Source organism: Stenella coeruleoalba (genome assembly GCF_951394435.1).
Source record: "Stenella coeruleoalba genome assembly, chromosome: 4".
In the NCBI taxonomy this organism is placed as follows: Eukaryota; Metazoa; Chordata; class Mammalia; order Artiodactyla; family Delphinidae; genus Stenella; species Stenella coeruleoalba.
In genome coordinates this window covers 42894259-42966347 of record NC_137149.1, presented here as the reverse complement: position 1 = coordinate 42966347, position 72089 = coordinate 42894259, and the positions used below count along the sequence as shown (strand labels likewise).

Here is a 72089-nt window from a genome sequence, read left to right as displayed (position 1 = left end):
GTCTACTGATTTAATGTTAATCATATGTTTAAAATATCTTCACAGCGGCACCGAAAATAATATTTGACCAGCTCTCTGGATACCATGGCCTAACCAAGTTGACACAAAAAAATTAACCATAACACAATACCAGAATTTCTGTTTTAAACAACAGCCATAACAATAAATTCAGCTTGGTCTTATGGCATTTTCCCAAACCCCAATTATTACTATTTTCTACTTTTCTAAAGTTATAAACTATCAATTACCATTATCTTTAAATTGACTCAAATTTAAATTTATTTTAAAAGGAAGGCTTATTTCACTACATTAAAATAAAATCTAGTATAACTTTATATATATACAGAAAGTAATTATGAAAATAAATATAATGTGAAAAAATTCAAGTTATTAAAGTCTAGCTAGAGACCGCTGCCTCATCTAGGCTCTGGGACTGGGTCTTGTTTTCTCTTTGTTAAAAGGGAAGAAAAAAGATGGGCATTGAAGAAAAAAGGAGAAATAATAGCAGCAAACTGAAAGCATTCTCTTTGGTGTCATTGGATTGAGAAAAAAATGTAAAGGGAATAGTTTTTTTTACCACAAGATTAGATATTATGTTTTTTCTAGGAATGATCTAAAATCATTACACATACAACAAAAAAGTGTCTCTCGTGGATTTGTATCTTACTCCTTGTGAGACATGTACTCCTATGGGAGAAACTCTACTTTTGAAGAGATGGAATCTAGTGTCTATAACTAAAAAGAAGAGAGAGAGAGACTGGAAGTACATGTCTAATGGGGATCTGGGGGAAGAAATGTTACATGCTGTGTAAGTAAATATTTCTCTCTATTTTTCCTAAAAACCCTTCAGTAAAGTCTACTTTGGATGCTAAGGCAATGAATTCTTTATGACACAAAAAAGTGCTGAGTTGTGCTTCAAAGTTGCCGCATGGCAAAAACAAAATCTGCAGTCAGAGACAGTCAATATGCGGGTTATAAATGACATTTAAATCAAATGATTATTGGGAATGCAGAGATGAAGAAGACACAGTCCCTGCCTTCGTGGAGCTCATACTAGTGGGAGGGACATGGTGGGGGTGAGTTGTCGCCCATAGGACAAAAGCATTTTCATAGGGTTATACATTGATTTCTCCATCTTGTTACTTTTGAGGGTAAGACAGTAATTTTAAAACAACTTTAAAATAATATTATGTTCTTAAAACAATGAATGAGTTTCATAAGCGGGTGATTTTCTCTCACCCAAACCTGGTTATTTGAAGTTGCAGAAATCATGTTGGCAGCCCCATCCGGGTTATGGATTCAAGGTTTCCTCTTACTATTTTAGTCTGATCTCACCGGCACACACTGGTCACTGCTTCAGAGCAGCGTGTCTTAATTCCGGTTCATCCATCAATACTTTTGTCCATCAATACTCTTAAGTCTGCAGACAATCAATGTGTTATTGTTCAATAAGAATCACAGTGGTATGACATTGAAAGATGCATCAGATGACTCACTGGTGGCCCGTTGTTCCCTAGGTGATTCTTGGATTATAAATCTTCCCTATTTAGGAAATCTGGAGAAATATACTAAGTGATCAAACTTGTATTGACCATGTTTGAGCCTGAAGACTGCTGAAAGGACAGCAAACCTCTCCGCCCACCAGACCTTCAGGGCAGGTTTGAAACAACTTCTCACTAAACCCAGTAGTGAATCATCTGCTTTAATCACTTTCCCTGTGGCTTCCTGTGTAAACTGTGATTAAAGGAACTCATTTTTACGTAATCCTAAAGCATCTCTCAATATCCTTCCAATACTGGAACTGAATTAAATGTGTTGTTGTGCTTTCCAGAACCAACCCTTTGCTTAATCCAGTTGGATGTTATTAATATTATTGTTATCATTATTATCATCATTAGAAATCCCTCTTGGGTAAATACCACAATCAAATCTCTAAGTTCCTCCCTTTTCCAAATCTCCCTTATTCGTGCACTCATTTGTCCATTCATTCATTCATTCATTCAACAAACATTTGCTGCTTATACACTATGACAACCACATAAATTGCCTTTACCCTTGAAGAACTGATGGATGTTAATAAGCAAACTGAGCATTTTGGCACAGTATGAGCAGCTAAATTGTGAAAGTCAGGAGAGGCTTCCTGGAAGAGGCAATGTTTGGGCTGAGTCCTGAGGGCTGAACACATGTCCCTCAGGCGGTGATGTCAGAGAGTGGGGTTCCAGGCAGAGAGAACAACACACAGAGAGTTGGGAAAGAGCATGAAAGAGGAAAAACATGGGAAAACAGCATGAACAGAAGCTCAATGTGACTTGAGTGAAGGCACTTAGGAGTTATGGTGGGAGAAAAGTTTATAAAGTTTTAGCCCTACCCTGAAAGCAGGGGAGAGCCCCTTGAGGAATTTATATTAAAGGGGTTCCTTAAGTAGCATATAGATTAAGTAGTAGTACCACTGACAGGAAGAGCCGTCTCACACAAATTTAAAGAAAAAGCAGACTGATCTAAAACTACAGTGCAACAACTCCTCACACCCACCAGACTGGCTAAAATGGAAACAATAAACAATGCCAAGTGTTGGCAAGGACGTGGAACAACCAGAGCTCTCACACACTGGAGAAGTGTGTGTTGTGACAATCACTTGGGAAAACTTTGTTGGTAGCAACTATTAATGCTGAGCACATGCATAACCTGTGACTCAGACATCCACTCCTTAAATATGTACCCAACAGAAGTATGTACACAGGTCTACCAGGAGGCACGGGGGAGAAGGTAGCAGCATTATTCCTAATAACCCCACACTGGAAATTACCCAAATGCTCATCAAGAGTAGAATACATAAGTAAATTATGTTCTATTCACACAGTAAAATGCCATACATTAATTAAAGGGAAAAAATTTACAACATGCCACAACAGAGATGACTTTCACAAACACAATGCTGAGCTGACGAAGCCAAACACAAAAGCGTGTCTGTTCTATGATTCCATTTTATAAAGTTCAAAAAGAGGCAAAAAGATTCTGTGGTGTAGGAAGACAGTGTGTGGTTACCCTTAGGGGGTATTTACTGGAAACTGTGTGAAGGAAGCTTCTAGGGTGGTGAGAAGAGTTGTTTCTTAACCTGAAGTCTTATTACATGAATGTGTTCATCTTGTGAAAAACTCATCAAAGTGTATATTTATGATTTATGTACTTTTCTGTATGTATGTTATACTGTAATAAAAAGTTGCTCCCCTCCCAGAAAGAACCAAACACACACACACACACACACACACACACACACACACACACACACATACACACAAAACAGGAGAAAGAAAAGAATAGTAAAGCTACCAACATATTGCACTGGGACTTGAGTCTAGGGAGAGACGAGAAGAGCCTTTTCTGCAGGGAGTTGAGCTTAGCGCAAAGGTAGGAAAAGGAGATGAGATGACATGTGGTTTTGGAGTTCTGTACACAATTCTTAACATTCTAAAAGAGTCAGCAACATTCTAAAAAGGTCCCATAAAAATCTAAATGCCCAGGCTTCCCTGGTAGCTCAGTGGTGAAGAATTCACCTGCCAATGCAGGGGACACGGGTTCAAGCCCTGGTCCCGGAAGATTCCACATGGTGCAGAGCAACTAAGCCCGTGCACCACAACTACTGAGCCCACGTGCCACATCTACTGAAGCCCACGTGCCTAGAGCCCATGCTCCGCAACAAGAGAAACCACTGCAATGAGAAGCCTGCGCACCGCAACAAAGAGTAGCCCCTGCTCGCCGCAACTAGAGAAAGCCCACGCGCAGCAATGAAGACCCAATGCAGCCAAAAATAAATAAATAAATAAATTTTTAAAAAATCTAAATGCCCTTCCCTCCTTGCTTCTTGAAGAAGTCTTGGAGATCTAGCAACACCACAGGACACATGGCAACAACCGACTGCAGCAGAGTATGGCCGCTCCCCTTTGCCACAGTCCCCACTGCTGCTTCACCTGCTCACATCACCCACCCCTGTAGGCATCTGACTATGAGACAGTGGGGACTCACAGAAACCTGGGTTTTATCTCCTTTACACAGCCCCCAGCACTATGAGGCTAGGTCATTGAGTGCAACTGGACCACAGATGCCTCATCTGCAAAAAGGAGGTAATAAATATCCTGCTTACCTAAAGGCAAGGGACTAGACCAGATAATCCCCTGAAGTCTTCTTCCAACTTGCAGATCTCTTATTCTTGCTTTTTTTTTTTTTTTTTTTTTTTTTTTTTTTGGCCTTATTTCCACTTTCCTTCATGCAATACTAGACTGGAGGCTTTGGAGGAATAGGTCTAGGAGTCTAACACTTCCTCCTTACCTCTGGCTGTATTGCTCACACAAAGTAGTCTGAGAGATCACTCTTGAATTCCTGGGATTTGACATAAGCCCGATCCATCTCAGTTGGTCTGTATTTCCTTTTACTCCACCAGGTACATTTAGAAAGTCTGGAGCCAGAGGAGAAAGCCTGTTAGAATATAGAGCAACCCCAATGGTGGAAGCCATATTGAAATGGTTTAAATTGCTATTGTTTATGGAACACATATACTGTAACAGCACCAAGCTAGGTATTTTACATATATTTTCTCATTCAATCCATGCAACAAATATCTGAGATAAGAATTTTTATTCCCACTCTGCAAATGAGGAAATAGGTTCTGCATAGCTAAACTTACCAAGGTTACATAGCTAGGGAACAGAGGAGTCATGATTTAAACCTGAGTCTAACACCTACAAAATCTATACTCTAAACCACATGCTGCCTGTTCTGTCCTGAGACCAAGGTTTCGTGTTCTGTTCTAGCAGAAGGCAAATGTTTTTCAGTAATAATGGGTTACCTTCCCTTGGACTCCTGATACTCTTATATTGAACCTATGGGGGACAAAACCAAGGACTGAGGAGTGCAAACGTCTCATTGAGCATGCTGACCAAATATACAAGCATACTACAAACAAATCTTGCATGGAACCCACTCCAGGTGACGTGAGTTAAAGATTGGGCACTCCCTCCTCACACTTGGAACTTTCTTATAAATCATTTTCTGCATTAAAAAAGATCTACATCCTTGGGCTTCCCTGGTGGTGCAGTGGTTAAAAATCTGCCTGCCAATGCAGGGGACACGGGTTTGAGCCCTGGTCCGGGAAGATCCCTCATGCCGCGGAGCAACTAAGACCGTGTGCCACAAGTACTGAGCCTGTGCTCTAGAGCCCGCGAGCCACAACTACTGAGCCCGCATACCACAACTACTGAACCCCATGCGCCTAGAGCCCATGCTCTGCAACAAGAGAAGCCACTGCAACGAGAAGCCCGCAGAAGAGTAGCCCCCACTCACTGCAACTAGGGAAAGCCTGCACGCAGCAACAAAGACCCAATGCAGCCAAAAATAAATAACTCAATTAATTAATTTTAAAAAATCTACATCCTAGAAAAGGGAAATGTAATTTTTTTCATAATTGAAATGTTGTTAATTATAATGAGTGGATAATATGGTAATTTTATACCACATTAAAAGAGTCTGACATGTACAACAGTACGAATAGGAGGACATGATGTAAGGTTACAAGAAAGATTTTAATACCAACTCTTCCAGCTATTAAGCTGTGGGTTGCTGGACAAGTCTTTTGACCTCTTTGAGACTTCATTTACTCATCTGTAAAATGGGGACAATTATGATACCTGCTGTTATCCAGGATTGCAGGGGTTCAGAGGATGGACTGCATTCAAATTCCAAGTTTATTATTTACTACTCCTGAGACCAGGAGCAAATTATTTAAACCCACATTGCCTCAGTTTTCTCAAATGAAATGAGACATAATAACTGTATATTCTTCACTGAGTTCTTTTGAGGCTCAAATGAGTTTATACCAATAAAGCTGTGATAACAGTGCTTGGCACAAAGTATGCCCTAGAGAAGCATTTGCTATTATTATAAGTAGTGGTCTGTATCAGCGTGTGCTTGAAAACACTGTGCAAAGGGCTGTTTTGCTGTTATTAGTGAGAGTTCCCCACATTAGAGTGTCTTTTAAATTCCACATACAATGATATCATTACTCTCTACTTAACAGGTGACTTGGCAGACAGGGTCAAGGACAATGTCAGGCTGCTAACAAGACCCAACACAGACAAAGACTTGAGAACTGAGGGATTAATTTAGAAGAAACCAAACCTGTTTTCTGAACCTCTAAGCATGGGTTACTTATGCACTTTATAGACAACTGTGCATATCATCGTTAACTTCCCACACATGGTCAAATCAGACCTGGTATCAAGAAAGGGAGAGAAAAGAAAAGGGGCTATACTGCCATTTTGACTGTGGTCCTTCTCTAAATAAGACATGGTTCGGAGGTAACTCGGAAGCATTGTGCACCACTAATTTGCATTTTGATGATCTCCCAACTCTTTGTCCTTGTCATTATTGGTGGGAACAGTATCTTATAATACTAGAGGCAAATATTCATGAGTCACATTGCCTGAGTACACACCATGATTCTACCACTTACTAGCTATGTACCTTGTGCAAATTATGAACTTTCTACTGCCTTACGTGAAAGGAGGAGAGCATTTGTATCTACCTCATAGAATTATTTTTAGGATCGAGTGAGATAGTATATAGAAAGCACTTTAATACTGCCTGGGCCTTAGCAAGCTGAACTATGAGTACTATGGTGAAGTGAAAAGTACAAGTACACTGGACATGAGTAGACTAGGTTTCAGATCTGGACACCAGTATTTACTACTGGGCATACAATAACGGTTGACTTCATTTATCCACTCAACCAAGGCTTACTGAGTACCTACCATGTGCCCTGCCCTATTCTAGAAGTTGGTGTACATTAGTAAACAGACAAAAGTCACCACCCTTGAACAGCTTGCATTACAGTGTGGAGAGGGGCTGACAATAAATGAGTCATTAAAAACAAGCAAATTATGTTGTTCTGATTGTTCACATTGGGAAGGTGTCATTTGATGAAAAACTTGAAGAAGGAGAGGGAATTAGCTGGGGAAGAGGATTTCAGGCAGAGGGAAGAGCTGATGCCAAGGTCCCTGAAGAAAAGCAGGGCTGAGCCTGGTACGCTAATGAATAAAGGAGGCCAGTGTGGCTGGAGGAGGGACAAAGGTTTAGAAGAAGTAGGAGACGAGGTCTGAGAGATCATCTGGGCCTTGAGATCCACATTAAGGATGTCAACTTTTACTTGAGAGACATGAGGACTTATTGGAGAATTTTGAGCAGAAGAGTGTCCTGCTCTGATTCGTGTTTTAAGAGGACAACTTTGGCTGCTTTGTGGAAAATATACTACAAGTAGCAAAAGCAGGGACTGGGTAGGAGACTGTTGTCAGAATCCAGATAAGGAGTGAGAATATCTTGGATCACGGGGACAAGACAAAAAATGCCAATTTATGTGCAAATTCTAGCTTTTTTTTTTTTTTTTTTTGCGGTACGTGGGCCTCTCACTGTTGTGGCCTCTCCCTTGTGGAGCACAGGCTCCGGACGCGCAGGCTCAGTGGTCATGGCTCACGGGCCCAGCCGCTCCGCGGCATGTGGGATCTTCCTGGACCAGGGCACGAACCCGTGTCCCCTGCATCGGCAGGTGGACTCCCAACCACTGCGCCACCAGGGGAGCCCCCCAGCAAGATTTTTAAAAAATAAAAAAGGAATATGAATGAGATGGACATCAGGTTTGTAATGTAATGGAAATAAAAACAAAAGTAAACAAATGGGACCTAATGAAACATAAAATCTTTTGCACAGCAAAAGAAACTATAAACAAGACGAAAAGACAACCCTCAGAATGGGAGAAAATATTTGCAGATGAATCAATAGACAAAGGATTAATCTCCAAAATATATAAACAGCTCATGCAGCTCAATATTAAGAAAGCAAACAACCCAATCCAAAAATGGGCAGAAGACCTAAATAGACATTTCTCCAAAGAAGACATACAGATGGCCAAGAAGCACATGAAAAGCTGCTCATCATCACTAATTATTAGAGAAATGTAAACCAAAACTACAATGAGGTATCACCTCACACCTGTTAGAATGGGTATCATCAGAAAATCTACAAACAACAAATGCTGGAGAGTGTGGAGAAAAGGGAACCCTCTTGCACTGTTGGTGAGAATGCAAATTGATACAGCCACTATGGAGAACAGTATGGAAGGTCCTTAAAAAACTAAAAATAGAATTACTCTATGACCCAGCAATCCCATCACTGGGCATACACCCAGAGAAAAACATAATTCAAAAAGACACATGCACCCCAATGTTCATTGCAGCACTATTTACAACCGCCAGGTCATGGAAGCAACCTAAATGCCCATCTACAGACAAATGCAAAAAAGAAGATATGGTACATATATGCGACAGAATATTCCTCAGCCATAAAAAGGAACGAAATTGGGTCATTTGTAGTGATGTGGATGGACCGAGAGACTGTCATACAGAGTGAAGTACGTCAGAAAGAGAAAAACAAATATCATATATTAATGCATATATGTGGAATCTAGAAAAATGGCACAGATGAACCGGTTTTCAGGCAGAAATAGAGACACAGATGTAGAGAACAGAAGTATGGACACCAAAGAGGGTATGCGGGGGGCGGGGCTGGTGGTGGTGGGATGAATTGGGAGATTGGGATTGACATGTATACACTAATATGTATAAAATAGATAGCTAATATGAACGTGCTGTATAACAAAAAAAAAACAAAATAAAATTTTAAAATGAGCAGAATAAAATTAGTAAAAAAAAAACCTCCCAGCTCTGTTAATAAAAGTTGTACCCAAAGAGAAGAAAAATAAAGAAGAAAATAATTTCATTTTCTTCTTGCAACCAAAAGCATTCTAAATGGAACACCAACCCTGAAATGCATTGAGGAACTCGTTAAAATGAATTGTACACTGAAAAAAAAAAAAGAAAGAAAGAAAACAGATTTCTGTTGTTTTAAGCCACCCACTTAATGGTAAATTTTTACAGTGGCTATAAGAAACAAATACCATGTACATCATTTTCTTTGATTTAGAAAGAGAAATTAGAAGAAGGAAGATAAATGAGGAAACAGAACAAAGGACAGTTTTTTGGCCAAATCAATAGATATTCCCAATCCCTTTCTTCCATGTCACTTTTACTCTAAAGGATAGGAAAAAAATACTTGCTTTTTCAAGCTCCATTGCAACTACTCGTATGACACCGTTACTAGCCAATGAAACAGAAGGAGCATTCTGCTAGGTGATTCTGAGAAGACTTTTTGTTTTTTATTGTTTTGTTTGTTTGACAAAAGGCAAAAGCATGGTGAGGCCAGCCTTCTTTGTTTTCTCCTCCTCCAATTCAAATGTGCTATCTTGGGCTAGAACAGTCATCTTGCAACAAATAGTAAGCACGAGAGAAAGACCAAGAGAATCATAGTGCAAGGTCACTGACACTGTGGAGCCCAGAACCAATTCTAACCAACACCTATTTCTAGACTTGAGTTACATGAGAAAAATAAACCCATATTTGTTTAAGCCATTACAGGATGGATATTCTGTTACTTGCAACTGGAAACATTCCTAACTGCTGGAAGAGGCTATTGCTATAGTTCAGGCCAGAGTTAATACGTAAGGATAAGAAAAGCAGAGATGGATGGAAAATCAGGAGAGAAGAGAAAAATGCTGTAGATATAGATATTGAATTAGAACTTGGTGATCAATTGAGTTTGAGGAAGAAGTCTGGTATAACTATGAGGTTTTAAGATTGGGTTCTGGATGGATTTCTTCTTCTGTAAGCCAGGTATATACAGTTCCCTATTCATGATGCAGTAAATGGCTTCAAATAGCCCATCCTAGTCTTATTAGTGACACAAATAACTGAATACAGATGATGGCAGAAAGCAACACAATTTTCTCTCCCAACATACAAAGAACTGTCTTCAATCATTAAAGCCCCCTGGCTTTTTCTACCCAGTGATGATTTTTCTGCTCAGGTCAGCCTAATGCATCAGTCCTTAAGCCTAGGCTTTAAAGTTTGAAGGGGGATTATTTGCAGATTTCTGCATTCTGAGTTTGCAGTTTTTCAGGTGAACATGCTTGTGATGCTGCGTCTTACAGAGAAGAATTTGCCTTCTCCATGTGATTTCTAATTATTAACCATACACATTTTAAAAGAGTGCTTCTAAAAGCATGGTCCAGATAAGCTGCATGAGCATCAACTGGGAACTTGTTAGCAATGCACGTTCCTAGGCCCCATCCAGACCTCCTGAAACAGAAATTCTGGGAGTGGGGCCCAGCAATCGCATTTTAACAAGGGCTTCAACTGACTTAATAGGTATCCACTGTCCTAGGGGAGTTTTAACAGAACATCTCTGGCTTGACAAAATTGACTTTCCCAATTCTCATTTGATATACAGAATTGATTACTGGGATAGAGGTGGAAATTTTCTTAGCGGCCAAGGAGCTTCCTGGAAGAACAGGGATATAGACTTGAAAACCTTCCCTTTTGAGACTCAACATCAGTAGAATGCATTTGGTGGTTGGAATGATCTTGGCTGAGCTTAAACTTCCAGTGGAGAACTCAGTATGAGAAAGTGGGAAGTCGGGCTCCAAGCTGAGGTTCCATGATAGAAAGGCTGATTCTGTCAGGTCTGTGCCTAAGACTGGAACCCCACCTGACCCCACCATGCTGGCACCAAGATCATGCTTCTGGGGACTTGTTAATCATTTGAATTTAAACAAAAGTGTTCCCACCGTGGGGGCCTAAGCATGGGCCCTGTTGTCCAAGTATAACAGTAAAGAGTAGGACCCCCTTGATGAGTTACTGTAACACAGACAAAACCTTTGGGATTCTTGGATGATTGATGGAAAGAAGATTGGCTCCATAAAAGTTCCCCTTCCTGCACTCACTAGATTACACTGGGCCTTATCACCCCCAGATTTATTCTTCACTCTGCCCTGTTCTACTCTATATCCAGGGCAGCTGACCCTTGAGGACTCCCATGTCTTCTGGCTTCTTGCTGAATTCAGTTAGTTGAGGAGTTAGTGGAGACTGGAAGGTAAGGAAAAGGGAGAAGTGGGTGCTACCATCCCACCCTCTCTACTTAGGTCACCCTTTCCTTCAGCAGGTTTGTCATCTATGTGACTCCTGCACTTCTGCCCAAGAGGTCCATCATGGTCCCATCTCCAGCCAAGTGACATGGCCCCTAGGTTCTGGTGACACATTCTCCTCCCTTTGGTTTTCCAGCCTCAGGGTAGTGATGGCTTCCAGCTGTTACTCCTCTCTAGTCCCAATTTGGCTACTTGGCCTCCTTCATTACTGGTGTAATAAATCCCTCATTAAATTCCTTCTGTTGTAAGCAACTAGAACATTTTCTGTTTTCTGATTAGATCTTGATGATGTGACTAACATGGCAATTGTCACAAGAGGGTAAACTGGACTTTTCAACTGAAATATCCAAATAAAGTAGACCTAGATACCAACAGGAGTTGTGAGTCTGATGCCTCAGTCCTGAGAATTTGCAAAAGAGCAGGAGACTAAATGTTCTAAACCCCTCACAGATGTTGAGGGCTGGTCTCTATAGCACACATGGCCTGGGTTCCCATGCCCTCTGGCTTTTGGTTGGGTTCAGCCAATAGGAGTTACTGGCAAGATATGGAATGCAACAGGAAGGGAGAGAGAGGGTGCTTAAGCAAGTTCCCTGAAACATAATCTTGGTGACAGTATGGTGAGGTCATGCAGGGGTTCTAGTCTTAGCCACATACCATCCAGAATCAACTGGTTTATCATTTCTGCTCCTTTCTTTCAGGCTGATATTTTGGAAGTGGCTGCTTTGCTCACCTATGACCAGTGTTCTTGGCATGTGGCTTCTCTCTAATGACCATAGCTCTTCCCAGGTCCCAGTTACACTCATACCTTAGGGGTGATAACAGATAGGTGCTTCACCATCCCTTATTGTTCCATGAACCCTGCCCACACCTTTGGAAATGACCCTTTTAAACTCTATTAACTGCTCTTTGAGTGTGCCATCTGTTCTCTGCTAATAAACTGGTTTATACAGGGTATACAGGGACTAGGATTTGGAGATCAGAGGCTCTGTGAAGAGGATTTCCTTTGAGAGCTGAACTGGGAATTCAGGAGGAGGGATGTCATGTGTGCCCAGGGAAGATAATGAATTAGGTTTGAAACACCCACTGGAAGTTCTGAGCACAAGGGACGGGAGCAGGGGTGTTTATTGAAAGTGGGCTTCACTATAGGGTGGTCTGCTCAACTGTTTCATTGAGCAAACCCATGATATCTTTGGCTGGTCAAATTTATTAGAGGAGATACTTCAGACCTCTTGAATGGCAAAGCCACACTTCAATTTTATGGTGATTGAGTGGGAAAAAAAGGGTAGGAGCAATGTCTCAGCATTTAGAATGTAAATATTACTTAACCCTTCATTTTGTTTTTTGTATTGTACCACCTCTTTTTTTACCTGACCATTGCCACCAGTCTAGAAATCCTCTCTATTTTATCCTCTTCAGAATGTAAATCTCCATTCCTCAAAAAACTAAAAATAGAACTACCATATGATCCAGGAATTCCACTCCTGGGAATATATCCAGAAGAAACAAAGAGGCTAATTTGAAAAGATTAATGCACCCCAATATTCCTAGTAGCACTACTTACAATAGCCAAGATAAGGAAGCAACCCAAGAGCCCATCAACAGATGAATGGATAAAGATGTGATATATATATATATATATATATATATATACACACACACACATACACACAATGGAATATTATTCAGCCATAAAAATAATGAAATTCTGCCACTTGTAGCAATGTGGATGGACCTAGAGAATATTATGCTTAATGAAATAAATCAGACAGAGAAAGACAAATACTGTATGACATCACATATGTGGAATCTAAAAAAAACCCACAAATGAATGTAAGTGCAAAACAGAGACAGACTCACAGATATAGAAAACAAACAAGTGGCTACCAAAGGGGAGAAGGAAAGGAGGAGAAGCAAATTAGGGGTATGGGATTAGGTGATACAGACTACTATATATAAAATAGGTAAGCAACAGGATATATTATGCAGCACAGGGAATTATAGCTATTATCTTGTAATAACTTTTAATGGAATATAATCTGCAAAAATACTGAATCACTATACTGTACATCTGAAACTAATATAATATTGTAAGTCAGATACACTTCAATTTTTTGAAAAAGAAGAAAAAAGAAACCTCCAATTATTTCCCAGGGTGGAGAGGGGTCAATACAAGGATTGAATACAGGGATTTCAACTACTTCTTCTACAGATATTTAAGGAATCCTCTGGTCTTACACACCACTCTCGCTTTACTTCCAGAGGTATTAGTTTTCTTCAGTTCCTTTTGAGGGATTGGCAGTGTCATAACAAAGTGCCACAGCCCAGGTGGCTTTAACAGCAGAAATTAGTTTTCTCACAATTCTTGAGGCTAGAAGTCCAAGATCAAGGTGTCAGTAGGCTTGGTTTCTCCTGAGGTCTGTTCCCTAGCTTGTAGATGGCCGTCTCCCCTCTGTGTCCTCACATGGTCTTCCTTCTGTGTGCATCTGTGTCCTACTCTCTTCTCCTTATAAAGATACCAGTCCCTATCGGATTAAGGCCCATTTTGGAGGGGCCATAATGGATTCATCATATCAATCCATTACAACCATAATGGATTAAAGCTTACCCTAATGACCTCATCTTAACTTAATTATCTTTTTTTTATATATAAATTTATTTATTTATTTATCTTTGGCTGCATTGGGTCTTCGCCCGCTGCCCGTGGGCCTCCTCTAGTTGCGGCGAGCAGGGGCCATTCCTCGCCGCGGTGCACAGGCCTCTCATTGCAGTGGCCTCTCCCGCTGCAGAGCATGGGCTCTAGGCACGCGGGCCTCAGAAGCCCTGGTGCACGGGCCCAGTTGCTCCGCGGCATGCGGGATCCTCCCAGACCAGGGCTCGAACCTGTGTCCCCTGCATTGGCAGGAGGATTCCCAACCACTGCACCACCAGGGAAGCCCTAATTACCTTTTCAAAGGCCCTATCTCCAAATACAGTCCCGTTCTGAGGTATCGGGGGTTAGAACTTCAACATATGAATTTGGAGGCGAGGGAAGATACAATTCAACCCATAACAAGCAGTGTAAAATTGGATTATTTTGGCCTCCCCCTGTGCTAGCTTAGATTTAGCTTATTTGGTTTGCCACATCCACTCAGCCAACTGCTTCACACTTTCCAAAATTCAGTTGCCATTACCTCTTCTCCCAAAGTCTTTATCCTGAAAGGTTTATGTCTTTCTCTATACGTCTCACTTATTCTCATTTGGTGTGGTTTTGGTAGTCAGCAAAAGTGAATGCTTGTGTTCCAACCATCATCTTTCAACAGATGTCTCTAGCCCACTTTATAGCTCTTAGTATGACAACACAAGTATTTTCCAAATTATTGAGAAATCTTCCTAAAGATAATTTTTATGGCTACATCACTGAATCTTTCAGTAGGAGGGTATCATACTCTATTTATCTATTTGATCTGTGGTTATACTTTCAAGTTTTTAATAGAAATAACATGACAGTAAACATCTGGGTCAAGAATATTAATTAACCCTTTAATGAAGTCTTTTGATATATACCTCAGTTTATCAAATCTAAGACACCATCCATTGTAAGATACAGCAAAAGAGTTGAACAAGTTTTCTTCTGGAGTAGAGAAAGGGGGGTTAGTGAAGTCAAGAGACTGGTTGTTTACAAGTCTTTTAAAACATTTTGACCCTATATGCATCTATGAAATCTGATAAAAATAAAAACTGAAGGGAAAAATCAAGCCAGGACATACCTATAGCGTGGTTTTAATTATTTGAAAACAATAAAAAGTTTTCATAGAAAAATACTAAAGATCAATAGGGATAAGTTTATAAATTAGTTTTATATTTATTGTTATCTATTTCTGGGTTTTTCAAAATTGTTAGAGGTGAGTAGCTATTTTCTAAAGAACAGAAATGTTTACTTTTTTTTTCTTTATTCTAAAACATTTATAGAAATGTTTACTTTTTTTTTCTTTATTCTAAAAATGATCAGAAGGAAATATACTAAGCTATAGTCCTTGAATAGTGAAACAATGGTTGTTATCTCTCCTTAGTGTTTCCATATTTTCTCTAATAAGCATGTTTGGGGTCTTTAAGGACCCAAGAAATAATACCCTGCGTTAGAAATAGACAAACAATTAAGGCAGATGAGGAATAAATTATCACCCTTATACTTGGTAAACACTAGGTCAGATGACTTGCTTAAAAATCAGATTTTTGTGTTGGCTAGCTAATCAACCAAATTAACTGTAAATCTACTGAAAGGGACACTCCACTTTGTGCTATGAGGACCACTCAAACGTTCACTTAGAATCAGTTGCCGAGGTATGACACAACCTTTGGATTCTTTCATACTCCTAAATATCCAGGGAAACCCCAAGGAAATGTAGAGTATTCCCAGAGGTGTTATCAAAGGGTGGTTATATTTCTGTTGCTAAGTGACAATTCACAATAGTTAGCACTGGGACAATCTGAAATGGGAAATGGAAACTCTTGCTAACATGACTGATTAGTAAGTTTCATAAATCATCGTTAATGCCCTAGACTGAAAATAAAATTATGGAATAAAAGTGTAAATGTGTGAAAAAGAAGCCTGAGTAGTTTCCAGAGTACACTCCAAGGGGTAACTAGAATTTCCTCCAGGTTTCTGGAAATCACGTCTTGCTATAAATCTAGGATTGCCTGACAGGTGGGTGTGTGCATCTTACTGGTGGAAGATGAGGGCTTTGATCTTATAACTCAGCTAGGTTGGAGCCACAGGAGAGGCCTCTCAACCTAGAGCAGCTCTTTGTCTTCTCGTCCTGTGTGATCATTGCTGTAGTTTTGCCAGAACATAAAGCCTTCTCTGTCACTTCTCACTCAACTGAGTTCCCTTTCAACTTAATAGTTTTCACTGAACATACTCCTATTTAATATTCACCAAGGCAATATTCATATCTGAAGAGAACAGTGGAAAACGAATACTGGGTTATTTTTAGAACCAAGCAGCCTTTGGATGGGTGGGCCCCAAAGTGTTCTCATGTCAACCACAGTCAGTGAAATGCACACAGGTTCTCACCTTTATCTGCTTAAATTATGACCATCCATTTAAAGCAGACAGACTGACTTCAGGACACTGAGACAATGCACACTTTTGCCAATGGTGCTTTATAATTCTAGAATTATTGCTAGAAACAGTCTCTCAGAATTTCACGGGGATCCAGATTTTTGGCCATTAGAGTCAGCCATTTATATTCCTTTAAAGTCATGCCTCATTTTTCTGTTTGTTTGAGCCCAACGTGATCACTTTTCTTCAGCAAACAGGGAGTGAAAAGACTTACAAAAATCACGTTCAGGGCTTCCCTGGTGGCGCAGTGGTTGAGAGTCCGCCTGCTGATGCAGGGGACACGGGTTCGTGCCCCGGTCCGGGAAGATCCCACATGCCGCGGAGCGGCTGGGTCTGTGAGCCATGGCCGCTGAGCCTGCGCGTCCGGAGCCTGTGCTCTGCAACAGAAGAGGCCACAGCAGTGAGAGGACCGTGTACCGCAAAAAAAAAAAAAAAAAAAAAAAAAAAAAAAAAAAAAAAATCATGTTCACAAAGGGTCTTCAAAAGAATGAGCCAGTAGCATTTGGGCTATAGCCACAAACAGAAGACAACAATTTGAAGGGGAAAAAAAGTACTAACGTATTCACACCCCACTTGCTAGCATATATTGACAGAATGCAAGAGGTATTAATAAATAGAACATCCAAAGAAATAATAGCTAAGATGGACCCACAATATCCTTGGCATATGTGGCACAGCCCAGTGGGCACTCAGATCCCCTGCAGGCCCCAGACACTCATCACTCACCTCCCCAGCTGCTAACCATGCTGGCAGCTCTTGGTGCTCAGCTGAGCCCCCTTCAGAATTGCTCACAACAACCTACCGCTGATGGCTGCTCAATGTTCCAGCCCTTGCCACCCGGACAGACCACCTGAAGGACCATCCCTGCTCCCTTTGGGATCAGCTGAGGCCTTTGCTGGGGCTGCATTGCAGCTTCGTTTCTCCTTTTCCCCAAGCCTGCTTCTTTTGCTTCCTTTCCTGGAGGGTTGATCCCGAGAGCACCCTGATAAACTTTCTACTCTCAAATCTCCTTCTCCTTCTGAGTCTATTTCCCAGGGATAACCTGACCTACAACACGGATATGCCTTAGACTGGTTCAAAGTTCATCCACCAACTTGTTTTAAGTCATGAAAGTACTTCCAAGGGCACTGTTTTGAAACAGAAAACTTATTCCGGCTTGTAATTTTGAGGTATATGTTAACAGATTACAAAACAGTTCACATGCTTTGATTGCAATTTTAAATATATGTAAATATGTGCATTCATAATAATAAAGACTTGAGGATATAGGCAATGAACTAGTACTTTCTGAGGACCTACTTTTTACCAGGGATTAAGCTTGGCATTACACCAAAAATATGAAAATAGTGATTATCTCTGAGTGATGGAATTAGAAGTGATTTTTATTTTCTTCTTCCTCTTTTTAGCATATTTCCCAAATTTTCTTTTGTAATTAGATAGTTATAAAAATTATGTATCAACCTTATGTAAATAAATATTCATTTTATCAAATATTTCAATAAACATTTGCTATAATTTTTATATTACATGTAACCCCCAAATCTTCTCTCTATTCTCTGTAAGACCTACAAAAATAAAATGTGTCAATCCAACAGAAGTTGAAGAGCAAGTTCTAAATTTCAAAATTTGGGATATGCTGAGTTGTCATTAATTCTCTAGTACTGAAACAGCCCAAGTGTTTTCTGAATTATTTGCATTTTGAAGCTAAAAAAGGGGACTTTTAGGTACTTCCTGATGACCTCATTACATGACGTGACATTCCTGCTTACATGACAAAAAGATCATAAAGTTTTGCCAGCATTGAGTCTTTGGTAAAGACACCTCAGACATCAAGAAGGACAAAGCCCAGACTTGAGAGTTTGGGACCACACCCTAAATGCCCTGATATTCTTTATCAGTCCAATCTGTAATTTGTCATCCAAAAATTATATCCATTAGTTTTTCTTTGCCACATGTTTATTTAGAATACATTTTTAGCTGACTATATTTGGTCTTCGATTCAGAGAGAAAATTCAATATATTGTCACTCTAAGACTAAAAGGACAAAACGTAGGCAAAATATTTTAGATATATGTGTACGGCCCCGGGCGTCCCCGGGAGTCCCGACCAGCAGGACAAATCCTTGTGAGTCCGAGGAGGAACCTGTGGGGGTTGAAAAAAGGGGGAAGGGCAGGAGACGCGAAAGAATGGAGGCAAGACAAAATCCTGATCAAGCCTCAAACTTTTATTGCTGCGGTAGCTGTATTTATACACTGCAGAGAAAGGGGGGCGGGATTCAGAATGAGGGAAGTACTTAGCTAATCATCATTGGTGCTGCGTGCGCGGGCTTTCATTTTAGGCGCGAACTTCTATCTCATAAATCAGGAAGAGAAGCAGGGTGTCGGCCATCTTCTAATGGCGAAAACTTCTTGGCTCCCAACATCTCCTCCCTTTTTATTTCTTTTAAGGAGGTGGGCATTAACCGAGTGAGGGAGTAGTGACCTGAATCCTCCCGTGGACAAGGTATGTGTGTCCACACTCATCGGCTCTTGGTATCTTTTGGGGAGGAGAGGCAGAGCCAAAGATAATCTTAGCTACTAAAAGCCAAAAACAATGTTTAGATACCAACCTCTATCATAATTCAGGTATACTCACAGGGAATAACAGAGATTACCTTGTATGTACATATATACACGTTTTCCCTTGTGCATGCTTTGCTGCCACACTCAACTCGGTACCCATACCCTCCATCAAAGAGGGGGGTAGGCATGTCTCTGTTTCATGCCGCTCCAGTGGAGGGGCAGCCAGAATCATCCTTTGGTTCTGCTTCTATAATGGCGAGGCGATGGTAATGTATCAGGTTAAATTTTGAGGCAAGTGGGGAGTGCTTTCAGCCTGTCCAACAACCAGCAAAGATGACAGGATCAGGGTCACAACGGATAGCTCATGTCGTCTCTGCCGCTCTTTCAATATTAGGAGGGTCTCCATCTTTTTCTGAAAAAGAAAAAGAAATACAATCTCAGGGAAAAGGGCCCTGGATAAAATTTATTACTTTATAGAACTTATAGGTTTAATAAGGCGCTCAGGCAACCAGCGTGCTCCACCTTCTTTGGTATTATATACACATGCGGATCCCCTCCCCCAGATGAGGAGTGGATCGGGTCCATGCCATTTAAAGGTCAAAGGGTCTTTCCACATAACTCGTGCATATTGATTTTTAGTTTCTTGATGCCAAAGGCGATCGGCGGCAGATCTACCATTATTATCTAATTGTAAAAAATTAATTACAAACAGGGCATGACTAAGAATATTTTTTGGGGAATTTTTTGTAGCAGTTAAATCATTATTTTTAAGCTTGGAAATGGTATTTTTAAGGGTTTGATGGGCTCTTTCTACTATGCCTTGACCCTGGGGGTTATATGGAATTCCCGTAAGATGTTTTATTTGAAGCCGGGTGCAAAAATCTTGGAAAGCCTGGGAGGTATACCCAGGCCCATTATCTGTTTTAATTATTTGAGGCTTGCCTAAAACTGTAAAACATTGGAGCACATGTGAAATAATGTTTTTTGTGGCTTCTCCTCCCTGAAGGGAGGCATATATAAAGCCGCTAAAGGTATCAATGGACACATGAATAAATTTTAATTTTCCAAATTTAGCAAGATGGGTAACATCCATCTGCCAGATTTCATTAGGTAATAGACCTCTTGGGTTTACCCCAAGATGTGGAAGAGGTAAAAATGTAACGCACCCTGGACAATTTTTTACAATTTGTCTTGATTGTTCTCGAGTAAGCTTAAACATTAAGCGAAGAGTATGTGCATTAACATGATGTAGCTGATGAAATTGAGTAGCTTGAGAAACAGAATCAGAGGTTACGGTGCACATCAGGCGGGCATTTTTATCAGCTAAATCATTGCCCTGAGAGAGGGGTCGTGAAAAGTTTCCCTGTTTTTTGGGGAGCAATTGGCCATTTATATCCGTTTTTGAAAAACATTCTGAAGACCAATGTTTGCCTCTTTTACAACGAGGGCAAACGGTGATGGGAGGAGCCCGGGATTGATATTGGGGTTGTTGTGGGTTAGCCTTTAATGACTGTCCTTGTCTATGTAATGAACAATTCCGGGCAAAATGTCCAGGTTGTTTGCAATTATAGCAAGTTTTTTGTTGTTTATCTAGGACGAATGTATCTTTAATAAAATCTTTTAGAGCAGCTCCAATCGCAAGACCAACAGAATGGGAGGGACCAATTCCGGAGCACAACTTAATGTAATCAGCCAGGCTACCACCACGATGAGCCCGAAGGGCAGCTTGGCAGGCCGGATTGGCATTTTCATAAGCTAAATGTTTAACAAAGGCATTATCAGTTTCACTATCACCCACTACACGCTCGGCGGCGTCCGTGAGGCGGCTAATAAACTCACAATAAGGCTCTTCTGGTCCCTGGCGAATTTTTGCCAAGGAAGTTGTGGGCGAACCCTTAGGCGGAAGACGGCGCCAGGCCTTAAGGCCAGCATGTTGTATTTGAGCCAACAAACCAGGGGGAAAAGCAGCCTGAGACTCATTGGATTCATAGGGGGGACGGCAAAGTAATTTATCTCGGGTCCATGATCGGGAAGTTCTGTTTTCAGCATTTCTTTGGGCAGTTTCTCTACAATTTTCTGCAAATTCAGTGCGCCATAAAACAAAATCTCCCCCAGAAAGGGTGGCCCGAGCCAGGGTAAGCCAATCATTTGGGGTCAGCCAGCGATCGCTTAATCCCTCCAAGATTGCCAATGTATAAGGGGCTGTGGGCCCATAATTATTGACAGCAGATTTTAAATCTTTTATATGTTTTAAATTGAGGCGGCGATATTTATGTTCAAAAGGGCCGCCCCCAGAAGAATTATGAATATCTGGTCCCTCATCAGGTTCAGGAGATTCTTCTCCCTCTTCCTCTTCCCCTTCCTCACTATCTTCAGCTTGAATTTCACCTTGAGTGGGTAAATTTTGACTGCGAGTAACAGGGAAGGCTAACTTAATGGATCCTGGTTTTTGTCGAAGCGGGGGTTTATTGGGACCGTTCGAGACATTAAAAGAAGTAAGCTCCACCTCAAGGGCCTTAAGCTCCTTTAGGAGATCCAAGCGTTCCCGTTTTTGTTGTAAAACATCTCTCAAAGAGGAAATTTCCTGGGTTAAGGCCATCTTAGCCTGTCGAAGGGGATCAATCAGGGGGGCAATGGGAGCAGGGGCGCTAAAGGCAGGCATCTGATGAGGAGTATTATAAGATGGTGGAGGCTTCAAAAGGGGGAATCCCCAGGGATCATCATTGCGATGATAACGAGCAGCCTGCTCATCGAGAGTTTCCTGATCTTGGGGGGAAAGCTGGTCATCATTGGGATCACCCTTAATAGCAGTAAGGGAAGGATAAATCTTTGGGATAACTTTATCATCTGTGGGATAATGATGACCTGTTTCTGGAATTTTTGGGAACTCTTCATTTGAACCCATATCAATGGTAACGGATGGACAAGCTGAATGGAGACGAGAGGCTGCTTTAAGAATTGTTTCCCCGGTCTCTACAACCTTTTGGACATCGGGGTCAAAAAAATGACCCATGAGAATCTCCCTAATTAAATTCCAATACGAAAATGCAGTCACAGGCACTTTAGAAGGCCCAAAGGTTTGATAATAATCATTTAAACAATTTCCTACACGATTCCAGCATTTTTTATCTATTGTCCCTTCCTGTGGGAACCATGGGCAAACATCAGACAAGAACATAAAAAATTCACGCAAATCTTTTTTTCTAGCCTTAATCTTCCGCATCTTGAGGGAATCCTCGATCCCCTGAAGAAAGAGTTCATGGGAACTCAATTCCTGTCCCATATTTATAGCTCCGCTTACCTTATCCTCAGGTCACGACTGCCGAAGGGCGGCCAGTCCTCCGGGGACCTAATCAAGCTGCACTTTCGAGTAAGTCTCGCGGCGGCTCAGTGGGTGCCTGGCCAGGCGTTCGTAAGCGTGCTACCTCCGTCAGGATCCGTTCCTCGAGCCCCACGTTGGGCGCCAATTGTGTACGGCCCCGGGCGTCCCCGGGAGTCCCGACCAGCAGGACAAATCCTTGTGAGTCCGAGGAGGAACCTGTGGGGGTTGAAAAAAGGGGGAAGGGCAGGAGACGCGAAAGAATGGAGGCAAGACAAAATCCTGATCAAGCCTCAAACTTTTATTGCTGCGGTAGCTGTATTTATACACTGCAGAGAAAGGGGGGCGGGATTCAGAATGAGGGAAGTACTTGGCTAATCATCATTGGTGCTGCGTGCGCGGGCTTTCATTTTAGGCGCGAACTTCTATCTCATAAATCAGGAAGAGAAGCAGGGTGTCGGCCATCTTCTAATGGCGAAAACTTCTTGGCTCCCAACAGATATATATTATTAATAATTATATTAATAGTGTGTTGCTATATTATATAGCCTCACCAATATAGCATATATTATATTAATAATATTCTATATTATTATTAATATAAAATATAGTCTATTATTGATAATATAGAATATATTATTAATTCTCTCCAAATCCATTTATTTTGGGGCTTTTTGGCTCAAATAAGTATATTTTATTACACCTCTCAGGCAAAAAATTTTGACTGAATTCAAACAAGTTTACCTAAAGATTAATCGAAATGGGGACATATTTTTACGTAAGCTTTTCCAGTTGTTTATGAGTTTCTGCCAAGCTAAAATAAAGGGTGAGATGTAAAGATAAACTGACACTTTTCAAATTATGAGTCTGGCCAGTACGGTGACTGCACGCCAAGTCACGTCCAGCGTGGCACTGTCTGATCTACTTGGATATGCGTAACGAAGGAGACGACGGAAGTGGGAAGCCTGGAGAGTTGATCCCTTTAAACAGTGTTTCCGATTTTCTCTGGTCTTGGAACAAACAAGAGTATAGCAAGGACTTTGGGGAATTAGTGATATTCATGGATTTCAAGGAAGTCATAAGAGTGTTCATTAGAGAACTGCTTAAGCTAGGCTGCCATTACTAGGGAGGGTGAGAATTATAGCTTTGAAGAATGCTAATTCCTCATCCACTCTCAACTCATTGGAGATGCCAATAATTTAGGGATTAGGTGAAAAGTAATGAGGAAAAGGATCACTGAAAGTTTACTGGGCCCGTATCCTCACAAACCACCATATTCTACTGCCCTGGTCTCCAAAGTTTCAAGGACTGGCAAGGCACTTAAAGGGGACATAACTGTGAGCTGAGATGAAACAACCCAGGGGGGAGAAGAAAGGGAGGATCTGCCTGCCTCCCTGCTCCCATTGGTCCAAGATAAGATAATTCATTCACACATTTATCACCAACAATTACTTACTGAGTCCCGCTGTGTGCCAGGAAGACAGAAGTTAATACTGACTATGGCAATAAAATAGTCACTGTTTACAAATCATTTACTCTGTGCTGGGGGTTCCACTGAGCACTGTCATTTCATTACTTCCTTTGATCCTCACAGGGACACCATGGTAAGTGCTATTTTTAGCACTATTTCACAGTCAAAGACACTGAGCCTGGGTCAGTAAGAGGGGTGGCTGGACTTTAAAATCAGATGGTCTAAGTCGTGAGCCCACATTTTTAGCTACTGCTCCTTCAGGAGATAACTGTGTACAGACATGAGAGGTACAGAGGTACAGACATGTAAATATATCACTTCTGCTTACTCCTTCATCCATGCAGCCATTCAGTAGGCATTTATTGAACCCCTACTATATGTAGGCATTATGCTAGGCTCCAAGGATATGAAATCCAGGGAAAGGTCAGGACCCCAGAGTTGGAGGGACTGACAAACAGGTCCCTCTTCTCTGGCTCCCCACCGTGCTCCATTCACAGCACTGCATTCGCTTTATTTCCTAACACACCCACAGCAGCTTGATGCCAAAGATATGTCTCACGCATCTCTGTACTCACAGCCCCCAAGAATTATGCCTGGTATGCAGAAAATGCCCAGGAAATATTTGTAGGATAGAATGTAGGAAAAGCTTGAAAAAGACCCAAGTCACAAAAATGATTCCCTGGTTCATTAGGCCCTGACTTGCCTGACCCAAGGAAGGAGGATTGATGATGTAGTCCATGTAAAGGTAACTTGAATGATAATATTCCCTTGTGGAGTCCTCCCTGGGTGTCCAAATAGGAACTCTGGGTTCCATAGTCAGCTCCCTTGATCCTGAAATCTATCAACCTTGGATCTTACCTTTATCAAATAGTAGCATTAATATCTAGAATCATGATAGAACTGTGGGAAGAGATGAATTTTGAAGTCAGACAGCCAGGTTTGAATGCCAGCTCTGCCCCTAATTGTTTTCTGTATAAGTCATTTAACTTCTCAGAGTTTCCCCATCTGTAAAATGGTTTTAGTAATTGACTTCATTGGATCATGGTGAAAACTAAATGGTATGATAGCTAACTTTGTGTGTCAACCTAGCTGGGTCACCTTATCCAGATTTTTGGTCAAATATTATTCTTGATGTTTCTGAGAGGCTGTTTTTTTTTTTTAATGAGATTAACATTTAAATCAGTGGAGTTTAACTAAAGCAGATTACCCTTTAGAATGTGGGTGAGCCTCATCCAAGAAGTTGAAGGCCTGAGTAGACCAAAGCCTGACCTTCCCTGAACAAGAGGGAATTCTGCCAGAAGGTGACCTTCAAACTTGAACTGTACCATTAGCTCTCCTGGGTCTCCAGTCTGCTGGCCCACCCTGCAGATTTTGGACTTGCTAACCTTCACAATTACATAAGCCAATTCCTTAAAATAAATCTCAATCTCTCTCTCTCTCTCTCTCTCTCTCTCTCTCTCTCTCTCTCTCCATGTATATTTTGATAGTCTGTTTCTCTGGAGAATCCCAACTAATACTAATGGTATGATTCTTGGACATCCCTGACATAGAACAGGTGCTCAGTGGATATTAGCTTTATTCTCCCTTCCCTGGAGACTTTCAGCCTCTTCATTCTACAGTGAGAAGATGGCGGTGCAAAAAGGTACCAGGACTTTTCCACTATCCCAATGTAACCTTGAAAAGTTCTGAGATCAACCAGGCAATCAACCAGCTTTGAGCATCACAACTTAAAGCATGGAACATCTGCTCCATGCCTGAAGGGACCATTTCATTTTCTATAAAGAATACCCTTGAAGGGACTTCAGAGTTTATCTGATCCAAAAATTTCTAAGGTGTTGGCCTGAGGGCCACATACGGGTTGCTTGGTTGGTTTGTTTTTCTGATACAAGATTTTTTTTAATTAGTAATTTAAGATTTGGAAAATGTCATATAAGTCTGGATTCCTGGCTTCTCTTGAGGAATTGGAAGATCAGGTGACCTCAGGCCTGAACTCCTGCCCGGCAACATTGGGCTGGAGGTGAGAGGTCACCACCACCACCATAGAGGTCACCACAAGTCATGGGGGCATTTTACTCATTTGTGTTACCTGTTGACCCCTGCACACATTTGAGTCTGTGACTCCTTGCGTCCTCCAGCTCCTTCAATTTAGAAAAGAGGAAAGTGTGACCCAGAGAGGTCTGGTGTACTTGCACAGGGTCACGGAGCTGGGATTGGCAGAGCTGGGTCTAAAACCCTGGGTTTTTCTTCCTGGGCCCCTTAGAATATGCTCTATGCCAAATGAGCACAAATACTTTTATTGATGAATTAGGTGATTCCAAAGGCATTCTCCTGTGAAACTTCTTTATTTCAGTAGTCAGATCAAGTTTATTGTTACAAATGAATGCAGTGCTTTAAGACAGAGCTAAATTATGACCTGTCTTACTCATCTCTGTGATTATAAGCACAATTTGGGGTCAGACCACACCTAACTCTGCCATTATCATGGGCAAATTTCTCACCTTATTTTTTTTTTTTTTTTTTTTTTTTTGCGGTACGCGGGCCTCTCACTGTTGTGGCCTTTCCCGTTGCGGAGCACAGGCTCCGGACGCGCAGGCTCAGCAGCCATGGCTCAGCGGCCCAGCCGCTCAGCGGCATGTGGGATCTTCCCGGACCGGGGCACGAACCCATGCCCCTTGCATTGGCAGGCAGACTCTCGACCACTGCGCCACCAGGGAAGCCCTCTCACCTTTTTAATAATAGTTGTACAAACCACAAAGTGCAGTGGTGAAAATTAAATGAAATATTTCATGTAAACTTCTCAGTATAGGGTCTGGAATATAGTAAGTGTTCAACATATGTTGTTGAATTAGGATCTCAGAGAAATTAAAATAAATATGGCAAAATAGCAAAGTAGCTAAACAATTTTGCATCTGAAAATATGTATGAGTTCACAGTGATCCCATCAATTCAAATCCAACACCAGAGTGTTTTCTTTATCTTTACCACTTTATATATTCATTCTTTGTGATATTTCATCTAACCTACAAAACATGATATATGTCAGTACAAACTTATTGATTAAAGTTCACAATTTAGGGACTTCCCTGGTGGTCCAGTGGTTAAGACTCCTTGCTTCCAATACAGGGAGCACGAGTTCCATCCCTGGTCGGGGAACTAAGATCCCACATGCTGCACAGCGTGGCCAAAAAATTAATCAATATTTTAAAATATATTTTTTTAAAGTTCAAGATTTATTTGTGGTTATTTACATCCTTAGAATATACCCCAATAATAGTGCACAGTCAGGATGTTATGTTCAAACAAAACTTGAATTAATCCCTTACGCTTGGGTGGTTGAGTTCTCAATAAGATGTACAGTTTGGTCAATTTGCTGCTGTTTGTATTGATTTTAGAATCTCTTTTATTTCATCTTTTATGATTTAATTTTGGGTTTTAATATGTTATCCTTGTTTCAACCAATAAGTACTATGTTACTGGGATTAAAGTAATGAAAAAGACAGAGTGTCTGTCTTCTAAAAGCTTATAGGTGGTAGAGGAAACACACATATAAACAGACCATTACTATAAACTGTGTCTTGGAGGTATGGATGGAGAGCTGAGGGGTCGTGGTGGTTTGACTGGTAGATAATGGGGGCTTAATAAAGCTTGCTGAACAAATCAATGAATGACTGAATCAATGAACCGATTTTTCCTTTTATTTGTCCCCTCTAGACTATGAGTTCTTCAAGATGAGGACTCAACCTAATTGATCTCTGTATCCCAGGGAGGGCCAGAATTGGTCCCAATCTATGCCTTTAGAATAAAAAGCAGCCATTCTAGGGCCCTGCCTTCAGCACTAGGACTAAATTAGTTCCATGAATGCCACATATTTCATTTGTCAGAGTAGCTGCCCCAGTTCCTCCCGTGCTGTCTCAGCACTTTCCCGCTCTTTTCTTTTCTTATGGCTATTACATTTTAATATATATTAAACATTATTATTTTTAACATCTTTATTAGAGTATAATTGCTTTACAATGCTGTGTTAGTTTCTGCTGTATAACAAAGGGAATCAGCTATACGTATACATATATCCCCATATCCCCTCCCTCTTGCATCTCCCTCCCACCCTCCCTATTCCACCCCTCTAGGTGGTCACAAAGCACTGAGCTGATTTCAGTCAAGTTCATCACTTTCTTCACTTGTCTTCATGGAAAACCATGTTCCTATTTTAAAATGAGGGCGGGGTGGGGTTGGGGAATACTATTCATTGAAAAAGAAAAAAGAAGAAAATAATGGAGGGATTTCCCTGGTGGCGCAGTGGTTAAGGATCTGCCTGCCAATGCAGGCGACACAGGTTCGATCCCTGGTCTGGGAAGATCCCACATGCCGCAGAGCAGCTAAGCCTGTGCACCACAGCTACTGAGCCTGTGCTCTAAAGCCTGTGAGCCACATATACTGAGCCCACGTGCTGCAACTACTGAAGCCTGTGCATCTAGAGCCCGTGCTCTGCAACAAGAGCCAAGCTGTGCGTGCAGAAGCTCATGACTTCTGTGGCCCGGGGCCAAAGTCAAAGACTCCCAGCAGCTAAGGGTGACCTGAGACCTAGTGGTTCCCAAGGCGCTTTTCTCCCTCCAGCAGTCAACTTGGATCTAATTATTCTACCCATTCCAGGAAATTCCCTGGAAGGCAGCTCTGTGGAACTGAACTGGGAGATTTCACAAAGGGAGATTTGTTCTTGCACCAAAGGCTCCAGTTAACTACCTTATTTCTTCCAAGTCTTACCCTTTTCCAATGCCCTTTCAGTACAATATTCACTGGGAGGGAGCTTGTCCGTCTAGCACATTTTTTTTCTTCCAGCGCTTTTGTCTTCTGACTTTATTCTAGCAAGGAGAGCTGCCCACCTTTACAGCCACCGGAGTAGTGGGTGGTCGGGAGAGCAGGGGCTTGGATTGGCAATGACAGCAGGGGTTGTTGAACTCTGGGTGGGCTTGAAGAATGAAAAGTATAGTTCTTAGATTGATGTCTGCGGGGCAGTGGTCATGTTGATACCTTTTGTCAGTATCCAGCTTGCGATGGGAGCCAGCTCTTAGTGAAAGGTCTGAGGAGGATCTCTGGCCCAGTCCTCTCAAGTGGGCAAGTATTAACCATCTAGGATGATTCAAAACTCACCTAGGATGAGAGAAAGTGTGGCTGACCCTGCTCATTGGCAAGAGGGCCATTCCCTACCCTCTTCTCCATTGCCCACAGTGTCACAGGGTCTCAGCTTCCAAACCAAGTAGGCTCGTCAAGCAATTTCCTCCAGAATAAAAACAGGTTCTAGCATTTTTTTGAATTTAAAAAACTAACCTTGATGGTACTCTATGTGTTATGCACTATTCTGAGAACTGTACATCTATTTTCTCACTTAAAGCTTAAACAACCCAAAGCGATGGGCACAATTATCACCCCCATTTTACAGGTAGAGAAACTGAGCTCTGTTCTAAGCACTTTACATGTGTCAGGCCCTAGAGATCAGATGGATCTGTATGACCGTCAACGTGAGGCTAGCAGACCTGGGAGGCAGGTGCCATGCTCCGTGTGCTTCCACCATGCGCCATTCACTTCAGTTATTTCTAATCCCAGAAACAACAATGGCCACGTCTGACAGTGACAAAGCGACAACTGAGTGCCCTTAAGGGCAAGAACGACTCCTCTACCCGACCGGTCTGTGGAGTCATTTGGGGTGCTGCTCTTGACTAAGTGGCTTCCAAACTGTTCTCCTGCCCTCCCAGAGAACCTGTCAGCCTCTGAGATTCCCTAGAACATGTATTTCCAGCAAGAGTTGTATTCAGCTGTTGCAGCTGAAGTCAGTGGTTGATACGTGTGTACAACACGTGTTAGTTTTCTCTTCTCTGCAAGTCTGCATGGTGTATCAAGATTTTAAATGTTGTTTCACACTTACATCCCTTATTAAGAATCACAAATTTCACTATGTCATCACATAGACTCTTGGAAAGTCTCAAGTGAGTTTTCTTAACAGAAGAAAGGTGTGTCATCATGTGATTCTCCAAGCTGAGATTCTTCTTGGAAAGCAAACAGCACTATTCCTTCTTTGATGTCTCTGAGGACAAAGAGGAATGGGTGAGGGTTTTCAGGTCTTCAACAGACTGAGTTTGGACTCCTCTGGGCACCTATTCCAGCCTCCCCCACTCACGAGACATACCCAGGATGATCCTCTCTTCCAGTTGCCCAACTCACTTGACCTTGGGGTGGGGTAGGTGAGAGGATGTGTTGCCTTTAGAAGCCCATCTCCAGCTTGTTTAATTCTTGCTCCAAACCCATAGATAATTTTTGCAGGTTTTTTCCCAGCTCCACTGAGGTATGATTGACAAATAAATATATATTTGAGGTATACAATGTGATGTTTTGGTATATGTATACATTATGAAATGATTATCACAATTAATCTAATTAACATATTCATCATCTCACATAGTTGTGTGTGTGTGTGTGTGTGTGTGTGTGTGTGTGTGTGTGTGTGGTGAAAAAACTTGAGATCTACTCTCTTAGAAAATTTCAAATACACAACACAGTATTGTTAACCTTCTTCACCATGTTGTACACTAGGTCTCCAGAGCTTATTCATCTTATAACCAAAACTTCACAACACCCTTTTACCAGCATCTCCCAGTTTCCCCCACCTGCCAGGCCCTGGTAACCACCATTCTATTTGCTGTTACTATTGATATAAAGTTGACTTTCTTAGATTCCGCATATAAGTGAGGTCAAACAGTATTTGCAGACACAATTGTTGTTAAAAGAATGATTCCACAAAGTCCTTTATTACTCATTTATTATTTTTACAGTATAACTCATTTATATCTGTTATAAATATATTCCAAACTGGAGATTCACAGATGTTAATGAACTTGCTCACTGGGTCACTTGTCTCTTAATCCCACTACCTTGTGCTGTTTGCGCTTTGACTAAAGGATGAAAAAGGCAATGTGAACCCATGTGAATGAAGTTCAAGGATAAATGCTGTCAGGGACCAATTCCAACCCTTCTGTGCTTTGTGTGTGTGATCCGAGGGCCAGCCAACCACTGCCTCTCAGGGTAGCAACTGACTCCCTGATGGATTCATAAAAAACACATATTAAAATGATGACTCATGTAGTCAAAATAAATTGCTTCATTATTTTTAAAAAACTGTGAGAAAAATGTTAGGTTAACGTTGCATTTATAAAATGCCTCTTAAAGTTATACTCTAGGTTTAACATTTTACTTCATACAATTTTAATTTGCCATACAGAACATTTACCTATATACATAAGTACTTGCCTTTTAAAAACCCACAAAAACAGAGTCATTCTGTGCAGTACAGATTCTACCTGAGATGCTCGAGTCACAGTCTTAGGAGTTGTTCTCAGGAGGAATGGGATGCCAGGAAGTAAGGCAACATGGCTCCTGCTGCACCCTTTCCATCGGGGAGTGTGCACTTCTGGGTTGAGCTTGTTTCCAACAAGGGCTAAAATGCACAGACAGCTGTCAAGCCAAAGAAAGAATGTGTTTTGCCAAAATATTTGATATATACTTGGCCTTGTCTGCCAGGTCTATAAGAGACACAGATGTGGCATGAAACAGAACAACATAATCAGTGACATGGGGCTAAAGAAAGACCCACTGAATGTGGCATCACTGTGGATTGAGAGACACTGTTTTTTGTAACACAAAAGTGTGTGTACACATACACACAGTTATACATACATATGTATGTATGTGTATCCTTTCAAGTATCAGAACTGTATTTGTAAGTGTGCCTCAAATATTATGAGGTCATTAACCATTACAGAAGGAAAATAGAGAGCCTTTAGGAGTTGGAAAAGCCTTTGAGTGAGTATGATGGTGGGTACCAGTTGGCATAGTAAGAGGATTTCCTAGAGCAAACAAGAATAAAGTGGGGAGACAGGGCATAGCAGGTTTATGAGTAAGATATGAGGTTCATAAGCAATCAATATTTCAGTAGAGATGTCACTTATAAGAAGAGCGATATGGAGGATCTATTTAGATAGGTAGGCCAGAAAGTCCTTAGGGCTAGAGGTGCATGGTCAATGGCAAAGGTGCAAAATTGGAACTACAGAGAGAACGGAGACAGGGATGAAACATCATGGTAATGAAGATACAAAGGTGTTGCAAGAAGAAAATAGCACCTCAGGCCCCAGCCACCTCCAGGGCTCCTCAGGGCTCTCTGCAGCATTGTGTGAAGCCTTGGGACCAGCCTCCTCTTTGGTCTCCACCAGCTTTGACCTTAAACACTTAAATGAGTCTTCTTGGGAGAAGATTCTCACAAATTGATTTTTACTAAATCCATTTCATCTCTGAAAGGGGACATAAAGAACAAAATTTTCCTAACACAGGAGCCACTGCATGGGGTATCCTGGTGAACAGGAAGGTATCTTAAAGGATCCAGAACTCAGCAAGCAACCCCAACAATAAGGCAGAGTCTTGAGAAGAAAACAGCCAGGTTACCCAGTGGATTAGCAGGGAGCTATTTCTGAGGACATTCTGCAGGTAGGCAGGAGGCAAGTCTGAATCTTAATCAGAACTGGTCCCTAGCATCCATTCTCATGTCCAGCCAAGACTACAACCCACAAGGATGTGCCTAAGTGGAGAACAGGCTGTAGCTGTAGGGGCTGCTGAAGGAAACAGGATTGTCAACCAGGGGCAGGCAGACAGGGGTGAGTGATTTCTTACATATGAGACACTATGCTAGACTGTCAAGTTTTGTCATCTTTTTTAGTTCTTACCACATTTTGAAGAGGGTAAGTTTATAATCCTTATTTAAGTGACAAAGAAGCTGAATTTCAGAGAGGTTAGGTACTTCATTCTAGATCACAGAATGACGCCAAAATATGAACCCAGAAGTGTCTGACTCCAAAATTTATGCTGTTTTCAACAAACCTAGTGGGTTCCCTGAAGGATTCTCAAATTAGCTTATTAATTCTTCACTCAATGCATCTATGTTTTAACCAAAAAACTAGAAAATCTCCAGATGTTTAAAAACTAAGCAACACATTTTGAAATAACAATTAAATCAGAAAATATTTTTAACTAAATGATAATGAAAAGAGACATATCCAAACATTTTAAGAGCTGCAGCTAAAGTAGCACTCAGAGAAAAATTTATAGTGTTAAAATGTACATATAAGAAAAGAAAATGTACCGAAAAATCAGTGATCTAAACCTCCATCTTAAGAAGCTGAATAAAGAAACCCAAAGAGATTAGAAGGAATATCTATATCTCTAATAATAAAGAGAAAAGCAAAACCCAAATAAGTAGAAAGAGAAAATCAACAAAGTTAAAGGTTGGTTCTTTGAAAGAGTAGTAAAAATGATAATCCCCGAGCAAGACTAATCAAGTAAAATTCAAGTGAGAAATAAATTGTCACATCAAGAACAAATATATATATTTTAACTGCCTCCTACATAAATAAGACACTGAGAATGAGGAGGAGAAGGAAGAGGAAGAGGACAAAAAAAGTATCTGTTTTGAAGCCATCTAGAAAATCACATTTCAGATTCTATTGTATTTAATTTAATCCAACATGCATTTATTGGAAGAGAACATAAGGGCTGTCCATCTGGTTTTATCAGTCTAGAAAGATAGAGCACATGAATTTTGGAGTTGAATAAAGCTGAGTTCAAATTCATTCTCTACCTTGAACTAAATGTATGATTTTGGGAAAAGTATATAAATTCTCTGAACTTCCTTTTTCTCATTTGACAAATGGGAGATAATAATATCAACCTCATAGGGCTATCGGAAGGATTAGAGGTAAAGCACCAAGCGTGTGGGTAGCTTATATCTTACAGAATATTTTTCCCAACATGACCCATAACCATGGCATTTATAGTTTATCTGTAGGAAGGGTACAAAAATATATCCTGAAACAAGGTCCTTCATTTGGAAATGTAACCTTTTCTGAAAAGTCTGGGCATTTACTTTTCTTGACCTGCCAATAAGAGAGGCTTGGAGTGGTCATTCTTCAAGGGAAAGGATGTTACCAACATATTAATAACATAAAGCATCATATGAAAATTAAACTGAAATAATATAAAATTTCCACTCTAATGTTATACAGTAATTAATCTTTCTTGATTATTAGGAGATCGAAATAAAAACTATGCCAATAACATAAGTTATTTTAAGACTCTAGAGGAAAAGGCTCCCATCTCCAGTGTTGATATTATGACAGAGAATTCCCCCGAATCCTCAGCTTTCCACGAGCGTGTCTCCTGAGTCGTGCATTTTGATGTATACTGCAGGGCCTCAACCACGCAGACTGGCTCATCTGCAAGATGAATCCCCAGGCTTTTTCACACACTGAAGGAACTTGCCAGAGCTATGACGAGAAAGGAAAAAAGGAGATCAAGAGGCAGTACAATACACCTATGGTCAACTCACCAATGAAAGAAGCCCCTTTGTTAACGACAAAACTACGCATCGACCACTTAGCATCCACCCAAGTTTCTTTCCTGCACTGACAACAAGGAGAAAGGTCAAGTCCAAGAGTGAATGACTGAAAGTACAGCCCAACTTAGCTTCATTTCACTTGTAAAGCCATAGAAATAAATAACTGATGTTTGAAGATAATATGTGGAGATGAAAATGTCTGGCTCACACAAGTCACAGATATGTGCTATGAATGTCAGCTGAGAGTCAGGAAGCAGCAGAAGCAGCAACCTAAGAGGAGGGACCTCCATATTTTCTGTTGAGGATTTGCTTTCTCTTCAAAAACTTCCTGAGGAAGTGTTGGGTCTAAGCGTCAGGCAGCAAGAGGTCATAGACTCTCTGGGAGATGGCTGGCGGCCATCAGCAAAAGGACCACAATCCTTGGCACAGAAAGAATCCTAGGTAAGTATTAGCAGGTGAAGGACTCTTGCTTTCATAAAAATCAAATAACAAAGCCACAGGGTCCAATGGGAGTGGTTAGCACATGGAGGAGAGAGGTGGAGAGCAGGGTAAGTGGTTCCTTAAATTGCAGCTGAATCTGATTTTGCTAAATGTGAGTCAAGAGAGAGAGCGAGAGGCTTAGAAGCAGCTACCAGTACCCCTGTTTCTAGGATAGGCCATCTCAGGCTCATCTCTAGCCAACTGTCATGACCAGTTGGGTATAGTGGCTCTAAGTAGAGAGTCAAGCCATCCTCACCAATACAGTGATCTGAGATTCCCCACATGAATACATTCTAGGAGGGAAAAATATCTTCTTCCTTAAGGAAATAATGCTTCAGAAAAGGAATCTTTAGAGGACTATTTAGGATTTTCGAAGCCACCTTTGCTTTACAGTAAATGAAGAGAATAGGAAGACATTGCTTAATTAGTTTCTCATTTATTGGGAAGTCAATTTTGGTAAAGGAGCAGCAATTGTGCTGTTAAGATAATCTCTCTCCAATAATATATAAATATCCACATCCAATGTTCCAGTAAAATGGAAACACTTGTGATATGTTGGATAACACATTGAGGATAGAGACAGAGTATCTTGAAATAACATAAAAGGAGAAATGCACCTTTAGGGTTTTTTAATATGCCACTAGGGCACACTAGCCAGAAAAAGCAATCTGACTATTTGCTTTTTTTTGGGGGGGGGGCGGGGGTGTACACGGGCCTCTCACTGTTGTGGCCTCTCCCGTTGCGGAGCACAGGCTCAGGACGCGCAGGCTCAGCGGCCATGGCTCATGGGCCCAGAAGCTCCGTGGCATGTGGGATCTTCCCGGACCCGGGCACAAACCCATGTCCCCTGCATCGGCAGGCGGACTCTCAACCACTACGCCACCAGGGAAGCCTTATTTGCTATTTTTAAAGTAATCCAAAAAGTAGTATTTTAAAACATATCTTAAGAAAAACATATCTTAAGAAATTCTGGGGACATCCCTGGTGGCGCAATGGTTGGGAATCCGCCCGCCAATGCGGGGGACACGGGTTCGATCCCTGGTCCGGGAACATCCTACATGCCACAGAGCAACTAAGCCCATGCACCACAACTACTGAGCCTGCTCTCTACAGCCCATGAACCACAAATACTGAAGCTCGCACGCCTAGAGCCCATGCTCTGCAACAAGAGAAGCCACCATAGCGAGAAGCCCATGCAAGGAGGGAGCCCGCACACAACAACGAAGACCCAATGCAGACAAAAATTTAAAAAATAAAAAATAGGGCTTCCCTGATGGCGCAGTGGTTGGGAGTCCGCCTGCCGATGCAGGGGACACGGGTTCGTGCCCCAGTCCAGGAAGATCCCACATGCCGCGGAGCAGCTGGGCCTGTGAGTCATGGCCACTGAGCCTGTGCTTCTGGAGCCTGTGCTCCGCAACGGGAGAGGCCACAACAGTGAGAGGCCGGCGTACCGCAAAAAAGAGTTGCCATTTAAAAAAGTAAATAAATAAATAAATAAAAATTTTAAAAAAGAAAATCTGTGTATATTTTATAAAACTGAGTGTGTGTATGGAAAAAATGACTTTAAGGATATACAGCCATATGTTAATCGTGTTTGTCTCTGAGTAGTGGGATTTATTAAAAGGTAATAGAATCAGTAGAAGGTCTAATCCATGTAAATGTAATTACAATTCTGTTTGCTTATTAAAAAAATCACACTGAAACAGCGGGACAAATTTGGTTAAATTGGAAAGTATGTTTGGGATGGAGTGATTTAGACTACAGTCTACATCTATATCCATGACATTCACTTTGGGCTCCCCTAGAGACAAGCAGCTTGCAAAGCCACAGAACTCTTAGACACAACAAGGGCTCCTGGTAATTCAAGGAGGCATGCCGAGTATATCATGACCTCATGGTTGGAGAAAAACAACAGGGATTTCAAATATGATCCCCAAGTTTAAGGTCACATGAGCTGGTGCTCTGAGTGACAGGTGCTGACTTACGAATCACGTCTTCCTAGGTGGGCCACTATACAAGTCCATGTGGGAAGGTATGCTTAATTATTCTTCCCAGGTGGAGGATGAATGAGCTTACCCAGAGCCTGTAGTTTGGGCCATTCATAAAAAAATGGGGAATGCTAAATGTAAGAAAAGAGATAAAAGAGTGTTGGGGACGACTCATCTACATTCCCCCATCTTGTCCTAGGTTTTAGCATTCCATTTTCTCAATGCAAAGTATCTTTGAGTAACTTAACCTGGTCAGATGTTTGCCATGTTTCTTTTATAGTTGTTCCTTTGTTCTGTTTGTTTTCCCATCTAACTGCTGTAGAAGGCTTCTGTTATTTTCTGGCAGTTTCCAGAGAGAAGCCAGCTGACTGATGGGGAATTCAGGTCATTTGAGAGACAAAGGCCTCACTGAATGTTCTTTGAATCTGTCCTTCTGTTTTTCTGACACGGTTGGTGGGAAAGGGAGGTGATAGAGAAGTGATGGGAAAAGTATCCTAACGTTTCAGCTTCTACATTCCTTAAGAAAAGTTTTCTCTCTGCATCTGTCTTGTTCCAAGCTATCACATATGGGAAAATTTCCAAAGATGCTTTTAGCAAAGATCCCTGTCTATATGAAGTATTGGCCACAACTTCTTAAAAATAGTGAGGGGAGAGGGGTCCCAGTTTTGATAACAGGGTTGCAGGTGACTTTAAAAATATATACCTATCTGTAATTTAAACTTTTCTCCAATAAACATGTATTACTGGTAAGTATTTTTTTTAAGATTTTACATTTTTTCATTAGAAAATGATAAAGCTTGGTAAACTGCCATTTGGCAACTTACCAAGTGTTAGGCGTCTACACTGAGACCCAACTAAAGAAACCTCACCTGCAAAATTATGCCAAGTCACAAGGATTTTATAAATCCTTTGTATATGGCAAAACGTGCTTCTACTCCTCTGAAAGCTAGGAGTTGTGGGTCAGGCCTCTCATGTGGGAAACCAGGAAAGATACCCTCAAAGTCTGGGTCAGCTTTACAGGAAAATAACTGCTTGAGTCAGGTGTGGAAGGAAGAGAAAGAGGAGGGAAGGTGGACAGCAGGAGGCCACTGGCTGGAAACACCTTCTGGGCTGAGCTGGGGGAAGAGCAGAGTTCACCATAGGTCACCACCCAGATCACCATCAAGGCCCAAGGGAAGATGCCTGTGGATGGCAAGACAGCCATTTTTTCTTCAAGAAGACATCAATTACCTGTAGTTATCCTGGCAAGTAAATTTGATATTCCTTTGCCTTATAATCTGTCTCAGATCATTTATGGAGGAACCCGAGCAGGAGTCACTGGGGAAAAAAAAGAAGAAAGTGTTAAAATAGCAAGAGCTCACAAACATTTCCTGAGTCTCTTGGTTTCTTCCAGGTAGCAGGCCCTGGTCAAGGCCCTGGGGTAAAGAGGTGAAGCAGAGGTAGCTTCTAAGAGCTCACAGGTCAGCAGTGGAGCCAAAGGTGTGAACTACGTCGATACCTACCATGGAAATAAAATTAAGAGACTGTTGGAATGGGGTAAATGTAGAGTAAGGCCCCATTCATTTCCTGAGCCAGTCCTTTCTCAATGCATTTCTGTGACTGTGGACTCTTTCATGGACTGATTCCTGAAATAACCCTGAGAATATATGGGTACAAGGTAGTAACATATACCTGGGAGATTTTCCAAGGTCATGGATCACCCAAGCCTGTAGCGTATGAACCTTCATTGGATTCAAGTTATGGACTTCCACACGTCCAAAAGTGCTAAGATGGGAGAGACAAAGAACATTGTTAACCCCAGACTAAATTTTTCAGGCATCCACAGCCCCTGTGAAAAGCCAACAGGCAGGGTGCCATTGGTTAGAACTTACCCTTTGGAAGTGATCCATGATTTGCATTAAAATCAGGCATCTTTACTCATTCAGTGTGACCCTAAATGAGTAAGATTCTCAAAAGAAGATTCTTAATCTGTACATTGATGTTGATTCTTTAAGTACTTGCTATTCCAAGAGTGGGCCTTAGACCAACGTAATGAGCTCATTAGACCTGCAGAATCTCTGCCCACCACCACCTGCTGAATCAGAACCTGCAGCCGAACAATCGCCAGGTGATCTACTCACTCTCTGAGTTTGAGAAGCACATCGTTGAAAGACCCCAATGTCCTGCTCTAACCCCAGCCTTAAACTCTCCCCATTAGTCTCTACCACTCCTGTTACAAGTACTTGGATCCCTAATATCAGATTACAAAATTCTGGAATGTTAACACTTGTACCCAAAAACCTACAAGGTTGGGGTCAGAAGAAGATAGAAGGACGAATGTTTCTTGGTGGAATTAAACATTGAAAGAGGAGAGAAGGAAAATTAATTTGGGGCACGTGGAGTGCCTGGGGCACATTAATACATGCTCCCTCCTCTCAATCAGACTTATCCGGGGAAAGACTGAAGAAGAGAGACTGGAAAGGTAATCAACGTGGTAAAAACTGTAAGTACGGAAGGGGGTTAGAGAAGGAAGGCATGAGTGTGACCAGAGTCAGTGGTTAAAGGAGTGGATGTGGAATCTAGAAAAATGGTACAGATAAACTTATTTGCAAAGCAGAAATAGAGTCACAGAAGTAGAGAACAAACTTATGGTTACCAAGCGGGGGAAGGTGGGGTGGGACGAACTGGGAGATTGGGACTGACATATATACACTACTATGTATAAAATAGATAACTAATGAGAACCTACTGTATAGCACAGGGAACTCTACTCAGTGCTCTGTGGCGACCTAAATGGGAAGGAAATCTAAAAAAGAGTGGGTATATTTATATGTATAACTGATTCACTTTGCTGTACAGCAGAAACTAACACAACATTGTAAAGCAACTATACTCTAAGAAAAATTAATTAAAAATATGGAATTTCCTTAGTGGCACAGTGGTTAAGAATCTGCCTGCCAATGCAGGGGACATGGGTTCGAGCCCTGGTCCGGGAAGATCCTACATGCCGTGGAGCAACTAAGCCTGTGTGCCACAACTACTGAGCCTGCACTCTAGAGCCTGCGAGCCACAGCTACTGAGCCCACATGCCACAACTACTGAAGCCTGCGTGCCTAGAGCCCGTGCCCCACAACAAGAGAAGCCACCGCAATGAGAAGCACATGCACCATAACGAAGAGTAGCCCCCGTTCGCCGCAACTAGGGAAAGCCCGCGCAGCAACGAAGACCCAACACAGCCAAAAATAAATTAAATTATTTTTAAAAATTAATTAAAAAATAAAAAACAAAGGAGAGGACAATAACTGATACTCATCCAGCACTTTCTCTGTCAGGCACAGGGCTCAGCATTTTCATATATTATCCCAGTTAATCTTCATATCACCAGCACCTCCTCAGGTACATACATACTACAGGGGCCCTGCTAAGGTCACATAGGTGAGATGTCATGACCTCTGGAGGCCCCGCTTTTAACCACTATAATAAACCACTGACACTGTCTGCAAAGAGGTAATGAAGGTCAAACGCCCAGCAGAGCTCCTACTGTTCCCAATAGTAGACTTACTGCTGACTTGGGATTCATACAGTCCAGGGAGGAGAGAGGAGTCGGGCAGATCTTCATGGATGGTGAGACTTTAGACAGTCAGAAGGAAGGAGGGGCCGGGTCATATGGGGGAGCAGCGTGAACAAAGGTGGAAAATGGGCAGGATGGAGTGTCATGGGAGAGAGCTGAGAAGATTATAGCAGGCGTCGTAAAGCCAAGAGGAGGAGCTGGACACATGCAAGGACCATTAGGACTTTTGGAGGATTTTAAACAATGGAGAAACCAGACAAAAGTGTTGACTTCGAAAGACAAAGCTCACCATAGAATACAAACATTTTACCTTTTTCAGCCCGGATTCAGTACTGGCCTTCAACATGAAAAGCATATTCTTCTAAAGATGAAGTGGCCAATAGGAGACTGTGCTAACCCTTACAAATAGGATGCAAAGAAATAAGTACCTCTTTCTATCAAAGGCGTTACTGATGGATCCATTGAGCACCACCTGGACCACACCACAGGCATTTTCTGCAAACTTAAGAACAGAAACACCATTCCTCAGCATGCAAACTTAAGTGCCACGCCCCAGCACTTCCATCCCAAACAGCTCTTAGCATCATCTGGTGAAGGAGGAACGGCCTGTATGGCTCTAGCTTGGTCAGGCCAGATCTGTGTAATTTTCATCCCAAGCCATTGGAGGGATTATGCTTCCCATGAGGGTTTTCTGGAAGCAGTTGCTCCAATCTGTGTCTGAACAATGAAGTTCAGCATCATCACTGCTAAATTGGTGGTTCAGAAGGTGGAAGTCCAGGGACCCCCCTGGCAGTCCAGGGGTTAAGACTCAGTGCTTCCAATGCAGCAGGTGTGGGTTCGATCCCTGGTCAGGGAATTAAGATCCTACATGCCACGTAGTGTGGCCAAAAAAAAAAGAAATAAAAGGTGGAAGTCCAGATGAGTAACAGCAACATAATCACTGAAGGAGGAAGGTAAAAGCACTTTCTTGGGGCCACGCACTGTAGACACTGCACATTTCATTTAGCGGGAGCAGAGCAGACACGTAAGGAGTAAAAGAAATGAAGAAAGAAAAAAGAAAACGCCAAGAAAAAAGAAACTGTGGAGAGATGGTGACACTGAAGCCTGCAATGGCATAAAGAGAAACGGGGAATGGATGAGTGTATATTTTTGAGCAAGGGGTTTTATTCCGCTGGAATCTTCCCTGGGCACTGGGGGAAAGCAGGATGAACAAAACTAAGCAATATACTTGTTTCCTCCAGGAGGCCTATCCAGGTCCCTGGGACTAGCTCAGGTCTCCTTCACACATGATACAACTATACCGCATCGTGAGGTTGAGCTTAACGCGGGGTTAGCCACCAGTACTGAGAGTTCTGTGAGAGCTGTGAGCCTGGCTGTCCCGCTCGCCACTGCAGCGCTGGAGCCTCGCAGCTAGGGCACAGCACAGAGTGGGCGCCCAGGGAGAATCCACGCATGGAGAAGAGGCAAGGGAAAGGGGAGGCAAGAAGTCCAAATACTCTGCGATGGAGAGTATGGAAGAACCCAGGACAACAGAAGCCAAGTCCTGAAGGATGAATCGGATTCTGCCTGGTAGAGGTCGAGGCAGACGCAAACCAAAAGGCCCAGGAGCTTGCGAGAGGAGTGATGTTTGGGGGAAAACTTCGGTGGATGCTGAAGCTAGGTAGATGAGTTAGTTCACAGAGGGCCATGAACGCTTTGCCAAGGAATCCAGCCTTTACTCCGCAGGAGATAAAACACTACTGAACAATTTGAAAGGGAATTGTGAAAACCCTGTGCGGTGTCGGTCTTTCTCCTGGGGGTGATGAGCAGAGAACAGAGGCCCGATTACTATCAGTCACAAGTGCTAACCCAACAGATGGGTGCCAAGCACTAACCCTGTCCTATGTAAGTCTCAACAGCCCCCGCAGAGTAAATCTTGGGTGAGTTTGCCCCAAGGTCACGTCACTTGGAAGCAAGGAAATGAGCTGGTGGGGGGGTTGAGGGGGGACGGAGGGGGCGGGGGGATCCGAACCACCAAGCAGCACTGCCTCTGGTGTCAGAAAAAGAAAAGATCAAGTCGGATGAAAGAAGCCCATTTACATCCATCTATCTATGAGAACTTGGCCAAGATAAAGGTTCAGTCCCAGGGGAGCTCACAATGGTAGAACACCTTCCTTCATTTTCCTGTGCTCCTGGCCCCAAGGACAGTGTGAGGAACACAAGTAGGTGCTTGTCACATACAAAATGTGACTTGGCTTTCAACGTTTTCAGCAACAGCACTGCCACCAAACAGATCACAGACTGATAACATAAATAGAAACTATTCTCAGAAAAAGCAAACAAACAACGACAACCAAAAACTCTGCAGGGCCTCTGATTTTCACAGCACGTAGTAGGTACTCTACAAATATTTGTTAAAGGAATGCATTCAGGTAAACCATACTAGGGTTTACCTGAATCTCCTTAAGGTAGGTGAGGCTCTCAGCTCTGCTACTCACTAGCCCATTGACTTTGAATGAGTCACTTAACCTCTTAAGTTTCCTCACCTGGAACATGGACATTTGTACCTTCTCGTGCCACCTGTTGTGATGACTAAACAAAATGACGCAGGTGACACAACTGGCCCAGGACTTGTCATGAATAGGCACTTAACATATGTGAGTTCTCACTTCGCCCAGCTCCTCCGATGTCTGAGTTTAATTTTGGAGAATTCTAAGTAGTGTAGTTTCATTTTCTCCCGTGTTTCCCATTCATTTCTTTCCTTTCTTCCTTTCTTTCCCTTTTTTCCCCTAGTCCGCTTAAAATAAGCAACTTACAAGAAAAATAAATATGTACAAAGGCAGCTTAGAGTGAGGTCAGAAACAGATAGCCGGGAGGATGGTATTTCCCAGCCTGGATTCTGGATCTGGAGTCAGACAATTTGGATAAACACCTAGATCTGCCACTTACTGTGTACATTTAGTAGAAGGCTTATTTACCTGCACCTCCATTTTGTCACCTAGGAAATGGACGTGATACTCATGGTGCCTACTTCATAGGGTCCCGGTGAGGATAAAAGATTTTAATCCATGTAAAGACCTGAGGACTGTGCCTGGCACACAGTAAACGGTCTGCAAATGTAGATCATTAAGACTGTCCCAGGAACCTAAGATTGGCCAATACCAGGATCAGAGGATTTAAAAAACCCATAGATGGGCAACCAAAGCCAAAAAATGGATAAGAGCAAGAAGTCTTCAAATAAAGCTCAGCGACCTTCCACGAATGCCCACAAATTACACATGAAAATATTCTAGCATGTGCTTATGAACATTTTTCTGAGGAAAGAATACTAAACTTCTGTTTCTAAAATGACCTGTGACCCAAAGTGCATTAAAACCAACCACTTACTGGATGACCTCTTAAGCTCTTTGGTCTCCAAGATTCTAGAATTTCACTTGTGGTACTTACCCTTTTGGACACCAAGTCCCAGAATACAGAAACAAAGTTGTTGCTGCAGTCTTCCTTCCAGTGTGGACAAGATTGATAGTTCATTTCTAAAAGACATAGTTTACAGAAAAGTAATTAAAGTGGAAAAGAAAAGGTATAATTGATCTCTGTTCTTCGCGGGCTATTGGATCCCAGTGGAGCTGCTTTCCGGTGGCATCCCCGCCAAGATGGAGGATGGAAAATGGACACATCTCAACCCAATTTAACTAAGTGCCCCCTGAATCCCTTCCAAGTCCTTACCTTACCCTCCAAATCCCAGACAGGAACACAGTGACCAGCTTTGAGTCATCATTCTGGGAAATTACAGCAAAAGTTCATCTGACAGAGACAAGCCCCCCTGTATTATTTCCGCTTCCAAAAAGAATTAGAGATAATTTTCTCCCCCACCACCTTCTGTCTCCACACCCTTAGGCTCAGATGCCCTCAGAGTCTTTCTACACTCGCCCCATCCAGACAGGCTTAGCTGTCAGTGAGGAACCACAGACATAAGGCACGAACACATAGTTTCTGTGATACTTCTTCCAAGGATATCTGCTTTAACACACCAGCATTTATTTTTTTTTAATTTTTTTATCAAGGTATAATTGACAAATCAAATTGTAAGATAATTAAATGGTACAGTGTAATGATTTGATATGCATATACATTGTGAAAAGATTCTCCATCAAGTTAATTAATATGTCTATCACCTCATATTCTTTTTTTTTTTTGATGAGAACTTTGAAGTTCTACTCTCTTAGCAAATTTCAATTACACAATACACAGTTAACAGTTATAGTCACCATGTTACACCTTAGATCCTCAGATCTTATCTGTCTTATAAATGAAAATTTGTACCCTTTTACCAACTTCTCCTTATTTCCTCCACTTTCCAGCCTCTGGAAACCACTTATCTACTCTGTCTTTATGAGTTCCACCTTTTTTTTTTGGATTCCACATATAAGTGATACCATGCAGTATCTGTCTTTTTCTGTCTGATTTATTTCACTTAGCATAAAGTTCTCCAGTTTCACAGTGTTGTCACAAATTATGGGATTTCCTTCTTTTTAAAGGTTGAATAATATTCCATTGTGTGTGTGTATTTACATATATATACGTACATATATATGTACGTACATATATATATACATATATATGTGTGTATATATATATATGTATATATATATATATATCACATTTGCTTTATCCATTGCATTTGACTACACAAACATTTATTGAGTGTTAGGCTCTGGAGATAGAGAGATGAATTAGATAAAGTCCCTGCCTTCAGAGGTCACATAATCTACTATAATCAAATAATTCAGAGAAAGAGCAACTTGGGTTGGGGGTGGTGTGCAGCACCATGTGGGAAGGTTGACGTTGAACTTGGTTTTGAAGGATGAATAGAAGTCTTCAGACAGACGCGCTAGAGAAAGGGGCTCCGTGCCGAGAGAGCATGTGCAAAGGCACCGGGTTTAGATTTGTACCGCCAGAGTAGAAGGGATAAGGAGGGGATAGATGGAAGATGAGGCATATGAAAGACAAAGGCCAGACCAGGCCAAGGAATTCCGACTGTATCTTAGAGGCAAACAGAGCTATTTGGGTTTTAAGTAAGAGACAGAAACAATTCCATTATGGTATCCAGACGGAGGCTGACATAAAGGGGTCAGGGGTGAGCAGTTAGGATCCGACAACAGTCCAGCAAGAAAGGAGGGGGCATTAGTGATCTGGATTCAGGCAATTGTAACAGCCACAAGAAAGAAAGGATGAACTGCTAGGTAAATGACTAGGTTGGTGACAGATTGGGTATGCCAGAGGAGGATGGAGTGAGAATGAAGGCAGAGTCTGGGATTGTCTCACCTCAACTTTGCCTCATCCAGCAGGTAGGGGAAGTGTGGGGTGAGAAGCCCTGGAACCCTCTCTTGGTGTCCCAGAGGTCAGGCATGCAGCAGCCACCTATTTCTGCTGTGGGTACGCGTACAGCTGACCCTGCACAAATACCCATCTTTCTACTTCCACTTTGTTATAGGTTGAATCGTGTACCCCCAAAAGATATGTTGAAGTCCTAACCCCCAGTACCTGGGAACGTGATCTTTTTTTTGGAAAAGGGTGTTTGCAGATGTAATCAGGTCAAAATGAGATCATTAGGGTGGGTGGGTCCTAATCCAGTAAGACTGCTCTACTTATAAGAAAGGGAAGTTTGGTCACAGAGACAGACAAGCACAAGACGCACAGGGAGAAGACAGCCATGTGAAGATGGAGGCAGGGACTGGCGTGAACCAAGGAACACCAAGGGTTGCCAGCAAACACCAGAAGCTAGAAGAGGCCAAGGACTCTCCCCTGGAGCCTTCAGAGAGAGCACAGCCCAGCCAACACCTTGATCTAGGACTTCTAGCCTCCAGAACCATGAGAAAATAAGTTTCTATTGTTTTAATGCCACCCAATATGTGGTACCTCATTACGGCAGCCACAGGAAACTAATATAACCACAGACGTGGGCTTGACTGCCAGTGACCAGAAAGAAATTTCTAGATCAGAAACACTTCCGGGGATGAGGAAGTAATCCTGGGACTTTTTATAATAATTAAATGCATTAAAAACAAAACAGCACAAATTAGAAAAAAAAATCCATGTACAGATGTAAATAATTACTGCAGAGTCAAAAGATAAATTTGAATCATCTCCAATAGATGCAAAACTGTTGACGATGATGAAATGAACATAATTTTGTAAGGTGCTACAAGGGTGCCCCTGTTCATAGGTTTTCATGAACATAAAGCTCTTTTATCTTCACAACCATATCTGGAGAGAAGTCTCTGAGTTTCACCTACCCTCTCCCCACAAGGATGCTTCCCCTTGCCACCTGCCCATTAAATAAAATTTGAACATCACAGAGAAAAAGAAGGGAGAGAAATTTTACAATAAAGTAAGATAAATTAAGTATATAAAAAAAGCAGAATAAGAAGTTAAAAAAAGGGAGAGATTAGAAGCTTATAACAGAAACTATGACTTTCATAATAAAACAAGTAAACAAGGCAAAACCAAGGTAGAAAAAAATTAAGGAAAAATTGTTTAAGCCAGACAATAGAACAATTAAAATATAAAAATTAGGAACCAGAAAGACAGCAAATAAAATAAGGAAAAGAGGTTAAAATCAATAAAAATTGAGGCCAAAGGAGAAGGAAGTAGACAGAATAAAACAACCTATACAGGATTCAGTTGAATAGAAAGCAAAAATAAAGAACTCTGAAAGGTAAACTGATGAGAAATAGATTTCTTTATTTCTCCAATCTTTTCTAAGAAAAAGCTGACGTGGTATATTGAAAAATAAAACTAAAAGCAAAGTTTACAGGAAATACATTTAAGCTAAAAGGGTTAAATGAATGACCTTGAAAAGCTAACTTGCAATAAGGGAAATTTAAAAAGGAAAGCAAGAAATATGGTAAAAACTATAAAAGTTAACCAAAAAGAAAAAGAGTAAATGGAGAGATATATTTATATGCCATATTTCTAGGTGCAAAGAGTCTGGATTAAAGATTAATTGAAAAGTTACAAAATAAAAACACTGGATGAAAATATAGAAAACTCTCCAATCTTGAGTAAGAAAAATTTAAGCAAAATATGGAACCCAACAGCCAAATAGGAAAGGATAGACAGATTTGTTGCATTTCTGTGTGGCAAAAAACAATATAAACAGTATTAGAAAAGAAACAGAAACTGAGAAAAATAGATTTGCCACCTTTGTGCCAGAAAACAGGCAGGATGACACGTGGTTAAGAACACGAGTTCTACAGCCAGTAATCGTGGGTCTCTCCCAGCTCTGCCACTCACTAGCCGGCAACTTACTTAACAGCCCTGTGCCTCAGACTCCTCCTTTGTACAATGAGATCATCACAGGGGCTGTGAAGGATTAAATGGGTGAATATTCATACAGCACATAGAACAACGGCCCATAAGTAGTAGCTACTATTGTTAATTTATATTGAACTTCTATAAATAAGAAAATAATAGACATCCCAATAAAAAGGATTAATATATATGAACTGCCAGTTTACAATAGAAATAAATATCCACCATTAAATATACAAATATACTCAGCTTCACGGCAAAAGAAATGCAAAAATGAGCCGAGGTATTATTTCTTTATCAAAATGGCAAGACATTTTAAAGTATTATTGTCCAGTGTTGGTGAGGGTCTGGGTAAACAGATTATCTCATATATTTTGAGAGTATAAATTGTTACCAATTTGTCACTTTCCACCACAATTTATTCCACACTGAAATTCCACCCGTAGTCATTTATCTTTCAGAAATACTTCCACAAGCATGCCTGTGTGTGTGTGCACTCATGTGCGTGTACAAAAGCGCTCCTTGCGATGGTGGTTGTAACAGCAAAAACATCTGAAAAACCTAAGTGTGCAGCAATCGGAGGTTGTTCAGATAAATTATGATATGTCCATAGAGCACATAAGATGAGGCCTTTTCAAAAGATATGGTTGTATTTATACCTACTAATTTTAAATGAATAAAGCAAGTTGCAAAACAGTATGTGTACATTTCAAGTATACAGACTGTCCCCGACTTGCGATGCTTGGGTTTAGGATTTTTCAACTTTTTGACAGTGTGAAAGCGATATGCATTCAGTAGAAACCATAATTTGACTTTTGAATTTTGATCTTTTCTCAGAGTGGTGATATGGGGTCTGATCCTCTCTCGTGATGCTGGGCAGCGGCAGTGAGCCACAGCTCCCAGGCAGCCACGCCAGCCAGCGGGTAAATAACCAAGACACATACGACCACTCTACACCCAGACAACCATTCTGCTTTTCACCTTCAGTACAGTATTCAACAAATAACACAAGCTATTCAACACCTCATAAAATAGGCTTTGCGTTAGGTGACTTTGCCCAACTAGAGGCTAATGGAAGTGTTCTGAGCACATTTAAGGTAGGCTAGGCTAAGCTACGATGTTCAGTACGCTAGGTGGATTAAACGCATTCCTGACTTATGATATTTTCAATTTATGATGGGTTTATGGGGACATAAGGAAGATCTGTATGTATTTATGTGAGCGCAGGGAAATGCAGGGTATGTACCAAATTGTTGACAACAGTCCCCCTTTGGGAAGGAGCATGAAAATTGAGGAGTGGGGGAACTGGAATTTTTGCTTTTTACTTTGATGCATTTCTGTATATGCAAGTATTTTTCGATTAGGAGTACATCTTGGGCTTCCCTGGTGGTGCAGTGGTTGAGAATCCGCCTGCCGATGCAGGAGACGTGGGTTCGTGCCCCGGTCCGGGAAGATTCCACATGCCGTGGAGCGGCTGGGCCTGTGAGCCATGGCCGCTGAGCCTGCGCGTCCAGAGCCTGTGCTCCGCAACGGGAGAGGCCACAACAGTGAGAGGCCCGCGTACCGCAAAAAAAAAAAAAAAAGAGTACATCTTTTTTGTAATTGGAAATAATGCAAATCTGGGTTGAAGAAGCTACTACAATAAGTTTTTTTAAATAGTCAAAAGCAATAAAAATAAAAATAAAACTATATAAAGTAAAAATATCCACATTATAAATAAAAAGAGAAAAAAAGAAGTGAAATGAGCTCAATCAGGCTTTCTCAGTAGAAAACATCTCCCCACAGTGAGGTGTTCTGGGTCTTTCTGGGCAAGGAAGGTGACTTCTGATCAATGGCAAAGCCACACACTGGCCCTAGACCCAGAGAAGCCCAGCATGTGGTCCCTATGGCTGTTCTGTGGAACAAGGACTTTGGCCTGGTTGCCTCAGAGTCCTCATTCTGTTCTAGAATTCTTTGGTCCTGAATGATGCCCTTATAGAAAGTAAAACACCAACAATTCAGAAGCAGGCTACTCTTGCACTCAGAAAGGAGGGAATCAGGAAGCACGAACAGCCCTAAACTCTAAAGTCAATTTTTCTAGAAAACATGAGTTGGTCTACAGAATTCTGTTTTACATGAGCCTGAGTTGTCATTAAGGGTATAGATGCCATCAGGGTGGGCTCCTGTGGCTCCTTCCTCCACACTTATCTTCTGGAATCCCTAGCAGAGCTCAGGGCTCCTGCACCCTGCACGTCCCCAGGCGACCCCAAGTGGACCAGATCCTCACCATAAGAGCCTGCAACTCCGCACCAGTTAAGGTCATCTGCAATGTAACCCATCAGTGTGTCTTCCAGGGTGAACATATCTCGCTGGACCTTCGTGTACTGGTGTGCCAGCTCCTTGCTTTTGCTCCAAAAGACTGTCTAAGAGAGAATAAAGACAATCTATTATTGAGATCAATTTACTAAGTCAAAAAAACTCCACCGAATTTGCATCTTTTTAAATGAAAGAAAACATAGGAAACATCAGAATAAATCACCTATAGTAAGAGTAGGTGTTGCGGGTTTCACGGATCTCTGTGTGTGAGAATGAGAGAGAGTACATGTGTGGAGGGTGTGTGTGTGTGTGTGTGTGTGTGTGTGTGTGTGTGTGTGTGTTCTCTAGGTCATGATGTAAAGTGAAGTTATTATTCTGGATTGCAGGGAAAAAAGTCTCAAAACCACTGATCAAAATCTTATAATAAACCTAAGCTCCAAACACATCTGGGGGAGGCATTAGGTAGTCCCAAATTCTTAAAGTTCTCAGCAAAACAATTTTTTCTAAGTGCTGTTTTCTGGGAGAAGTGCCCTTTGATTCTTAAACAGCTCCATAACCCCTGCTTTTTTCCCCGAAATTCCCCTATCCCCTTACAAAAAAAGGAAAAGAACAAATATAGTGAGTTTTTGCAGGGTCCCTTGTAAAGGTGCAGAAAGTCAAATTTCAGAACAATCTTCTGCTCCATGGATCTATTCATTCTTAGTAGGAGGCAGTGGAGGTTTGAAGCCGGGGCCCTGGAGTCATGCTGCCTTATGAAACCCAGCATCACTGCTCACTGGCTGTCTGACCTTGGACAACCAAAGAATTGCTAAGCCTCACATTCCCCATCTGTAAAAGGTATTGATAATAATTGTAAGGAAGTCCTGAGATGCTGAGATGAAATGAGACAGTGCAAATAAGGTGTTTGTCCCGTGTCTGTGGGCAGTCACTTATTCAGCCAGTGTCCCCTGGTGATGATTTACCAGCAGCTACTCTGTGTTGGGCTTTGGGCTTGGTGTACACCCCGGAGTTCCATAGTCGCTCCAGCTCTAACAATGGGAGGAGACTGTAATGTGTGGCTGTCTTAAGGGCTTCGTGAAGATGATTTGGGGCACATTGAATTTTCACTTTAAACACTGACTTTAGAAAGGATGCACTCCATTACAGACGTTTTCCAGTATAATTAATGTATTAAAACCCAGGCCTCTATGGCTCTAAATCTTGGGCCATTTACATTTCAACTGGTCACTTTCAAGACCATCAAACTTGCGTAATCACTGGCCACCTAAACTTGCCACGCCTCAGTTTTCTCTCTAGTGAAATGGGATTGCTGATGTCTGACCTACCTATTCCACAAGTTGACTGTGAAAACCTAACAGAATAAAGGTTCAGAAAGTCATTTGGAAGCAAAAAAAGGCCCTCAGCAGATGCAAAATGGCATTGTCCTCATCATCATCATCGGAGGTCAGGGAGAGTTTTGCAGTTCTATAAGGTGGATTATTTTTGTTTGGATTGGGTTGGGGTTTGTGTTAGGTTTGTTTTGCCTGATTTTTGGCCGACTCTCCTTTCCTCTTTCTCTGTCCCCAGTTCTCTCTCCAGTCCCCAGATGTTCTAAATCCCAATGACATCCTGGTCTCCCAATGGACCCCAAGCTCCCTCCCTGCCAACCATGCCTACATCCTAATAAACAGATTTTCCTCTTCCCTCATCCTGGTCAAAATGTAGTCCCATGACCTCTTCCCTTTGACTTTTATCTTCAGTTTTCAAATCCATAACTTGACCCAGTTACCTTGTCACAAGGCACCATTTGATTCACCAGCTTCATCAGTGGGTGGTAGTCTTCCTCTGTCGCACTGCAGGGGTCCTTAGAGATAAATGCATTCCTGAATGCCTCCCTGATCTTTTGGCAGTCTCTACCTCTGTGAGATAAAACATGGGAAATAAAATAAAAGATGAATAATTAGATTTCAAACATATGTTTAGAGCATAATTACCCCCCAAAAATATCTGTGTGCCAGGTGGTTCATATACACCATCACGTCTCATGTGTACAAGAGTTTTATGAGATGAGCATCACCCTCCCTGCCCTACAAGGTCCCTGCACTCGTGGGGCTTACTCTCTGGTTATACAAACAAGCAGATACGCTAACGAAATAAGTATGGATTATGATAAGTATGCAGGAAATCAGTGGGGAATATTGAAGCAATGACCACTGGTCTGGAGAGGGCTCCCTGAGACTAAATGTTGAGAAGGAGTGCATTCCAGACAGAGGGTGTCACAAGTGCAAAGGCCCTGAGGCAGAAAAGAACTTGCTGATTTTGAGGAAGTGAGAAAAGAACAAGGGGAGAGGTGGTGAGAAATCAACAAAAATAATCAGTCTTTCAGACAAGGAAACGGTTTCAAATTTTACCTAATTACCATGGGAAGGCAGTGGATAGGTTTAAGCATGGAAGTGACCTCATCTGATTTTGGGTTTTGAAAAAGTCACTCTGAGAAACTCCGTGCCAGCCCCAAAGATGGAGCAAAGTCTCTGAAATAGGAATTCCAACCCCATGTCCTCTCCAAACAGCCCCTGGCAGTGAAAAGGCAGGCTGGCAAAGCAGCAGAGATGGACGGGAGGGAGGGATGCTGGAGAAGATTGCAGCTGGACCTTCCCTTCTGTGTCTGTGTTAACTAGTGCACCTGAGCCCATCATTTCCTGGGGGGAAGGAAGTGGGTTTCCACTGGGAGTGCTCAGACATGGTTATCAGGACAAACTCCAGCCTTTGGACCCGGCATCCCAAATACAGTACCAGGTCAGGCAGCTAAACCTGGGGGAGTAAAGACGAGCCCCTCATTTTCTATTCCCTCTGAGCCTGCTCTGGCCCTGCAGGGCACGAACAAAGCAGCCATTCCAGAGGGTCTTTTGCCTTCCCAACTCAGGCTGGCCAAGTCGAGTGGATTATTCCTCCTGATAAGCCAGGGAATCAGAGGATACCTGTGAGACACAGGGCCTTACACCAAAGCCACCCTGTGTATGTTGGAGACTCATCTTCTCAGTCCAAAATAGCTGCTCCAGTTCCGGCCATCATGACTACATTGCAGCCAGCAGGAAAGGTTAGGGAACAAGAAAGGAGGAGAAGGAAGAGAAGGGAGAAGTAACCGCAGCAATGGCCATGTGCCAGCTGCCTTTTAAGGACACGTGCTAGAAGATGTTCTTGCTATTTGCTCTTATCATATTTGCTAAAATGTAGTCATGGGCACACTTCGCTACAAGGCAAGATGAGAAAGGCAGCCTTTAATGTTGATGGCCATTCCACATCAAAATGTACAGTTTTACCACAATGAGATATCACCTCACACCTGTCAGAATGGCTATCATCAAAAAGAACACAAACAACAAATGTTGGTGAGGGTGTGGAGAAAAGGGAACCGTCCTACACTGTTGGTGGGAATATACATTGATGCAGCCACTGCAGAAAACAGTACGGAGGTTTCTCAAAAAACTAAAAATAGGACTACAGTATGATGCAGCAATTCCACTTCTGGGGATATATCTGAAAAAAATCAAAAACACTAATTTGAAAAGATACATGCACCCCAGTGTTCATAGCAGCATTATTTACAAGTTCCAAGATATGGAAGGCCCTAAGCGTCCATCAACAGATGAATGGATAAAGAAGATGTGGTGTATACATACACAATGGAATGTTACTCAGCCATGAACATGAATGAAATTTTGCCATTTGGAGCCATATGAACGGACTTGGAAGGCATTATGCTAAGTGAAGTAAGTCAGACAGAGAAAGACGAATACTGTATGATCTCACTTATAAGTGGAAGCTAAAAAATGCAACAAACGAGTGAATACAACAGAAAAGAAGCAGACCCACAGATACAGAGGATAAACTAGTGGTTACCAGTGGGGTGGAGGGACAGGCAATATAGGGGTGGGGGAGTGGGAGGTACAAACTATTGGATGTAAGGTAGACTCCAGGATGTATTGTACAACATGGGGATATAGCCAATATTTTATAATAACTGTACATGGAAAGCGACCTTTAAAATTTGTATAAAAAATTAAAATAAGAAAAATCCCAAAAATTTAGAATAAAAAAATCATGAAAGCACAGTTTTAATTCTAGAGAAGGGACTGGCCTGCAGGCTCTGTCCCAGGAAGGTACCACCATTGTCCCATTTTACTGATAAAGAGGAAACTTTAAGGCTGTGAATTTAACCAATGTGCCGAGGTAACATGATCGGTAAGTGGTAAAGCGGGATTGGACCCCAAATCTGTGGGTGCCTCCCACATGGCTACAGCCTTACCGGGCAGGCTATTAAACTGTTCCAGCCTGTTGTCTTCATCTGTAAGAGGGAGATAAGAATACTTCATGCCTGGGAAGTTTTGGAGGATTAAATGAGATAACACTTGGCTTGTCCCCCGGGCCCCCGGTTCTTTCATGGACGCCCCTCCCCTTCCCCAGCATGCATGGGACCGTTCACCTGCATCACTGCTGACCTGTGAAAGCTCTGCTGGGAAACCATTATCCACCTGGCTCTGCCCATACATTATATATGTGAGAGAAAAACGTTCTTACATAATGTACTTCGACATCAAAGTTTACGGGGCACCATCACGGGAAGTTTAGAGCAAAGGTGTTTGGAGGCTGTTTTACTTTAGAAGACCATGTTTTACTTCAATTCATGTAATGCAGTGGCCCTCACAGGAATTTCCTGTTCTGATCCCAACTCCCTCGTAAACTCTTCTGCCTCCCTCCTCAGCCACAAAGAGTGGAAGAGGAGAGACATCTCCTTGATGTGGAAGGACAAGAGAATTTTCCACCACAAAAAAACTGGCAGTTCAGTGAAATCACCACGCGCTGGGCACCTACCATACACCAGATGCTTTCACCACCAAAAACGGGAGAACTCACAGATCTCCGAGAAGATTTTTGTGCTTTTTAGGTATATAGATGCCTTCAAGACACATTACCTTAAGAATACCAGAAACCCCAGGTTAAAAATTAAAAGTTTTTATGCTTTTTAGGTATATAGACCCCTTCAAGACACATTACCTTAAGAATTCAAGAAACCCCAGGTTAAAAATTAAAGTTTCTTGTTTAGAAGGAGCAGAGTTTAGAACATCAGAGTTGAAACAGATCTTGGAAGAGTTTATAACTCATCCATCTTTCCTTTCACTGTCTGAGACCAGAGCCTCCTACATGCCCCAAAAGTGAGAGGAAATGGGGAGAGGTTATGAGAAGGTTGGGGACAGGCTTTATGAAGCCACTTTTCATCCTTAAAATCTGGGGTGGGGGGTAATAAATTTGGAGTTTGGGATTAAAATATACACACTACTAGAAATAAAATAGATAACCAACAGGGACCTACTGTATAGCACAGGGGACTATACTCAATATCTTGTGATAACCTATAATGGAAAAGAATCTAAAAAAGAATATATATCTATACATATATACATATATAAACAATCGCTTTACTGTATAATTGATACTAACACGACATTGAAAATCAGCTATATTTCAACAAAAATTTTTAAAAAATCAAAAGTAAACATTTCACCGTGGATGAGCAATAAGGATTTTAATTGGTAGATAGGTAGAAAGATAGATGGATGGAAAGAAAGATAGAGGGAATTCCCTGGCGGGCCAGTGGTTAGGACTCCACACTTCCACTGCAGGGGGCACGGGATTGATCCCTGGTCAGCGAACTAAGATCCCGCATTCAACGCTGCACAGACAAAAAAAAAAGAGAAAGAAAGAAATATAGATAGATAAAAATAAAAAGAAATTAGGACGGAGGGTACAGAGATGTCCGCAGTACTCATTCATACATGTCATTGCAGACATGGGTCTCAAGTTCACAAGTGTGGCTGGAAAAATGTGAGCCCTTAATTTAGTTATTTTTATTTGCAAAGCCCACGGTCCTCATTTTTGTCCCCCCCGGTAGAGCACTCTTCCATCAAATCAAATGGCAGACAAGCAAAAGCTGTTTCGAGTGAGCAGGCTGGTTTCAAGGAAACAGAGGGCCTCAGGATCCCTGCGTCCTGCGGGGATGGAAGCAGATGTCTCTAGCTAAAGAGGCAGCGTGGGAGAAGTAAGAACCATTTCTGAGAGTTCAGTATCGCTCTTCTCTTCAATAGCTCCTCTGTTCCAAAATTAGAGGCTTTAATTGTGACACTTCTAGGGCGGCCTACCCTTCACTGTGAAGGGAATTGTCAGCCCAGCGGGCTGTTCCTGAGAACTCAGGCCATGCCTGTGGCCCCTACACATGGTCACCTGGCCCAGAGGGTTGTTGGGCGTCACCGGGTCTTGTGAACTCTGGCCGCACATGAGGATCCCCTGGAGAGCTTTGGTAAACACACAGTGCCTGGCTCTGGACCAACCAAGGCAGGGTGAGGGAAGGGGAAGAGAGCAGAACCTGTAATTTTCCAAAAGCTTCTCATTCCCACCTCCTCCCAGACCCCTGGAAACAGCCCTCCTACTTCCTGTCTCAATGAATTTGAAGACTGTAGTTACCTCCTATAAGTGGACTCAGACAGTATTTTTCTTTTTGTGACGGACTTATTTCACTGAGCATAATTACCTCACGGTCTGTTCATGTTGTAACATGTGTCAGAATGTCCTTTTTTCAGGCTGAATAACATTTCATCGTAGGTATTCACCACAGTTTGTTTATCTCTTCACCCATCATGGGCACTTGGGTTACTTCCTCCACCCATCCTTTCATTCCACGAATATTTACCGAGGGCCTACTGCTAGCTTCACGACAGACACAGGGCTAAAAAGATAAATACACACCATTTCTATCTTCAAGGCACTCATGTCAAGGTCTAGAGCAGACAAAGAACAAAACTCATCACAACTAAAGCACTGGTGGCTTGCCCAAGGCACTAAAATTTGCAAACACAATAAAGAGTAGAACATTTTCCCATTTTCTACTACCCGAGGATAGAAACAGATTTAAAAAAGAAAAACAAAAACTTGATTAAATGTGAATCAGGATCCTCATTTGGAGAATGATTTTTCTTTGTTTTTTCCCCCAATTGTGACACACGCAAAATCGATATATGTTTATAACTTCGGTGGGTTTCTCTTTGACCACCTGCTGGCTTTGCTTTCTTTGGTGGGTTCCAGAGTGATTGGTGATTTGTAGCCAACAAAAAAGAGATGCTTTATAGGGTGCCTGTGCTCAGCGGAATATAAAGCAGTCTTTGAACAAAGTTTTTATACTTTGGAGCTTGGAATAGTTTGGGTGATGTTTATTTTACATTAAGTGGGAAAAGTAGGTCTAAACTTAGAGAAATAGAAAAACAATGGCAGCAAACTGATCACTGGAGTTGTCTCTGGGAAGAGAAATAAAGGGGAATTTCCACTTTCATCCTATACTTTTCTGTTGGCTTACAACAGAAATGGATTCTTGTATTATGCAAGTAACCTAGAAAAGAAGAGGTTAAATTTTTTTTAACTGAAGATCTGGTATGATTACAATCAATTTTTAAAAAGTGGAAAAAAACCCCACAGTAATCAAACCGTGTCTTAAAAATAGTAATATCTTGTTGCTAGGAGTATAAGGGTTGTTTTGTGACGTTTTCTTCCCTATATTTTGAATGTTTCTATAATAAGCATATATTACAATGGCAGGCATGGCAAAACTTTCATTTTCTTTTCAAGTTGCTGGAGCTGTTAGACCAAGCATCTGAGACTCTTGGAAGGTCTTAGAACATGGGAACAGCTCAGGTCCAAACCCCCGTGGTCGCCACCTACCATTTCTGTGCCGTCTCCCACATCTCTGGGCCAAAAGGTGACACTTCTCATTCCTCATCTAGTTCAGTTCAACACCAGGGGAGACCTAGTGTTGGTGACCCAGACCCATTTCTCAAGACCTAATGACATGAAATATGGGGTGAGGTGAGAAGAGGGCCATGTACCTCTTCCAGGGCATCTTTCTTTCCACGCTAAAGACTTCCTTGCATCCTTAAGCAAAATCGGATTGTCAGATCACCCTCTCACTTATCCCAGGTTGTACCCAGAATCAAACTTTGTGAATAATTTCAAGGAGACGGGTCATTGAGAAGCTCAGACAAAGCAAAGACAGGTCGGGGCATCCTGTATAGCCCCCAGGGTCCATCCTGTCCTCCTTCCTGGCCCAGAATGATAGATGAAGTTACCAAATAAGGTTTTGCAAGGTTCCTCACACAGCCAGAAGGAGTGAAGTGATGAGGCATCTCCATTTTATTCTCTGGAGAATTCTACAGCTTCCATGATTTTTCAGGGACTCAAACCTCACACATACTGCATTTATTTTCTATCAGTGATCCTTTAACAAATGACATCCTGCTGAGGGCATTCAAGAGATAAGTCTCTTCGGGCTTCCCTGGTGGCGCAGTGGTTGAGAGTCCGCCTGCCGATGCAGGGGACACGGGTTCGCGCCCCGGTCCGGGAAGATCCCATATGCTGCGGTAGCGGCTGGGCCCGTGAGCCATGGCTGCTGAGCCTGCGCACCTGGAGCCTGTGCTCCGCAACGGGAGAGGCCACAACAGTGAGAGGCCCGCATACAGAAAAAAAGAAAAACAAAAAAGAGATAAGTCTCTTCATTCTAACCAATATCACTAGCGTATCTGCCCAGAGGGCCAGTTGTCAAGGAGATCCCAGCGGCTCACTTGCCTTCCTTTAATTCCCTCACGGGCATCCCTCTTCCTAAATAAGTAAAGCCAGCTACTTTAGCTCCTTCCTCCCTGGGGCCCAGAGTGCACCAGGTTGTATGTGTGTGGAGACGGTGGTGATGAAAAAGAGAAAGTCAGCCTTGACACGTGGGAGCTGGCCTGGCACTGGTAGGAAGGCCTTGGTGTTCTCCTGTGGACCACAACTCCAGGACAGTGGCATCAGGTAAGGTCACTGTGTGACCATAACAGCACGCCGTGTGAACAGACAAAAGCAATGTCCAAACCGCACACACACAAATGAAGTGACCCAATATCCATTCGTTGTGGCTCTTATGAGCGACTGCTGCTTCTTTACCAATTACAGCTTCAGCTTTCCTTCATTCTTCCAGCCTGATAGATAAGATTTATTAAGATTCCCTATCACAGAATTACCCCCTTCCCCTCTGCTTCCTGGCAGCAAAGCCAGCCTCCTCGAACCTTTGCCAAATCTCATAAAATAAGCCTGAATCTTACCAGTCCTTTCTACCATCCTCAGACAGAGCCCTGCCCTGCCCCTCTGGGTCCCTATGGTGAGCGCTCAGTCTTCTTGCAAAGAGCAATACAACCACCTTGTTCAACCACCGTGTAGTGGCTGGTCTTGTGGTTTGGGGGAGGTATTGACGGTAACCCACCGTCTGAATGGGACATTACAGAATCGAAAGGCCTGTAAAAATCATCACACCTTCATCAGTGTTTATGCCTGACAAGCTCCAGGAGCAGCTTCTGAAAGACATGATTTGTTAATAAGCAACTTTCCGTGTTGAGCTGGACTCCCAGCCTGATAGCTGTTTTCTGTTTGCCTCCTTAACTGGTGACCTGGAGGCTCAAGGCATGCAGGCCGGGCACAGATGTCAGGATTCAAGGTCACTGGGGTGTGCTCCCCCTTCCTCCCACTCAGCTCCTTCCAGCAGATGCCATTACTTATCCCCCGAGAGTATTCCCTCTTGTTCACTTCCCACCCCTTCTCCCTCCCTCTGACCCACCTAGGTAGGTTGTCTCCTGTGCCCAGAAGTCACGCTAGAAGGAGAAAGGAGGGGGCATGACACCACAGAGCACTCACCCTGTGCCAGACGCTGCGCTTGGCGCTCACTTTGTATGCATCCAATTTAACTCTCACACCAGCCCCATGGGGGGCAGGGGTACAATCCCCTGCTACTGAGGCTCAGAGCTTAGTAACTTGCCCAAAGCCAGTCAGCAAGTGGCACAGCTGCCTTAGGTCCAAACTCTGCTCTCCCTGCTAAACAATGCTGCGTCCCACAGGAAATGTTAAATCATGTCCCTACCTATCCCCAGAACGAAGTGGGTCCTAACAGAAAGGAGGACCCAAGACCCCAGAGGGGTTGTCGTTTCCCTGTAGGTCAAATGAGAATTTGAAGACCAGAATAGGGACAGAAAGTAAGTGGAATAAGAGGGGACGGGGCAGAAAGTGTTAAAGTTTTATGCTAAAGCGAAGAAAACAAAAAAACAAACCAAAAAAAGATATATTTGGTGGTTAAATCCATTTTGTATGCTGTCAGCCTAGTTCAGGCTTCATAACTCTGTAATGTCACCTCTCTCTAAACCTACATCCTTCCCGTAAATGACAATTATATTTCAAAGTCCCCATCAACGCAGCAACATCACCTTCGTAATGTGTTGCTCCCCGGGGAAAGTGCTCACATCCCAAACCCTCTTCCTTAAAAGCACTTGAATCTCAAGGGGTAATTACACTCAGTCTGTGAATTTTCCTGCTGTTATGTCCTGCAGGGCCGCTTGTCTTGGACCAAAGAAAACGTGCAGGTTAACTCAGCGATGAAGTCTCAAATTTGAGGCTGCTGGAAGCCTGCATTGAAGGTGAAGACTGCCACCTAGTGGAGGAAGGGGGTAATTGTCAGGGTTCACTGAGGCAATTAGGACTTCCCTAAGTAGGATCTTAAAATCAGACTCTTCCGGCTGAAGGAAAGCTCAGAAATCATTAATTCATCAATCTGGCAAATATTTATTGAGCATATACTATGTTCCAGGCACGTTTATGAGTAAGTAAGATATACCAGTGAACAAAATACACAAGAGTCTCTGTCCTGTGAGAATTCCATTCTACCAGAGCAAGACTGACAATAAACCAATTTTCAGCAAGACTGACAATAAAGATAATGAATGTTGTAGAGTATCCTAGAAATTTATAAATTCTATGAAAAAAAGGAAAAATAGAATAGGATAAGGGTGTCAGAGGTTATGGGGGAGGAGGTGTCTGTTTTTGGCATTAAACAAGTAGGACAGTAGATGACCTTTCAGCAAAGAATTGAAGGAAGCAAAGAACTTAGTCATACAGACATCCAAGCAAACAGCGTTCTGGGCAGAAGCAACAACCTTCCCAACAGCCCGAGTGCCTGGTGTGTTCAAGAAACAGTAGAGAAGCCAGTGTGGCTGGAGCATAGTGAGCAAGGTGGACAGTAGATAGAAATGAGGTCAGAAAGGTAATGCTGCCCCACTGAGTAGAGTTTCATAAGCTACTCACGGTGAACTGAGGAGCCATAGAGGATACTGAGCACAGTAGGTACATGATATTACTTAAGTTTCAAAAGATTTCTCTGACTGCTTTGTTGAATATAGTCTGAAAGAGGGAACAGGCAAAGAAAGGTAGACCAGTAATCCGGGCAAGTGCCCATGGTGATTTGGACCAGGGTGGTAGCAGTGATGATGGTGAGAAGTGATAGATTCTTGATTCATTGTAAATTTCCTAACAGATAAGATGCATGGTGTTAGCGAAATAAGGAGTCAATGATAATTCCAGGGTTTGGGGCCTGAGACACTGGAAGGATGGGGTTGCCATTAACTGAGATCGAGAAGGCTTTGGGTCGAGGTATTGATCAGGATACATAATATACTGTGTAGTATATATTATAACATTTGCTATATATGAAATACTACATACTATATACTATATATTAAAATTATATTCTACGTATTATATCAAAGTAGGATATATACATATATATAATTATAGGAATGCAAAAATGGGAATTATTGAGCCATAAATTTAACAAAATATATGCAAGACTTGTACTCTGAAAACAAAACATTGCTGAGAGAAATTTTTAAATGACTAAGAAAATAGAGAGATATCCCATATTCATGGGTTGGAAGGCTCAATATTAAGATGTTACCAAATCACAAGTCAAAATTTCAGCAGGCTTTGTTAAAAATATTGGCAAGTTGATTCTAAAATTTATGTGAAAATACAAGCTAGCCAAAGCAATCAAAGGAAAAAAGCTGGAGGACTTATATTATTCGGCTTCAAGGCTTGCTAAAGAGCTTCAGTGATCTAGACAATATAAGAGTTGTGAAAGGGTAGCTATAGATCAAGGAAATAGAACAGAGAGTTCAGACAGAAACCCATACATACATGGTACTGTAGAGTGAATTTTGTGTCCCCCAGAATTTGTAAGTTGAAATCTATTTCCCAAGGTGATAGTATTTGGAGATGAGGCATTTGGGGTAATTAGGTTATGAGAGTGGAGCTATCATGAACGGGATTAGCATCCTTATAAAAGAGACACAGAGAGCTCCTCCCTCCCTTCCTCCATGTGAAGACCCAGAGAGAAGGAGGCCATCTTTGAACTAGGAAGTAGGTTCTCAGCAGACACTGAATCTGCTGGCATCTTGATCTTGGACTTTCAGCCTCCAGAACTGTGAGAAATAAATTTCTGTTGTTCATAAGCCACCCAGTCTGTGGTGTTCTGTTATGGCACCTGGAATTGACTCAGACATGGTCAACTGACGTTCAGGAAAGGAGTCAAAGAGATTCAGTGGGGAAGAGAAAGCTTTCTCAGTAAATGATACTACAGCAAATAGGTTTTTCATATGTGAAAAAAATGAAATTGACCCTTATTTCACACCATACACAAAATTAACTAGAAATGGATCAAAGACCTAAAGCACAGTTATATAAGAAAAAATGAACAAGTTGGACCGTATAAAGATTTAAAAAACAAACTTTGCTTTTTAAAAGACTCCATTTAAGAAGATGAAAAGGCAAGTCATAAAGTGGAAGTAAATATTTTCAGGATACATCTGATAAAGGACTTGTATTCAGAATACATAAACCACCTACAACTCAATGATAAGAACTAAAACCTAATTTTTTTAAGATTGGGAAAAGATTTGAATACATACTTCAATAAGCCCATGAGATAATGTTCAACATCATTAGCCATGAGGAAAATGCAAATTAAAACCACCATTAAAATACCACTGCAAAGCCATCAGAACACTTCTAACAAGGAAGTGTAACAACTAGAATATTCATGCCCTGATAATGAACACATAAAACTATACAATTACCTTGTGAAACAGTTTAGTAGTTTCTTAAATAGCTAAACTACATGGTTCAGCTATTTCATTTTTGGACATTTACCCAGGAAAAATGAAACCACGTGTCCACACAGTAACTTGTATACTCATATTCATAGAAGCTTTATTCATAATACTGTATCCAAAAAGTGAATACAATGCCCATCAACAGATGAACGGATAAACAACTTGTGGTATATACACGCAATGGGCTACTATTCAGCAATAAAAGGGAAGGAACTATTAATATGTACAACAACATGGGTGAATTCAAAAATATTATGCCAAGACCATGAAAGAAGCCAGAGACAAAAGAATATGTAGTACGTGATTCTGTTTATATAAACTTCCAGAAACATGTAAACTAATGTCCACTAACAGAAGGTAGAGGTACCCTACTCAGTGTCAAGACATTAGTAATTTAAACAATGTGGAGTGGTATAGAGAAAAACAGATCATAAAACAGATTAGAGCCCAGAAGCGAACTGATAAACCTGATATGCAACAGAAATGGCATTATAAAACCCTTGATAAAGGATGGATTATTTCATAATTAGTACTCGCACAACTGATTATCCATCTGTAGGGAAAAAAATGAAATTAGGTTCCTACTTTATACCACACACAAAAATATATTCCATATGGATAAAACGCTTAATGAAAATCAAACATTTAAAATTTTTAGATTATATGTGACACTTTTGTTACCTCTGGTAGAAAATAAGTTCTTAAATAACACACAAAAGGCACAACTATAAAAGATAAATATGGGGGTTCCCTGGTGGCGCAGTGGTTGAGAGTCCGCCTGCCGATGCAGGGGACACGGGTTCATGCCCCATTCCGGAAAGATCCCACGTGCCACGGAGCGGCTGGGCCCGTGAGCCATGGCCGCTGAGCCTGCGCGTCTGGAGCCTGTGCTCCTCAGCGGGAGGGGCCACAACAGTGAGAGGCCCGCATACCGCAAAAAAAATAATAATAATAAATGTGATTACATTAAAATCTTCAGTAAGACAAAGGACCCAATAAATAAAGTCAAGAGTCAAACCACAGATTGGGAGAACATATGTGCAATCCACATAACTGACAAAAAATTAGAATCCTGAACGTATAAAGAAGAAAAACAATTCAATACAAAAACAGGCAAAAGACAAAAATAGGCATTCCTCAGAAGAAACCAGAATACCAATAAACGCATTAAAAAATGATCAATTGCATTAGTAATCAGGGAACCAAAAATTAGAGCCACAAAGAGATGAGGAAAATTGTTTGACAATTCCAAGTGCTGGTGAGGATGTACAGTAACAAGTAAATTCACACTGCCTTTGTGAAAGGATGTTGATACCACAAAGTTGGAGACCTGTTTGGCCATATGTAACGTGGCAGACACTGTTGCTTCCCAAGCCAAATAGATATTCCTCACCCTTCTTCCCTACTGGTAAAGCATGTCTCCTATCATAGTGATTCCAAATATCAAATACTCACTTTGCAAGCCTCCTCTACAGTTTGGGCAGCCATGTGAGCCAATTCTGGCTAGTGAGATTCAAGGGGAAGCACAGGGGCAGCTGAGGAAGGGCTTCTGGGAAAGGTGCTATTCCCTGATAAAGAGACTTGCAAGGAGGGCACTCCTGCCCATCCTCCTGCTCTCTGTTCCTGAGTATCACTCTCTAAGGACATAATGCCTGGAACTGCAGATGCCATCTTGTGACAAGAAGCTCAAGGATGAAAGTCACGCTAGGGAGATGGAGGAGTGAAAGATCCTGGGCCATCAGTGAGCTGCTGAATCTACCAAGGACCACCCCACTTCTGATATCTTGTCATGTGTATATATAAAAAATCTCTTGCTTTAAACCTCTTATAGTTGAGTATTCTTTTACTTGCAGCCAAAAGCATCTTCATTGTTACACCCATTGTTATGGGCTAAATTGTGTCGCCTAAAAGATGCTGAAGTCCTAACTCCCAGTCCCTCAGAATGTGACCTTATTTGGAAATAAGATCTTTGCAGAAGATCAAGTTAAGATGAGAGTAAGGGTGACCCTTAATCAAATATGACCAGTGTCCTTAGAAAAGGAGGAAACTTGGATCCAGAGACAGACACACACAGAAGGAAGAACACGTGAAGACAGAGAGAACATCATCTGCTAGGCAAGGAATGCCCGAGGCTTCTAGAAATGAGAGTCAGGTAGCAGAGTCTTCCTCACAGCCCTCAGAAGGAGCCAACACTTCTGACACCTTGATTTCAGACTTCTGGCCTCCAGAACTGTGAGACAATAAATTCCCACTGTTTAAGCCACCCAGTTTGTGGTACTTTGTTATGGCAGCTCTAAGAAATTAATACACCCAGTAAAGGTGAAAATGACATACTCTATGAATTTGGAATTCTGCCTCTAAGTAAACATCTTAGAAAAAAATCATAAGCGCAAGTAGACATGTAGGTTTTAGCATTGTTTACGTCAGCAAAAACCGAGAGTAAGGGAATCTGTTAATAAGTGTAGGTTACGGTCATTCAGCAGCGTACTATACAGCAGTTAAAATTAATGAACTAGTGCTCATATAGCAACATGAATGAATCTCTAAAATAATATAATCAAAATCACCAAAACATATTGGTAAGTGGAAAAAGCAAAGGTTATTCTACAGGGCAAAAACACAAAATAAATACAAATTAAAATTAAAATTCAGTAACATCTTCCCTTATTAGATTGTCAAAAATCAGAAAGTTTGAAAACATCCTGTGTAGTGAACGTATGAGGAAATAAACTCTCATCGCCTCATGAAGAGAATTGCCTTATAAAGAGAAATCTGACTATGTTTTCAAAATGTAAAATGGTATATTTTTTGACTTAGTGATTCTGCTTCTAGGATTCTATCTTACATCTCCAAGTATTTTATTGCAGCATGGTTTGCAATATATTGCAAAAGTTTTAAAACAACCTAAATGTCCATGAGTACAAGTCTAGAATATGGTGAATCTATACAGAGGAATATTATTAGAATGAGACAGAACTACATTGATAATTAAGATAAACTGTTAAGTGAAAAAAAAGTGAGACAGAAGAGAGGATGTGTATAGAAAAAAAGAATACATGAATATACACTTATATAGTCAGAGAACATTTCTAGAAAGATACAAGTGAAACAAGTAGTATTTGCCTCTGAGAAAGAAGAAAAGAAAAGTGAGGGGGGAGGTATTTTGATTTTATCTATAGCATGTTATTTCTTTTAAAACTAGGGAATAAAAGATCTGACAGAAATATGACAAAAGTTTTATTGTCTGTTAATTCTGCACGATGTGTAAATGGCTAGTTGTAACATTGTTCTATGAATATTTCAGTGCATTTAACATTTTCATAACTTAACATGTTTAATTTTTTAAGAAAAGAATGGAGAGGAGATATGACCTGGGGAATAAGGAATATTGAAGAAGGAGAAAGTAGTCCCTTGAATGGGAAGAATGAAGAAAACTAGACCCGTCAAATACAAAAAGTACAATTTTTAGCTGTAAAGTGATATGTTCGGGCTTCCCTGGTGGCGCCGTGGTTGAGAGTCCACCTGCCGATGCAGGGGACACGGGTTCGTGCCCCAGTCCGGGAAGATCCCACATGCCGTGAAGCGGCTGGGCCCGTGAGCCATGGCTGCTGAGCCTGCGAGTCCGGAGCCTGTGCTCCGCAATGGGAGAGGCCACACCGGTGAGAGGCCCGCATACCGCAAACAAAAAAAAAAAAAAAAGGATATGTTCATAACCTTGGTTTCCAAAGCACCTTTTAAAATTTTTACCAAGAAGTATTAAAACATGAAATCAGTTCCCCAAAATGCAATTAATTGTCTTTCATCTAAGTCTCACATCGTCCTTTGTAGTTTTAAATCTCTCCCAGTTTCAACTGTATGTCTTCCGTCTTTCTTTACTTAAAGAATCCCCAAGGAGATTTCATTACTGCTCTAGACAACTTAATTCATAAACAGATGTTTCCTCCTAGAAACCAAGATAATGCAGGAAGCAAATTTATTATGAATTTCACAATATTTACACCATGAAGTACCAAAGCCAGAAATGACTTTATAACATTTGCTTGTTAGTCATAATAAGAGAAAACAAACCTTTGAACTATCAAGACAAATCTGGACCATGGCCAAGTAACTGCGTATCTCTTCAAATCAAGCTTTACTAATTGCTTCAAAAACATCCAAAGACTAAAGAGGTAGGCAGCTTTCTGCTATGTGGATATGTCATGTTTGATACAGCAGGTAAGAAGTGGAGAACTAAATTTAGCAATTCTTGAAATGCCTCATTATGGAAGAAATTTGAATTATGTCTATAAAACTACTAAGCTAAAGCCATTCATTTAAGCAGGTCTATAGCTTCCTTTTGTGAAGCTCCTTACTTTTTTTTTTTTAATTGTGGTATACCCCACTATTTAGAATTCCACTTGGGGGGTTAAGTGATTTTGTATTCTTCACTATATTTTAAAAATATTTTTCCAAGTATTCTAAAATGGGCATGTTTTACTTTTATAATTAGAAAAAAATGTCATTCTCACGCTCTATTTATTCTTCAAGTTTCTGACCTCAGTTTTCACTTTATTTTTTGTCTTTAATAACAAGATTCTCATCATCCCCCTGCTTCCAGAGCAGGTATTTACTGGTGATATTTTTTTGAAAAAGATGAGCCCCCATTCCCGACTCATATCAACTATGAAAACTCGTGGATATAATCAATCCTTCCCTTCCAAGCCCTTAGTCTTTGAAACACACACACACACAAACACACACCACACACACACACACACGAAAACAATTCTTGATTCATCTCTCATTCAGTTTCCTGTTTTGTTCTCACCATCTTGCATCTGTTCTTTCCACCACAGTTCATTTAAAGAAAATGTTGTCCTGGTTGTTTTCTAACCTGATCTAGGTCTAAGGCAAGAAATAGATCTTTAATGGCAAAAAAAAAAATGCATGACCACTTCTAAATTCATTTATTGCAAAAAAATCTCTTAACTGACCAGTATTTAACTGAACCACTTTCTGTTCTCTCTGTACAAGTTGCCTATCTTCTACACAATTAATAGGCTACTCTCTGTATCCCCAAGGACTTTCATTTTCACTTACTTGGTTTTTTATTTACCTATTCTTGAATATGTTTATGCTTGTTGTTTTTGCTTTAATTATATGCTTTCATTAAATTGTTCATAAATAAATTGGATAAGTGGAAAAAGAAAAAAACATGTTTTCTATGAAAACCAAGTTGAATTTCTTGGTAAAAATGACCCAGGTGAGTCACTTTAAAAGTGTTGCTGACGGACAAAGGATTAATCTCCAAAATTTATAAGCAGCTCATGCAGCTTAATAACAAAAAAACAAACAACCCAATCCAAAAATGGGCAGAATACCTAAATAGACATTTCTCCAAAGAAGACATACAGACTGCCAACAAACACATGAAAGAATGCTCAACATCACTAATCATTAGAGAAATGCAAATCAAAACTACAATTAGATATCATCTCACACCGGTCAGACTGGCCATCATCAAAAAATCTAGAAACAATAAATGCTGGAGAGGGTGTGGAGAAAAGGGAACCCTCTTACACTGTTGGTGGGAATGTAAATTGATACAGCCACTGTGGAGAACAGTATGGAGATTCCTTAAAAGACTACAAATAGAACTACCATATGACCCAGCAATCCCACTACTGGGCATATACCCTGAGAAAACCATAATTCAAAAAGAGTCATGTACCAAAATGTTCATTGCAGCTCTATTTACAATAGCCCAGAGATGGAAACAACCTAAGTGTCCATCATCAGATGAATGGATAAAGAAGATGTGGCACATATATACAATGGAATATTACTCAGCCATAAAAAGAAACGAAATTGAGCTATTTGTAATGAGGTGGATGGACCTAGAGTCTGTCATACAGAGTGAAGTAAGTCAGAAAGAGAAAGACAAATACCGTATGCTAACACATATATATGGAATTTAAGGAAAAAAATGTCATGAAAAACCTAGGGGTGAAACAGGAATAAAGACACAGACTTACTAGAGAATGGACTTGAGGCTATGGGGAGGGGGAAGGTTAAACTGTGACAAAGCGAGAGAGAGGCATGGACATATATACACTACCAAACGTAAGGTAGATAGCTAGTGGGAAGCAGCCGCATAGCACAGGGAGATCAGCTCGGTGCTTTGTGACCGCCTGGAGGGGTGAGATAGGGAGGGTGGGAGGGAGGGAGACGCAAGCGGGAAGAGATATGGGAACATATGTATATATATAACTGATTCATTTTGTTGTGAAGCTGAAACTAACATACCATTGTAAAGCAATTATACTCCAATAAAGATGTAAAAAAAAAAATGTTGCTGAGTTTGTTATTGGTAGGACAATTGTCAAAGACCTAAGGAAACTGTAGAAATCTAGAAGTATTCTTTATATATATATATATATAAATTTACTTATTTTATTTTTGGCTGCATTGGGTCTTCATTGTCACATGCAGGCTTTCTCTAGTTGGGCTTTCTCTAGTTGCTGCAAGCAGGAACTACTCTTCGTTGTGGTGCGCGGGCTTCTCACTGCGGTGGCTTCCCTTATTGGGGAGCAAGGGCTCTAGGCACGCGGGCTTCAGTAGCTGTGGCACGCGGGCTTAGTAGATGTGGCACACGGGCTTAGTTGCTCCACAGCATGTGGGATCTTCCAGGACCAGGGATCGAACCCGTGTCTGCTGCCCTGGCAGGCAGATTCCTAACCACTGCACCACGAGGGAAGCCCAGGAAACATTCTTTACTTAGACAACTTCTCAGTCGACTTTAAAGAAGCTGGCTCTCAAACCCCAATTTCTTCCATCTTGAATCCCTCCTTATCCATCCAACCAGCACACTATTTCTGCTCTCCTTTCCAGCAAGACCCCTGGCGAGAGCTGTCTATGTACAGTCTCCAATTTCTCTCTTCCCACCTTTTTCTTGAATCCATTCCTGACAGGCTTTCACCATGACCACTCTTCTAAAACTGATCTTGTCAAAGTCATCAATCCATTGGTCAATTTTTAGTTTTCATCTTACTTAACCAGTCAGAATCACTTGAATAAGACAATTAACACTTCCTCCTTATAAAACATCTGCTTGAATTTCTCTGCACAGTTGACTTCCTCATTTATATCTCCAGCCCAGACCTCTCCCTAGTACCCTAGACTCAAAGAAACCAGCTTCCTATTCAATATCTGCACTTGATTGTCAATGGACATTGCAAAACTACTATGTACAAAGCCAGACCAGTGTTTTCTTTCCCAACTTGCTTCATCCCAGTAGTTCCCTTTCTGATAAATGGAAATTCATTTTTCTGGTAACTCAGCCCACAAATCTCATCTCTTCTTTTTCTCTAACATCCCATACACAAGTCCATAGCAAATCACATGGAATCTACTTTCAAAATGTATCCAGAATATTTCCCCTTCTCATCACCATCCATCACTATCCAAGTCTCAATCACCTCTCACCTGAACTGCTACAAGAACTCCATGGCCTCCATGCTTCTGTCCTTGCCCCACTACCATCTATTTTCAACCCAACAGCCAGAAGGATGCCTTTAATAAGGTGTCAGACAGTGGTACATGCTCTATACATCACTATTCATCACTAGTGGATGTATCCTATATCCTAAGGACAAAAAGAACCATAAAGACATTTAGATATTTTGTTAGTAATAATAATAATACATACATACATATTATTTGTATATATGAAAACGAATACATAATTATATTAATGTTATTAGGAACCAAGCTTTTTAGGGTCAGAGAAAACAGATACAAACATAAAATTTAGGAATTCCCTGGTGCGTCTCAGGGCTCATCCCCTGGGATCACGGGTGTTTGGAGGCGGAACTGATCTCAGGCACACAGATGACAATCGCCGCTCCCCTGTCCGCCTTTGGCAGCCTGAGAAGCAACGTTTTACTTCCCAGCTTATTCTGCTTTATGTACAACTTCGAAAAATGAGTTTTCCGGGTGAAACCAAGCCCTGAGAATGGAAGTCAAGAAAGCGTTTCACTATGGGGAGAGATTAGAAGCTAGCTGGGAGAGGGCCCGAGGAACCTTCCGGAAAGTTCCGTAGACTGATGTGGGTGGTGTTTCTAGGGTCTGAACGGAATCATTAAGCAGATGCACTTTACCGTGTGTTTTATCTTTAAAATTTTTTTAAGTTGTTACCGCTTTGTTTTGCTTTGTTATTGGACGCTGTGGTCACATTCATTTCAGGGCGCACGAAAAGAATCGGGATGTTGTTTTATAGTAATGAATGAAACTAACTTCAGTGATCGGGCCCTTCAGACACCATCCTCCCACCTCAGGCTCCGCAAGCCACTTCACCAGGTGTCTGTAACTGTCCGGGGCGCTTTTGGGTCAGAGATGGCGAACGCAAACCCCATGAAATGTAGGAAACGCCAGCAACTTCCCGGCTTCTTGGCCGAGTGGGGCTGCGGTCCCAAATGGGGCCGGGCTCCGGGCGTCTCTGACAAGTGTCCGCCAGTTGAGCGCAAGGGCCAAGGAGCAGCGCGCTCGCCACCGCCCGCCTGCACCTCTGGGGACTGGCGCTCGGACTCGCGAGCCCGGACTCCCTACTCAGCACTGCCCCGCGGGCTCTCAGCTGACTCGGAACAGTCGATGCTTTGTTTCAGGCAATCCTGACGGCTACTCGGAGCGCACGGTCCGGCTGTGCCCAGCTGTGCCCAGCCACCACCGCGCGCGGTGCCCCGCCATGCGCCAAAGACGCCGACTCACCTGAGCTCCGGCTGCACCGACTGGGTGTACTTGTAGCATCGCTCCAGGACGATTTCTTGAAAACGGGCAGTGCTGCCCGTCCCATTCCACTTCATGTTCTCGGACGAGTGGCGCCACATCCGGACTCCGACCACCACCGCGATGATCCCCCCCACCAGAAGACATAGAAATATGCAGAGACAGATCTTGGCTTTCTTGGGTCTGGAGTCGGCCATGGGTTCCAACGCGGGTCGCCCGGGCGAAGTTGGAGAAGAGGCTGCTGGAGGCTGGGCGGGCAGGGAGGAGAGAGCTAGCTTGGTTCTGAAACTGCACTTCCCCTTTATCTCTCACTTGCCTTTTCTCCGCTTCCTTTCCCACCCCCATCCCCTCCTTCAAAGTTCTTCGATCGCGGTCGCTCGACCAACAAGGATTTCAAGGTCTTAAAAAGCCTTCGAGACCACCTAGAGGGGTGGGATAGGGAGGGTGGGAGGGAGGGAGACGCAAGAGGGAAAAGATATGGGAACATATGTATATGTATAACTGATTCACCTTGTTATAAAGCAGAAACTAACACACCATTGTAAGGCAATTATACTCCAATGAAGATGTTAAAAAAAAAAAAAAACAAAGCCTTCAGCACCTACTACAGCCGTTCACTTCCCGACTTCTGAGCAGAGAGCCACCACTTTGACCTTACTTGACAGGCACTCAAAGAACAGACAGAGTACAGCCTTATACTCCTCAGTCGT

General features: G+C 41.8%; 1 protein-coding gene across 1 annotated transcript; it reads right to left on the bottom strand.

Annotated features, from left to right (window-relative positions):
• Window positions 1–30323: 30323 nt before the first annotated feature.
• CD38 (CD38 molecule) lies at window positions 30324–71680 on the bottom strand. The gene is made up of 8 exons (XM_079921059.1): window positions 71362–71680; window positions 51342–51471; window positions 49545–49680; window positions 43412–43497; window positions 40414–40487; window positions 38107–38199; window positions 37666–37752; window positions 30324–33896 (listed from the first exon to the last, which is right to left on the bottom strand). Exons 1-8 carry the CDS (start codon window positions 71574–71576, stop codon window positions 33842–33844), a joined length of 876 nt encoding a protein of 291 aa, XP_079777185.1. The 5' UTR covers window positions 71577–71680; the 3' UTR covers window positions 30324–33841.
• Between the last annotated feature and the right edge of the window lie 409 nt (window positions 71681–72089).

Bases quoted from the DNA above. Each gene is read 5' to 3' on its own strand.
- CD38 (XM_079921059.1), bottom strand. From the start codon at position 71,576: ATGGCCGACTCCAGACCCAAGAAAGCCAAGATCTGTCTCTGCATATTT. The intron at 43,498-49,544 runs GTGAGGATCTGG...TATGTCTTTTAG, and splicing joins CGGAGTTGCAGGCTCTTATG to AAATGAACTATCAATCTTGT. The intron at 37,753-38,106 runs GTATATGTTACT...TTTTTTCCCCAG, and splicing joins GACCTTGGAAAATCTCCCAG to TGACTCCTGCTCGGGTTCCT.